We start from the raw sequence: 72,089 nt of genomic DNA, 5'->3' as shown, positions 1-72,089 counted from the left end.
CTATCATTTCTGCCCGGTGGTCTGACGTGTAAGTTGTTGGAGTCGCTCTTACTTGGGTGAGTTTGGAGACGGAATCTCCGACTCGGGAGGGTCTGTAACTGGCGCTGGAAACCTGTAAGGGCAGGGCAACCTCGGGACTTTGCGTTCGCCTCTTGCCGCCGGGAGGCTAACGCGTAGGTGGTAGGAGCGGCGGCTCCGCGGGAGACGCGCGGGGTCACGCAGGGCGAGGGGTGACCGCGAGAGAGTAACCTGCTCGCCGGGGGACTGGGGAGAGCTGCCCCTCTGTCCCCCGGCCCCGGGAAGGCCTTTCGGGCGGGTGAATGCCTGTCGGTTCCGAGGGCCACGCAGGAGGGAAGGGCGACTTTTGGCTGAAGGTCCTTGCGAGGGAAAGGCCCCCCAGCCCCGTTCGGCGCCCCGCGGTCCCGGCGCGCCCTCCGGGCGGCTGGGGCAGTCGTCGAGATAAGCAGCCCGCCGGGAGGGTTGACGTTTGGGCTGCCAGCACAGCGTCTTGCACCGTGAAACACACAGGGCAGCAGCGTGTCTTTGGAGCCGCAGCGCTGCCGCTGTTCTGCAGCTGCAGGCCGGAACCCCACTCGCGATGTGCCTGCACACACGCATCTACCTCCAGGCTGCTGCCTGCACCCCCGCAGAGGTCCTGAGACCCCCAACCCTGTCTGGGGGATTGGAAGAGTAGGGTCGCTTCTGCGACGGCCTCTCGGGGTCTCCGCGTCCCCATGGCCATTGCGGCCCCTCAGAGCCGCGGTCACCCCGGAACCTCCACCCTCGAAACTTCGGTTAAACAAAATTCGTCGGACATTAGGTTTTTTTTTTTTCTTTTATGGCCTTTGATTTCCTTTTTCATTACATATATTTGAGAGGCCCCACAAATTTTAGAGTGTTTTCTGCCACGGAGCAAATAAAGACAAACTTTCGAGCGGGTCCTTCTAGAGTCTTCAGTAGAACACTCTTCCTAAGCTTGGGGAGTAAGATTGGTGTAAGCGAGAGGAAAGATCCTCTTCATGACATGCATATCCTTATGGTGCTCTGTCAGGATCCTGCTCTGATTCCTCTTTCCGGTATGGACGAGATTGGCGATTAGCAGTCCCAGATCCGCCGGTTTTCTTCTTGCTGCAGCTACTCTGAATGGTGTCAAATAAGGCCTGTTAAAACCCGCAATAATTTCTCTGAGGACTTTGCACACACTGAGATCAATATTCAAACTCTTCTCATTTCAATATTTGTACCCAGGTTAACTAGCTCTCAAGCATCTCCAGCCAACGTGGCAGTGTGACGCAGAAGCCGGGTACGTGAATTCCAGAGTTGAGATCAGTTAAACACCTCAACAGTAAGTGTTTGCATTTATATACATCTGTATGCATACATACACTAACAAATTCACGTTGGGTTACTTAAGAACCTATGTCAGGGAAGGAATAAGGGCCCCTCAGGCGATGCCGACCCTCAGGCCGCCGCACCCCCAGCCCCAGCGCAGCGCCCGGACGGAGCCGGGGAGGGGTCGGGGTCCGTGGTGCCGAGTGGGTCTCACGGGCGCTGATCCTTCCTGGCCCTCTCCAAACGCCCGAAACGCCGAAAGCGTTTTACGGTGAGAGATGACGCTGCTGGGCGCTTTGCGTGCTTTAGCCGAAGCTGTAAGTAGTTAATAAAGGGGCTGGAAAGAGATCCTGTTTACTGATTGTTCCTGATTGTTGTTTTCTTGATAACAGAGCAAGCCACTGAATGACTGTTTGAGCTCAGGCGCCACAAACATAAACTTAACAGCTCCCAGTGTGCCGGCCCTTCTGGAGGATCACTCCTCACCTCCCAGGGCTTGTGAAGTGCAGGAGAAGAAGGCAGTTCCCAAGGAGGCAGGCTCCGGGGTGGTGGGGGTGGTGGTGGGGAGCGGAGAAGACTCGCCTGTATACCCGATCTTTCCGTATTGCACGGTTTCTGCCCTCATTAGACAGGGGCAAACCGTGTTAAATCAATAGGCACTTTTCTCCGAGCCTTCTATCCGTGCCGGAGCTCGGGGCAGGCTCTGGATACCGCTCTGAGCATCATCCTAGCCGAGAGATGTTGCTTTTGTATCACGCTGCTGTTTCGTTTGAATTTCCTTAAATTTTCTTGCAGCGGCTGAAGGGCCACCAAACAAGTGCTTGCTACAGGCCAGGGAGGGAGGGCGAAGGAGGCAAGGAGGGCGCGCAGCCCCGCCGCGGCAGTTCCGTGCCGCGCACCCCGCGCCAAGCCTGGTCTCCCGGGATCGACAGCAGCGGGGCAACAGCTCCGGAGGGCGGCCCGGGCGCACTCCGCCGCCCGGATGAACATCCACTGGATGAACCACCTGCGGCCCCGGCTGTTTTCTGGGGAAGAAGGAAGGAAGGAGGGAAGGAGGGAAGGAAGGAAGGAAGGAAGGAAGGAAGGAAGGAAGGAAGGAAGGAAGGAAGGAAGGAAGGAAGGAAGGCAGGAAGGCAGGAAGGAAGGAAGGAAGGAAGGAAGGAAGGAATTAGGAAGGAAGGAATTAGGAAGGAAGGAAGGTTGAAAAACAGGATTTTTGCTGGAGTGTCTCTGCTTCTTTGTTTTATTTTCTTCTGAAAGACAAAACAGGGTAAGGAGTGTTTGTGGGAAAGAAAGAGGACAGAAATTTTTCCGGAAATAAGTGACACGGACCAAAGCAGAACTCGGCTTCTATCTCCGTGCAGACCTCGTGTGGCAATGGGAAGAGGAAAACAGGGTGTTACTGTGGCTTTTCTTTAGGAGGGCTGTTCAGGTCGGTAGATCTCCAAGGCTAATCCAAACAAGCCGTTTGACTTGTGAGGTCCGGTGTCTAGACATAGCTGGTGACTCGGCGGCTCCTTATCTGGGTTTGGAATCAGCCAAAAGAGACTTTTCTTAATGTCCACAGCAGCACTAGGATCTGCCGGGGCCGGGGAGCCACCGCACCTCCCAGACAGGACAACAAATACACCCACCACCTGGAGGCTTTACAGCCCACTTTGTTGTTCCCGGGCCGCCGCTGCTGCTGCCCGGCCTCCCCCGGCCGCCGGGCACGGGTGACCGGCCGGCTGCCCAGTCAAACCCACACCCTGATGCTCGCCACTGCAGTGCCCCGCTCGCCCCCCGGGGACCGAAGGGTCACCTCTGCAGCAGGATGTGGCAGTGGGCGCTCAAGCCCCGCTGGGGTCGGAACTGCTGTTTTCTCGACCCCCGTCACAACACCCCCTCCACCCTGTGTGTGTGTGTGTTTGTCGCTACAAAATTTACGGGAGTTTTTTTCCAGTTGAAGTTTTGCTGAGAATGGGTAAAAATTTCCAAACTCACTCTTGTTCACAAACATCAAGGAATGATCAAAGCAAGTCAATTAAATGAGAGGAAGTCCGTTTAGATACAAGATCTTCTTTGGGACTAGAAAATTGCCTTCTGTATTAGTCCTTCATGCTGGATTTGTGAATATTGCAAGCTGTAAAGCTTGTTTGCGGTGCTTAGACTCAATAAAAGCATTTAACTCAAAAGTAAGCAGCGTTTGAAAGTAGAGAAAAAGAGGCATCTTTTGCTTGGATGTCATTCATTCCATTTATTCATTTTGGTGGTGTTTTTTTTGAGATTCCAAACTCTCCTGGAAAGTTGAGTGGCTGGATGGTGGGTTTTCAGATTCTTGAACAGTGCATGAGCCAATCCATTGCCCTTGCTTTTTTTCTGCAGAAATGCAAGCTGATGTGCTGTGTAATTCCTCTTCAAACTCTGTGTTCTTTCAGTGTGGTTGAGTTCAGGGCCATGATATCCCATTTTGGGAGCTGATTGCTGTAACTATGATGCGCTGATATGCTATTTGCAGTGGATATTGTAATTGAGTCTTGCTAATGTGAAATTATGAAATTTACCAGTGGGTAGGACTCTCTCTATGCAGTTTAGGAGGCTTGTGAATAAGTGCTGTTTTCTAGATTCAGTAGTTGCAAATTTCCTAGTGTATAGAACAAATTATATTCCAAGGCTTTCGTAATAATTTTCCATCAAGCACATTTAAACCATTTCAAACTCCCAATAACTCAGGGAATTCAGGATCAAGAGAGCAACATTTCCTAGAAAAGGAATCTTAACCATGATCCTGGTACTCCTTTTTTTTTTCTCATGGGTAAAATTTTGTGTTTATTTTTAACTGTCACAAATACAAGGTGTTGTTTGAAAAGTGTTAAACTTAGCAGGTATATAGAGATAATACTGACGTGACACTGTGCATGATAAAGTAAAATATGGTGGGAATTAACTTGAAAAGTTTATGAAGGTTTTAACTACAGCCCATAAATTAACCTTTTTTTACAAAGATATGATGATATGTAGAAGACCGTACAATACATATGACACTTAAAAATACTCTAAAATTTGGAGGCCAAACATTTTTCCCCCAACTTGAAGAAAAAACTGAGGTCTCAGACATTGAAGATCTTACTGTAACTAATCTGAAGAATTAATATTAGAGCACTCTAGTGAACCAGAAACTGCAGGAGCAAACTTTCCAGTCCTGTGAAGGTAGTGAAAGATTTGCTAACCTCTAGTGAGGTAGGAAAGCATAGTTTTGAAGGCTCAAGTCTGACTCTCATTGAAGCTAGTGACAAAAATCTCCTAAACATTTGGGTAAAAAATCAGTGTATAAAATCTGTATAAAAATTGCATAGTGTTTAAAAATCATATAAAATCACTGTTGTGATTTTGTAGAAAAAGTAATTTCCTTTCCACCACTCTCATTCTTTTTCCATATTTTACTTTAAATGATATAATTTTCTATTATAAGACAAAAAACCCTATTAAGCTATTGATGTGTCAGTAAAAGCATCTTGCTTGGTGTGGGAATCAGAAAGAGGAGTTAATAACTCATCTGAATGTAGAAAATATTGTACAATAAAACAACCACTCCCTCACTTGCTTATTGCTGCCTAAGGGAAATTTTGTATGTGCAAGTCCTGAAGTAGAAGACTACATACAGATTACCTATATTATATTTTAAGGGAGAAAACTCTTGGCAAAACCTAATGGAATTAGCCCCTTAACAGGTCTGAAGGTCTAATTGGCGTGTATTTCACCTCATGATATGAGGTAAGGAAGGTTTTGCAGGATTGACCTTACCAGTATGTCTCAAGTTCAGGCTCATTCTGAGTTCATCAGCTGCCCAACTGGATGTTGCAGAATGATCCCAAACTTCACACACAGCACAGTCAGTGGGATCTGAGGTGTTCTAAAGACACAGTGTTTCCTTTTGACTAAATGGGCACTTGAAAGGCTAGAGCATTTTTAGTTGCTCAAGTAACATTATTCAGGACTGGGCCTTTTCCCTCTGAAATCTGTGGATAGTTCTGATAATTAAGTCAGGATGAGCAGGATTGAGCACTTTGTGGCCAGAAGTATCAAGCTGTTGTATTACCTGAAATAAACGTGGTTTAGTCAAGCACTGAGTCCAGATCCTACTGGTTTACTAGTTAGTGTAAACTAGGAAAACAACTAACTCCCACCGCCCATACAGGAGCAGTATGTTTTGAAATCTCTGTTCACAGTTTTTCTTCTAATGAATTAATTTTCAAGGCATCTTTGCCTGTCATTCCAATAAGCACAGCTGTTTTATGCTCTGATTTTAATTTTTTTTTTCTGAGTAAACCCCCAATGGACTTTTAGAGAGTCATATGTCCTCAATTTAGTTGAGCCCATCCCATTTCAAAGTCAGCAATCCCTGCCAATTATATAGTAGCAAAGGAAAGAACATTTAGACTTTTGCAAGGACTGCTACATATCATATTTCTTTGTGGTACCGATTCTATTATGAGGTACTTCAAAGCAGAAGATTTGGTCATTAAATTGGGCCTGGAAGTGAAATTTCATCATTTGGGATCTCGGTCCCACAGTCCATTTGTTCTCCAAAACTGATTAGATTAGGCAAAGGTGCTTGCAGTTTTAACTTAATTTACAAGATCATTATAAAATAAAAAGAAAAAAACAAAAACCCCAAAAAATCCCAACAAGAAAACCAAACCAAACCAAACCGAACAAAAAAAAAAAAAAAAGAGGAAAAGAAAAATCAAACAAACAAATACAAAAACCAAGGAAAAACCCAAACCATAACCCCAGAAGATTATGAAGGGCAGATACTACTTCTTACAACTATCAAATCAAAATTATTCTTCATCAGTTTGACATTTTTTTCCTGGCGAACATTTGAACATCTCGTCTATAGAAAGACATTTCTTTCTGAAATCATTGTGTAATTTAAGCAGGTATTTATTTGAGGATGCTTATGGCTCTTGCACAGATATGCAGTACCTAATAAAATGGACTGTGCTCCTCACAGGTCCTTAGAGGAATTCTGCAACCTTTGTAGCCCATAAAAGTAAATAAAACAACACAGTGATCTTAATACAACTCTACAGTAATAACTGACTAATATAGACTGAAAGCCTTGTGTCTTATTAATGCTAAATTAGCTTAAAATAATTTTTTTCAACACTGCACTTATTCCTGTTTCTATGGTGAAATTGTTGCCAGCTTTCACAAGAGAACTTGGTCTCTTCATTCAGTAAGTGCCTCATAGAAGAAATGGGAATTAAGAATGAAAGAGCATGACAAGTAGTAGCATTGCAATTATCAGTGCAAGTTTTATATTGCAAGGACTGAGTGTGGATGGAAAACCCCCTGAAAATTGAAAGTCTTGTTCTGCAAGCTCAAATGCTTGTCTATTATAGTCACTAAAGGAATATGTCCATTTACTAGAGTTTTATTTACCTTTAATTATTTAGTAAGATAACTCTATACCTTATATTTCAGACGGTATTTTTAGTTTTTATATGCATTTTAATATACTGTTGGACAAATGGCAGTAATTAAAGCAGATGTTGATCAAGCAGAGAATAAAAATTTAACCAGTTAATGATCAATTAATTTGGTGAGTTACCTGATCCAGTTCTTAATAATTTCTAATGATTAATTAGGTGCTAATCTCAGTTGCCCTTTAGTCAGTCATTGTTTTATACATTTTTTTAACATTGCAAGATATTTTTTATTTGACAATAGAAGTGAATAGAGCCAGAGGATGTATGAACTCTAGTGACCGTGGAGTCTAAAAGGAACAAATAATTAGTGATTCCAGTTAGGTCAGTGAAACTGCCAGGTGCAGTAGATTGGTAAATGCAATTTTAAGAAAAACATGGAAGACAAAAAGGGAGGTTGGAAGTGGTTTATGTCTGTCTACCTGTGTCATGCCACGGGGTCTGTGGCACCCTGACAAAGCTCTCTTTGGAGCCCTTATTTCACGGCACAGTCTTTACTTGCATGGACTCGTGAAGGGTTTCACTGCTGGCAAGAGACAGCAGAACTTCTCTGGGAAAGGATGTTTCCCTTCTCTTCAACAGAGACTGAGTTGGTTTTGATGAGGATGGTTAGACAGGTACTCTCTTCCTTGGAAGGATGCTGTAAAAAGTTGTGTGGCAGGATAGTTCCCAAAATATAGAGCTGACTTAAACTCACATCTCTGTGGGAAGAGGCACTGACCACAATGAGAACTAATCCCATGATGATGGATAGAGATCAGGCATCCCTGATAAACTTCCTCATGCCTTTTTTACAGTAGAAATAAAGCATTGGTAGGGAGGCCTGGGCTTGTGTTTCTGTCAGTGCTTTCTTCCTCTTCATGAAAACCCCTCCAGAGTGGCTGCTGGGAATCTGAATCAGGGAGATGAAACTTGTCTGTTCTCAGGAGTGTGGCTGCCTGCCCTTGCCTTAATGCATTGCTTCTCTTTTCCCCACTGTGCTACTCAGGCTGAGACCTGGAAATCTCCAGATGTGGAAGAGTCTGGCTCTGGCCAGCTCCTTGCCCCAGGTTCCCACACTCCTTGGCCCTTCTTCCGGCACAGGGTGTTCCCACTCTATTGGAGTGAAAGCTTCTCTGGACTCTGGCCACCAACTCAACACCACTCCAATGCTGCAGACTCAGCTACGTGCAGGATGTTGTGGCTTGCTTGGGCAAAGCTCCACCTGGGCCTTCTCCATCTCCTCAGTCAGCATGGGATCCATATATGTGCTTCATGACAGAATATAGACCTCTGTTCATAAAGCCAGGACTCAGCATATGGCTCTTTGTAAAGGTTCTGCTGGGAAAGGACATGGGCCTCAGTGCTACTGGGAGTTATCCCTCGCCTCTCAGAATTTACAGTCAAGGCCCTTTCTTAAGTGCACACGCTAATGTAGTCTTTTTTTAAATTTTTTTTTTAATTTTTATTTTTTTAATTTATTTTTTTTTTTATTTGAGGTTTGCAAGGTATTATTTTTAACTGGATAAGATGCCTGGAGCAGTAGGTCGCCCTTCTCTAAAAGTGGTTAGTGGTTTCAGCGTTTATTTAGCATGTGGCAAACCTGGTTTCAAACTCCCTCCATGTCTGATGAAGCCATGCATCCCTCCACCAGCCAAGGCAGTCCTGTGGATGTGTGAGGCTGCTGTGTGTCTGGTGGGGTGCTTCCATCCCACTCACTGAAGTTAGGTGAGGCTGGAGAGACGAATCAAGAGCTGGAAGGCTGAAACCTCTGTCATGGTTGGACTCCATTTGGTTGGACTCCATGATCTTGATAGTCTTCTCCAAATTTAATGATTTTATATTTCTATAATTTGGAGGATGGCTTTTGTCTGAAGCACATGGCCTGTCAGAAACAGACTAGGCATCCCTGCAAGCAGAACTCTGGGTGTTTGAGAAACTTCAACATAGGAATCTGGGTCTTCTGCAGACGTCATTCGTTTCTGGGAATGGTCATCAGCTGAGCAAAGTTTTGAGGATCCCAGTTTGGGCCCTAAGTGCTTAAACACCTCAGTCCCTCACTGGGTGGTTACCACTGTGGAGGGTGTTTGCAGTGCCAGAAGGGGTCCAAAGTCTCCACAGGAGGAAAGATCTGGACAGCTTCCATCTTTCAGCAGCATCGGAGTGGTCTGTAGGGCTCCTGCAACGGAAAATGGAGACTGTGAATCTGCCTTGTTTAACTTGGTCATTGCTGTCAAATGCCTTACCGGTATGGGGGTGAGACTGAGAAATAACTACAACCTCTCTGGCCACAGCTTGGTCTGAATCAGGCTGAAGGAACTGCCACAGCTTGAAGACACTGCCAGCAGGTAGAGCAGAGCTTGTACCTGCCCTGCTCACTGGGGGCTCTGCTGGCTGCTGAACTGGAAGCATTACTGCTGTATTGACTGCAGCTAGGTGATCCCACCTCAGCAGATGAAAGGCAGGTTTCCCAGAACACTTCCCCTTCATTAACTTCTAAGACATTTGTTATCAGTGGATGAAGAGGTTGCTCTTGTGATCCATGCCCTGGCACATGTATCCTTGCAATGATCTGTTACAGCAAATTTATCACTCTGTGCTGCCACTCAGAGTGGCATCTCTGTTCACTAAGCATTACACCTTGCTGGGTATACCTTGCTGAGACCAGTGTTCTCAGAGCTCTGCTAGCCACTGGTTGGTCTCCAAGTGGAGCTTTAAAGCATAATTTTGACTTATGTGTATGAGAACATGGGCATCTATCTGCACAATCTCTCCACAACTAAAACCTGCAGTAGCTGGTGCTAAGCTGGAGCAGACACAACATGGAAATGGAAAAGAAATGCCTGTCAGCAAGTTTTTCCAAGTCTCTGCTTCTGAGGTTCTCTGGTATTCTCTGGCATTGCCTGTTGCCAATGTAGCCAGAATACACTGACCTGCAGTACATGACCAAGTTTTCTTGGGGAGTGAGGAAGAGGAGATTGTAGAGGAAGAGGTAATTACTGGAGAAACATGGGTAAGATTTTGTGCCCATCTTTGTGAAGTTATTGTCTAGTTAGAGGTGAATCTTTATTTAATTTTCAAAATTACTCTCTTTGTGTCTGTAATAGCTGTTATTATAGATTTTCTCTTCAGACTGTAACTGTTGTGTTTCTTTATCGAGTACTTCTAGATATGGTCTCCTCTTCCTGAGCTTGTCAGAAGTTCCTTGTCATATTTGTATCAGGAATACCACAGTATATTGAGAAATTTCCAAACTCTTGTATTTGCTGTGCAACTGTTCAGTGCAGTATGTGAACAATTGAGCAGTTCCTGCACTAGAACTTGACCTTACACAGAGCTCTAAGTACTGTAACCTCTTCAAATTAAGTTTGGTAATCCTTGCTTTATTCCACTCTACAGAGTCAGTCAAACATCAGCAGCTTTAGACAAATAGAGTTGTCTAAAAGCACATTGTAAGTATAATTTGGATCATAATTGCAATTTGTAATGCAACTGGCTCCATGAATATTAGAAGAAATCTCTTGGCAATGGAAGGCTGCATCAGAGAGTGCAAAAGAATCTCACCAGGGTTTTTAATGGAAACTGTTGTTTGAACTGTTAAAAACGATTAGCTAAAATGTTATGGAAAGTAGTGGTAGGGTGGTGTGGTCAATATAAATATTAGCAGCATGTGGAAAGAAATGTTTTATTTTCACTATTATTCACTAAAAATAAAGCAGTGAAACCAAGGACAAGGATGAGCAAAGCAGAAGTTTCTTTCCCAGAATAATGAGGTATAAATGATTAGGAGTTCATTCTGATTGTATTTTTTGTCAACATGCAGAAGATAAGCTACAAAATAGTTCAATGACATCTAAACCAGAGTTTAAATGCAAGCAAGGAAATCGCAGCAGTTTTCCTTCTTCTCACATTTTTCCTTGATTAGGTACATCGCTCTGTCCAGATTCACAACATAGCACAAGCTCATGGAGGTGCGACGGAGACCTGCAAGGGCAGCTTTTTACTTTTGTACCACACCTACGACACAAAGAAGCAGGGGCATGGTTTGAAGAGCTGATCCAGGATGTTTAAAAATACAGCAGATCTAATGACTAAGCTAACCCTCCTCAAAGACATTTTGAAGGACTCTATCCTATGCTTAATCACTAAAATGTTCTTTTTGCTTGCCCCCAGCAAGATTACCGGTTGTAAAGAAAAGTTAGGGATTTTCCCACAGGAAGGCTGTCTGTCTGAGGTTTGGAGATTCTACTTGATATAGCATTTTACAGCAGAAGATCAGAGTATGAGGCTTTGTATACTTTTCTAAGGATCAAGTGAAACCCACCCAAGCTGCAAGGTTGCTGTGGACTTTAGTGTGCTTTCCCGGCTCTTCAGTATTAAATAAATCTCTAAATGTTTCTTCTTTCAGCTAGCTGGTATGTTCTCATTTAAAGACAATGTTTGCTTTGTAAAAAATACTTACAGTGTTTCTATCATATGCCAGTGCTATGACACTATTAATTCTTTGTCATGATATGCTAGACTGGAAGTTTACTCAAATGTGAAGACTAACATTATGTATTTTAAATAAAACTACACAATCAAATATATTCTAGTTTTTTATGTCTCAGGATATACAGACAGATGGTAACTTAGTACTCTCACTTTCATACTACTTGGTTTCACTAGTTTGAATACAATTTGATGGGTATAAAACAGAATTTGAACCTGAAATATCTCATAGCTGTTTGATGCAGTCATTTTTGCAAGAATGTGTAATGTAAAACAAATATCCATGGAGACTTTTATTTCATTAAGTAAACCACAATGCTATTTTCCTCAAAAGCAGCATTTCTCTGCCTCTGTCTGCGGCAGGCAGAAAACATGCCTGAGCTCCATACAGCAGCAGCAGCAGCAGCAGCAGCAGCAGCAGCAGAATAATACATCTTATATCTGTGAGTCCCAAAACAGGTAAGGCAACAGTAAGGAAATCACTGAAGGAGAGGAGCCTCACACTGATGTGGCCAGTGACTGCTACACTTCATGCACTCTCAGCAAACTGCTGCCATCTGCGTGGGCACTGAGGCCTGACGAGCAATTGCTCTTAGCAAGAGCAACAGAGGACTGACTAGCCACCATTGGTTGATGAGTTACATAAACATGATCTTACTCAATACCTCACTGGAAATAGGACCAACTGGATGTTTCTGAGAAAGAGATAACTGGGCACAAGCCCATGCTGCACTGAGGCCCTTGCAAAATTGAAAATAGCATTTATGTTGTTTCTCTTTGGAACTACCTGTAAACGTAGAGTACATTTGCATTCTTAGCAGATACACAGGTTCTGTGCCTATGTTTCTGTATGCTGAAGTTGTAGTAAAACCCCACAGTTTACTTAATAGTCCTTCTTCTTTAAAGGAAAATAATACTGTACCACAGTGCTGTGTGTAAAATAAATAGTAAAGTAGGAGAGTTCTGTTGTAAAAACCCAACATACTTTTAGAGGGAAACTAAAGTTACCTCAAAAAAGACAATAGATCCTAAAATATTGTTATAGGAGAAAGTGAAAACTCTTCACTGTAAAATAATTGGATCAAATAATCATAGAGTCATAGAATGCTTTTGTTTGGAAGGGACCTTAGGCATCATCTGGTTCCAACCACCCTGCCAGGGACAGGAACACTTCCCACTCAATGCCCCGTCTAACCTGGCCTTTAACATTGTGAAGGATGGGACAACCACAATTTTTCTGGTCAACCTCTTCCAGTGCCTCACCACCCTTGCAGTAAAGAATTTTTTCCATATATCTAACCTAAATTTTTTCTTCTTTCCCTTTGAACCCTGTATTCCTTGCCCTATCACTACAGTTCCTAACAAAGAGTCCCTCTCCAGCTTCCCTGTAGGCTCCTTCAGATACTGGCAGGTTGTTATGGGGTCTCCACAAAACCTTCTCACCTCCAGGCCGAACAGCCTCCAATCACTCAGTCTGTCTTCATAGGGGACACGTGTTACTGCCCTTATCAATGACATTGGCCCTCCTGTCTTGGCCTGCCAGACTTGCTCCAGCAGTTCCATGTCCCTCTCATGCTGGGGACCCCAGAGCTGGATGCAGTGCTCCAGGCGGGGTCTCAACAGAGCAGAGGAGCAAAATTCCCTCCCTTGACCTGCTGGCCACTCTCCTTTGGATGCAGCCCAGGATTCCCCTGACTTTCTGGGCTGTGAGCACTCACTGCTGGCTTGTGGTGAGCTTTTCATCAGCCATCACATCCAAGTCCTTCCCCACAGGGCTGCTCTCTATCACTTCTCTGCCCAGCCTGTGGGTCTATCTGGGATTGCTCCAACGCAGGTGAAGGACCTTGCACTTGGCCTTGAACTCCATGAGGTTTGCTTGGTGTCACCTCTCAGCTCTGTCCAGGTCCCTGTGGAGGCCACCCCTTTCCTCCCCTGTCTCGACTGCCCCACACAGCTCAGTGTCATCAGCAAACTTGCTGAGGGTGCCCTCAGTCCCACTGTCCATGTCACTGACAGAACAGTATCAGCCCCAGGACTCACCCCTGAGGGACACTACTTGTCACTGGTCTCTATGTGGACAATGCGCTGTTGATCACAACTCTTTGTGTGTTGCCATCCAGCCAGTTCTTTATCCAGAGTGGTCCATCCATCAAATCCATGTCTCTCCAATATAAAGACAAGGATGGCATGCAGGACGGTGTCAAACATTTTGCACTGATCCAAGTAGACGATGTGAGTTGCTCTGTCTCTTTCCACCAAAGCTGTAGCCCCATCATAGAAGACCACCAAATTTGTCAAACATGGTTTGCCTTTAGTAAAGCTATATTGGCTGTTCTCAATTAACTCTTTTTTTTCTGTATACCTTAGCATAGTTTCCAGGAGAAACTCCTTCATAGTTTTGCCTGGCACAGATGTGAGACTGTCTGGTGCGTAGTACCCTGGGTCTTCCACTTTCCCCTTTTTAAAAATGGGGGTTATATTTCCCTTTTTCTCATAATCAGAAACTTCACCTGACTGCCACAATTTTTCAAAGATGGTGGAGAGTGGCTTGGCAGTGTCATCTGCTGGTTTTCTCAAGACCGGTGGATGAATCTCATTGGACTTGCGCACAATCAGTCTCATTAGATAGTCATTAACCTGATCCTCTCCTGCAGCGCCTGAAGGGTCTTTCTTCCAGTGCCTGCACTTGCCTTTCTCAACTTGAGTAACGTGGCTGATGCACTTGCCATTTAATATGAGGCACAGAAGTCATTGAGAACCTCAGCCTTTTCCATATCCAGAGTGGCCACATCTCTTGTTTCCTTCCAGCACAGACCCACATTATCCCCAGACTTTTGTTTGCAAGATACCTACAGAAGCCCTTCCTGTTGTCATACCTGGCCAGACTTAATTCTGTCTGGGCCTTAGCTTTCCTAACCTCATGCCTAGCTTCCCATAAAATTTCTGTTTGTTCCTCCGAGGCCACCTATCTTATTTCCACTTTTTTAAAGCTTCTTTTTTTTTTTCAGAGTTTGCTCCTTATCCATTCATGGGGACCTCCTGGCATTTTTGCCTGATTTCCTCCTTGTCGGGATGCATTGTTCCTGAGCTTGGAGGAGGTGATCCTTAAAGATTAGCTAACATTCTTGGGCCCCTCTGCCCTCCAGGGCTCTGTCCCCTGGGACTCTACTGATTAGGTCCTTAAAAAGGCCAAAGTCTGCTCTCCTGAAGTCCAGGGCAGTGAGGTTGCTGCATGATCTCTTCACTGCCATGAGGCTCTTGAACTCTACTATGTGGTGGTCACTGCAGCCAAAGCTGTATTGGAGCATCACCTTCCCAAGCTGAGCACAAGACCCAGAATTACACCTCTCCTTGTTGGCTCATCTATTACTTCTATGGGGAAGTTGTCACTGACACACTCCAGGAACATCCTCGAGTGCTTGTGCCCTTCTATGTTGTCCCTCCAAAAGATATGGGGGTTGTTGAAAAACTCGATGAGGACCAGGGGTTTGGGAGTGTAAGACTGTTCCTAACTGCCTATAGAGGGCTTCAACCACATCATCCTCCTGAGCAGGTGGCCTGCAGCAGACCACCCACTATAACATCCTCTGTCCCTGTACTCCCTTTAATCTTGACCTACAAGCTTCTGGTGGGCTCCTCATTCACCCCTAGGCAGAGTTCCATACTCTCCCTGGCAGACATTGACATAGAGGGTTATGCCCCGTCCTTGTCTCCCTAGCCTGTCTTTCCTAAAAAGCCTACAACCTTCCATGACAATACTCTAGTCATAGGAGCTATCCCACCATGTCTCTGTGATACCAGTGGTATTATATCCACACAGGCATGTGCATGCCTCTAATTCTTCTTGTTCCCTATACTGTGCACGTTTGTGCAGAGGCATCTGAGCCATCTGTATAATGCTGACTCACTGGCTGGAGCAGCCGAAATACCTTTGAACTGCTCCTGACATCCATTACAGGTGATGGCATCTGACTGGTAGGAATGGGATGGAGGTGCCCACCTATCCCAGCAAATCTAGTTTAAAGCTGCCTTCATCAGCCTGGAAATTCCCTGACAAAATATGCTTTTCCCTTTCTTTGTCAGGTGAACAACACAAACCCCTGCTAGACCAGGCTTCCCAAAGCAAGTCCCCTGAGGTAAGTAACCAAAACCCTGACTACAGCAAGATCCCTCTAACCATTTCTTAATCTGCCAGATTTGGCTAGCCACAGTATCAGATAAGTTGAAGACAACGAATAAAATATCTATTTATCACTTGAGCTACTCCAGTTTATCAGGCAGCAGGCATAAAAGCAAATAATATGTAGCATCTTTTCAGGCAACATATAATTATTAACTCTGCAGTGCTCACTGTCACAAGTTTAAATGGGTGCTGAGGGGCAAATAGACTGTCTAAGGAATAAAATCAGTGTTGGCCTCTAGAAGGCTTTATCAGGGATGGGTCACTCTTTATGCATCTTGGTTTCTTATGCTTTTGTTAGAGACAGGACAAAAGTATCTTGTCAGATGTAGTGCTGTAGTTCTTGATCAGGACAGTCTTATTGAATGGCATAGAATTTCATCCTACTGACTTCACTCTCAGGATGATTGAGTCCTTGGTATCTCTAGTCTTTGTCCTCCTTATTAAAATAAAGTTTTGACTCATTTGTTCGGATGTGAAGGTACTTGACATCACCTGCTTTTCTTTCACCAGAGGTGATGGTTCTTGACACCTCCTCGAAGTTCTCCTCCTTGAAAGGCTAAGATCTCCCCTTCTTCAGCCCATATAATATCAGTTTGTTTGTTCTCAATAAACTATAGAAGTGTTTGCAGAGATTAAACATGCTGTTTGAAACTAAAATTTAATATTTCTGTGTAGTGAAATATGTCTAAATATTTTCAACTGATTGATAATGTTGTAACATTTTAAACAACCATTTTGATAATTATTTGAATATTTTTTGAAATGGATTTATCTATATCTATACCACCTGTGTGAAGTACCATTCTCATCTACTATCCCTGAAATTGTAGTTTGAATTCTCCAAGTCAAAAAGAATTCTGTATTCAAAATTTGCTATAACCTCCCCTTTTGCAAACTCTGAACAACATTTCTACTTTTATTTCTAATGGTTGATAAAAGCTGTAGGTAACATTATTTTGCTGACTTCCCCCTCTGATTTTTATTTCCAATCAAATGGTACTGGATTTTCTAGAAACACTTATTGTATGGTCAGTTACTTTTATTTCGTGTCACATCACATATTAACAGCTTCACACAGCTCTTTCAAACTACACAGCCTTGTCTACCTTGTATGTATTTTTCAAGTCCTGCATTGTATATAATTTATTAATGACTCTGCTCTTTGTATGCACAGAATGTACCCTCAGTGAAGGTCATTCCTAAGGAAACCGTATTTCAAAAACCTTGATAAGGGCAACGCCTCCTTCTTATCATTCAGTATTTTGTCCAAATATATTAACTTAGGCTTGAATCAAATTGGCATAATCTGATAGCATTCTGAACATAGAAAAGTTGGGATGGGTTTTGTCACCAAAAAAAAAAAATTAACTCTATTGCTTCCAGACAAGTAAATGATAAATGATTGGATTAAAAATAATTCAGAGAGGAGTGAAACCCAGGATGTGGGATCTGATCTCTTGACCATCACGGTATACTACCTCCAGCCTGGAATTTTTCTGTGCTAATTACAAAAATATGTTCTCAGGCACCACAGAAATAAAACATTAGGACAAGTGACAATTTCAGATGAAATCTGCATTTTCACTCCTATTCCCACTCTTTTATCTTCCCACTGGAGATAACAGAAAACCTATATAATTATGGCATTTAGAACTCAACTAGTAAAATATTTACAAGAGGCCACTATCACTAAAAACCACACAGACTCTTTACAGATATACTAAGAGCAGTTCAGTAATATTGATGTTTTTGTTTTTTCTACTGAACTCAGCCTTTTGAATAGATCACTTTTTAATAGCCAGGATAATGGCATTTTCTCCTCATTCTGGTGTGCTCCTGGAAGAGGTGGATGTGGTCTCCATGTACATAACAAAACTAGACAGTGGTGCAGTATCATCAGGACACGTGTCCTGATGTTGTGAAAATGAGAGGGCAACTGACCTAGAAGCAGGCACAGAATTCCATAGGTCTCCCATTTCTATTTCAGCTTTTGACCAAAATTTGCCTATGTAGCCTGGTTCATTACTTGCATTATTCTCTCCATGACTTTGCAATCATCGGTCAGCCTTCTTAAGGAAGCATTTCTTTTGTAGTAAGACCAAAGCAGCAGACAAAAGGGATTATGGCATACTTAGCACTCTTAAAGTGCAACGCTTTACCTAATAAAATGCCTCTAGAGCAGACAATTTCCTCTCGTACCAAATCATGTTATATCCCAATATGATTTTTTAAAGCTATTCCTTCTTGTCTCAAAAAACCATATTTTCCTGGTTTTGGTCTTTTGGCTTTTGACACATCTGGAATTATTTTGTAGTTATCTGGAGAAAACATAAAATATTCAAAACTATCAGTTTAGATACTGTCTTTTAACTTTTATTAAACGTATGTCACAAAATAACTTCTCTGATGAAATTGCTTCCTTTGCTCTTCTTCTTTTTTATTAAAACTTCTAAGGCAATATGATCACAGAACAAATGTGCCACTGACCTAACAGACACATATTCCGGACTAATTATCACAGGCTTTCTACCTTTTAATTCAATTATAATACAAAAATAAAACTGTAGACTAATATCTGCCCCTTCTCTCAGAGTTGCAGCCACTAACAGGAGCCATCTAAGTGCATACTGAAGAACAGGACTGTTCCAGCATCTGATTCAAAGATAGAGAATGAACAGATGGTAGAAATGGTATCTCCATAAATTCTTTTATTTATTCTTCATTGCTCAATATTTTACTTTTCGAGTCCTCTCATTATCAAAATCTTTCATGAACCTGTAGTTTATAATTTTTCCTGTCCTCTGCTGAGAAGAAAAGTATTCTTGAATAATTCTTTGAAAGAAATTACATGCTTCTTAGAAAATATGTAGAGAATGCCTGACAAGGCATGATTTAAATTGGTTTCAAACAAAAATACAAAGAGAATGTCTATGCTATTTTTTTTGTTTTAAATCTATCAAGGTGTTCGTGATTCTTACACATTTTGAATGTCATTGAGGTTTGTTTATTCAGTATTTTCCAAAAAGACCCAAGTGAATCTTTGTGTCTACTTATGGTAAAATACCACTAAATACAACCATTCACAATCAAGCCCCAAGTGAATAAAACAGTGGGAAGAGTAATTATATCGCAGGAGCCACACTTTATTAATCAGTAATATTTATGACTCTAAGTCAGTGCCGCAAATTTTTATTCACCCACTTGCCCTGTGCAGGGTTTTTTTTTTTGACAATGTTATAAAACACCACTAGATTTTTTTATTAGCATTAATCACAACGGTAAAGGGCAGTCAGGTACAGTAAATTTTAGTGACAGCTATGTGAAGCAGGGTTAAGATGAGTACTATTCAAATATTATTTGCAAAATAATTTTCTCAATTATTTTTCTCTGCATTATAATGAATACATTATTTGTGTAGGTATTGTCTGGTTCCCCTAGAGAGATGATCGGCTTACATTCTGCTTAACTACTTGTCTCATTTTTCTTATAAAATAGACTGATTATTCAGTATTAATCTTCTGTTATTATTTAGCATGAAAATCAGATTTTGAATCTATGACATGCTCCAGAGATGTGGGTGAGAGGATGTGGTGCTTTCTCCGTATGCTACCAGTGAAGCAGTTGCAGACGGCTTCTGTAAAGGCTAGTGAAATTCAGGAGCATCTGACCAGCAGTGCCACAACCTGACAGGCAAATTGCTTAGTCTTTCTGGCTTTCCTGAAGTAGCTGCATCGTTCCTCTTGTGTTCTGCAAAACACAGTGAAGAGGAAGTCTTTTTTTGTTGTTTTTTTTTTTAGACAAAAAATTTTTCCTACATTTAATGATGTAAGTTGGGCTGCACTGGACCACCTGGTCCCCCTGAACGAGACATCTGCTCCCTCTGAAAAGATATTTCAGTATAAAGCTAGGTGTCTTCTCTTGTCATGTCCCATCATTCCAGTTTTAACTGACTTCCCTTGACTCCTCTCCTGGGTGATTTTGATAAGGCATGCAACTTCAGGGGCGCTAATGCATAGTGAGAGATAAAGCTTGTTGCTGGAGACTCATGAAAATTGTAGAACCATAGCATTACAAGAGGCAACTGTTTTCTGACTTCTAACTTTTTAAGAATATAGTCCAAATATGGGTTTGAGCATAGTTTATCCCAATAATTTTTAGATGTGTCACTGATGTGTATTTTTATTCATAATTTTTGATTCCGTTCTTACTTTTCTGATTTTCAGTACTAGGCTGAGGAGGTAGAGGCAGTCAGATCTCAAAAAGTGGTAGTGAAGTCACTTGATTAAAGAACTATAGGAATGTTTCTCAGGGAAACAAAATAGGCAATGGGAATAACTTCTGTAGTGAACAATAGCTTCAATACAAGTTAACACAGGTTACCTGCATTTTAATTTTTCATTTAGAAGAAATCCCTACTTTACTGACAGATTAATTCTCCTTACTTTTCCCCTTCCTTTCTTCTGTCTCTCCTCCTTCCCCTTCTCTCTTTTATGTCAATGACACAGTGGTCTGCAGTATGACCATGAGTGAAATCTCAGTGTGCTCTCTCTGGTGGCTGGGCAGCTCCGGTAGGCACAGGCAGAGCTCTGTGATTCACCCTCGTGGGTGACAGGCAGCTGCACTGCCCATGGCATGATTCATTCTGTCAGCATTGCTCAAGTGATTACGTAACACGAGCAATATAGCAGGAGTCTCGGCATGTGATGGTGTCTTTTGGATCAGATGAGCTGATCCTAGACAGGTAGGTTGGACAGTAACGTTCCAGTCAGCAATTTGCTTTCCTACAGATATTTCTCTGTTCCTTTCAATATGCCTGAACCTCAGCCACTTATGATACAATTTATTAGCACTCTGGCAAATTGCTGGTGTGAATTAATATTGCTGAACTTAAATTCTTCTACAGACACCGATGAAATTTACTGCAAAGTTTGTCCGGTATGTTTCAAATGAGGGATCCATATTGTGAGTCATGTTAAAATCTCTTTTACTTACATAAATCTTTCAAATCCAAAACCTTCATTACTGTTTTATTGCACTTGCTAACTTATATGGAAACAGAAATGCACAGATAAGTGATAAGATAGAAAAAGTGAGACATTGACCCTTAAAACAGCACGAATTAAAAAGGAGGGATGTAAAGCAGCTCTGATCACAGCCCGACACTACAGGTGATGTATTGCTGGAGGCAAGACAAATGCTTCAACAAACAGAGAAATTGTAAGGTCTTTGAGAAGAGAATCTCACCTTCCAGAATCTCACCTTCATTTTTCAGTATCTGTTACTGTAGTTTTACTGTACTTTGTAGAAGTTGCAAGAGGCTGAAGATGAATTCAGTATGGAAGGAAGTTTTACATCTGAGTGCAGTAGATCATGATCCTATTTAAAGCCCCACTGCCTGCCAGCCACAATACAGTGACTGTTTGAAAGTTAGATGCTCATGGTTAGTCTACACTTGGATTTTTCACATCTGCTTCATGTCACAAAGGCATTCTACCTCTGGTTACACCTGAGTATCCCCATTGAAATCACTGTGACAGTCACATGTGTGTAATTGAGAGTAGAATTTGGCCCCCTGTGTTGAAGTTGCTCCTTTGAAAGCTGTTCCACCTTCTTTGGCTTAATCCTACCCCATTAGGGGAATGTAATCCCACTCTTGTATAAGTGTAATGTGACTCGAGTTTCAGCCTGATAACTGGAGGGGGGAACCCAGAGGCAATGTAGCTTAAATTCAAAGCCTCATTATATGTTTCTCCTGTGGAAATTACATGAACAGTTGAGTAAGATAAAGAGCACATTCTCATTTTTTTTTCACATATCCCTCTCATGCTCTTTCAAATTCAGCAGAGGGACATATATACACCATACATCTTTTCTTTCTATGTACTTTAAACAGCTTTTTTTTTTTTAAATTTTAGAAAGTAAGAGTAATTTTAGGGAAAAGATAAGATCTTCAAAAATAAAGCAAGAATAACTAAAAAGAAAAACGGAATCATTCAAAAGTCATTAATTAAAAGGTTGGAAGCGACTCCTGGGAACCTGGTTCAACATTCTGTTGAAAGCAAAACCTTAGATGAAGTTTTCAGAATCTTGTTAAGCCATATGTTTAACATTTCATGCATGGGAGCTTCCACTACTTCTTTGGGCAATGTTCGGTTTTTCTTGTATACAAATATATTTTTATTTTTCTTATATTTTTCTTACATCCAAAGAGAATTTCTTGTGAAGCAAGTTCTTCTCTTTGTCTTGTCTCCAGGCTCCCTTGTAAAGAGAGTACCTTCTCCTTCTTCATAAATATATTGGTATTGATAGAGTGTGATTAAGTTCCTCCTGAGCCTCCTAGGTTGAATAAATTAAATTCCATCAATATTTCTACATATGTGAAGTTCTCCAGTGTGGTAACCATATTGGTGTCCCTCCATTGGGCCTTCTCAATTTTTTTGACACTTCTCCTGAACTTGAAAACTGATCATTTTTTCCAGATGTTGCCTAAAAAGTGCGGAGGAGAGTGGAAAAATCATATTATTTGATCTGTTGTTTCTCTTGCTGATGCACCACAGAATGCTGCTGGCCTTTACTGCTGCCAAGCCCACAGTGGCTACAGGGCAATTTGCTGTCTCACAGCTATTAGATGGGAGACCTACTTTCTAGTCCTATTCTCTCTGCTTTTGAAAAAATACAAACCATATAAGCTGTTTTTGTCATAGCAGCCAATGATATCAGGTTTTAATTTATTGAGATTTACACTAATAAGGTGTTTGATTCTGGTGGAGAAAATGAATTCCTTTTGTTCAACCTTGCTTAAACTAAAATTATTGAAAAGAGGTAAATATGAAGAATGTTGAAATTACTTGTAAGGGATTGAATTTTCATGTGATATAGATATCTAAGTCATTTCAGTACTGAAGGATGACCAGAATTAAAATAGGATGCATGTATATGAGCTCAAACTGGCTGCTTCAGGCCATGCGAACATAATGAAATCTGTATCATGATGGATGGGTTTTCTTATGCACCTGCTTTTTTGCAACTGAAAATTAAACCCTTGTATTTATTTTTATATACAGATTGTTTGCAAGCAAATAATTTGATAGAATATTTAAGGCAAAATTCACCTGGGCTGATGCCTGGAAAATCTTCCTGAAGTAGTAGTGAACCCATAATTAGAGCAGAACACATGAATGAATAGGTACAGCATAAAAGTATGAATATGCACAGGACTGCAAAAAGTTTTAACTATTCCCTCATCATGAGAGCGCATGATGGAGAACAGATCCTGCATGGTTCAGAGGCAGAAACTCAGATGTCACCCCACCTTCTTTTCCCAGTTGTTCCCCTTACAAAGAACCATTTTGTTGGTGAATCAGAGGTGGTTGGGCATTATGCCAATTATTTAGTTTGTTTATCATCCATTTACTACAGAAATTGCCCTTAGCTGCTGTGGCCCACCAAGCTTTTAAGGATCAGGGGAGAACTTCTGATCCCTTTTTCTTCTTTTTCTCTTTTACTAAATCCTCTTCAAATGATTTCTGAACAAGGTGAGAGCTGAGAATCAGGGAATCTTGGTTATACTTTTGTTACGTTTTTTTTCTTCCTGACTCTAAGATGAATTAAAGAAAAATAAGCGTTTGTGAGAGAAGTTAACTAAACAACCATCCTTCTTAGAAAAAGTATGCCCAGATTATTTGCTGGTTTCACTGTTGCACTCTAGGTGCTTAGGGTTTGAGGGTTTTCTGGGTGTTTTGTTTGGTTTTACTTTTTAGATTTTATTTTTATTAGATTAGGTGTTTATTTTCTTCACCTTCATTTTTTTTCTTTAATTTTGAAAAAATTATTTACTTCATTTCACAAACTACTGTAAAAAACTTATGTAAAGATGAGATTATAACAGGTTTTCATAGCAAAGAATCAAGATGTGAAAGAAAAGCAAACTCTGTACTTGCATAGATTTGGAGGTATTTCTTCCTCTGATTTCCTTTTTTCCTTTTTTTTTTTTTTTTTTTAAAGGACTTTATGTCTATCTTACCTGGTTAATTCTTTTGTTTTTTTAAGAAGAAATTTATATCTCTGGGAAATTTGCTCAGGGTGTTACATTTAACCCTTGCACAAGGCCAAAGCCAGCCTGGTCTTGTGATGTTCCTTTGCTTGAAATGGAATTTCATTCCAGGCTTTGGCAACTGTGTGTGATGGACAGTATCTCAGTGGTGGCATACATAAGCAGAGTCTGCAAAATGACCTGAGCTCTGGGCTGGAGAATCCACTTTTTCTATTGGATTTACCCTGACCCCATTAAACCACCGGAGCTCATTTCAGTCTCTTTGCAGAACAGAATGTGCTAACTTTATTTTACAGACTAGCATGTTTATCATTACTTGATTATCAAAGGACAATCAGCCCAATTTTAATATTTCGTCTGTTTAAAATGCCGTCAGCTAGAACCATGAAGAACTTGAATAGAAATTTTAGGAACTTTACGGGTGGACTTACACTAATCTTACAGCAATACCATGTCTGGCAAGATTCAAAGTTTTTTCTTAAACCACAACTTCTTTATACTATTTCCCTAGAGTATTTATCATTCAGCCAGTCAATCAGTTGAATACATAGTCCTAAAAGCTGTTAGTTTCTTGTGGCTGTAGGAGAAAACCCCAACAAAACAAAACATGCAATATGAACATTGCTTAATGATTTAGAAACTAGAAGATGAACAGAAAAAAAGTGTGTTAGTGATTTTTAAGGGTAAATAACAACTTGAGACACTTAGACTTCACTTTGTTCATCAAAAAGTTCCTATTAGCACATACCATGTGTAGTTAAGAAAACAAATCTGTGAAAAACCTTTTTTTTTCCCAAATGTACCAGAACTGACAGAACCTCTTGCAAGACTTCATCTTTGAGAATCTTATACATTTCAGGGAAAACCGCAGGACCAGCAAGCACAGAGGAAAAGATAGCTGTATGTAACTTTAAAAGTTGAATAAGGTCATGAGACATCACAGGAGAGATAAAAATAAAGAATTTTGCCACTGGCTCTCAAGAAGGGCTGATTTTTTTTCCTTCCAAAAAGCAAACAACCTTCTGTCTTCTGATTGCTCTACTGTGTCAACAGGCAGGAGACAATCCTTAGGGCATTCATTGTCTCCTACTGTTCAAATGTATGTTCTGAACAGTAAGAAACTCACTCATTTCCAATGCACACTTCATGGTAAAAAGAAGATTTGGCTTCTTTTTTGTATTCTCACTCCCCCCATAATTTCCTTTTATTTGAAAAATGCCTAAGCAAATGTTGGCAAAGGGATGTTAGTTTTTGTAGTGCAGACAAAATGAGAGTAGTTTAGATGGAAATCATCATAGCTCTTCAGCTCACTTCCTTCCTGTTATGAAACATGGAGTTGGAAAAAAATCTTCAGTGATGATGGAACACAAAGGAATCAAAGGAGATAGAGGTGTGGGCACAATATCAGTGTGCCCAATGCTTTTGCTCGCCAAATTAACAGCTATATTATGTATGAATTATCAGCCCAGCAAGTGAAATGAACTGACTATTACTGTCTTGTGATGTCTGAATTTTAAAACAAGGGAAGGTTAGACTAATTTAGAAGAAGTTGTCAGATTCTACACTAAATGGTTATTCCCTGATTATGGCAGAAATCCTGCTGCTGGATTCTTCTTAACTCAATACCCACATGGGGAAACAACTAGCCAGTTTTCATAAAACAGGGCAATAATTTGATTGGGCTCTGCCCTTTTTCATTGATGTATTGCCCCTAGCCTGTGAGTAGAAGCAAATCTATTCTGTGACAACAGTGAGGTTTCACCTGTATTTGGTTATGTGATGGATGTAACTCTAGTCATTTGATGAAAGAAGGATATGTAAATCATTGGGAGCAAAACCAACAGAGGGTGAACATCCAGGACACACTGTGAAAGAGGGCATCAAGGGGAAAACCACAGTCTGGATAAACTGGCTGTTGCTCAAGTACAATTTATCTCTCTTATTTTTTTCCCTAACTTTAGATATATTTATCTTTATCTTATATAAAAAAAAAAAAAAAAAAAAAAAGGAAAGCTTCTAGGGCATTTTCATCTTTCTATTTCCTATCCTCTCCTTCTTTTACTTCCATGATTTTGTGAATATCTTTTTTTTTTTTTTTAAATACCTAAATGTAAGAAAATTCATTATTTTTCAACTCCAAATTTAATCCCAGGCCACTCTGGGCACAAAACCAGTGCACAGTCATTCAACAATTAAGGTGACATTAAAGTGTTATGGTTGTGCCTCAAGCACAGTACAAGCATACTGAAGGCTAGGAAAAGTCAAGTCTCTGAGCCACTCTTTCAGGCTATCTTCAGACTCAAGTAGGGATCACTTCCAACAAAGAAGGAATTGCCTCTGCAGTCAAAAGGGCTAGAGGTTGTCAGATTTTAGTGAGTGGGAAAGCTGGAAAAGCCACTGAGATACATGATGTCAGTTAGCTGAAACATAGGCATAAATTGCAGTACTCCGGGGTATCAATAATTTTATGGGAGACAGTGAATTCAGCTGACTGAGTTTTTCATTCATACTGAAGCCTCTGCAGCCCAGACTAACATTTTTCGTATTGTTATGACACTTACACAATTTGCAGTAGAGGTAGGAAGCAATTAGGTCGACTTTAAAAGAATGCAAACCCACAATTAATGATGTGCATATAGCTATGATGGGAACTTACAACTTCTGTGATTAACAAAAATGTTTCTAAGCCTGAAGCAATTTTCATCAAGCTGATCTCATTCAAACTAAATTAAGCAATCCTCAAAACAAGGCTCACAGCTGGATATGGCCATGGTTTGAGAATGAAACTAGAAAGTTGAAGGGAAATAGAAATATGCAACAAATGCTGGTTTATAATAATTATTGTAAATGATTCAAGTAATTAGAAGAGGTTGATCTGCTGTTGTGTCTTTAGGAGACAACTGTAGGTGTAGATACTCAGGAGAAAGATCCCCATATCCATGGGGACAGAGACAACTTTTTTGATGTTTTATTAGACATCGTGCCTTCCTTGTACGTAATAGACATATACTAAGTTATAACATCCTCAGTGAATTGGTCTGTATTACTGTTTCAACAGAAAACGTAAAGAAAACCATGAAAAGCCATCGATACTGAAAAACTCGGGACCACTCCCTAAAAAAAGATACTTGTAATCACAGGAAAGAACATGTACAAGAAAGGCTGTAAGAGCCAGAGAACAGATCTATTTGATTACAGAAAAAAGTAAAGAAAAAAAGAAATGTTAACCATTTCCTAAGAGTTGCCTGAATAAGGAGGACCTGCAGTGGCATAGGACTGTCTTGTCTCTGGGCTCATATTTGCCTGTATTCTACTATAGATGTTCATACAGAAAGACCCAAACTATCCTGTTCCCCCAAACACTTCCATCTATCAAGCTGGTTTTCCAATTCTTCAATACTCTAAAATATAACAAATTCAGACATTGAAGAGGGGCAGATGTGTAAAATTTTGGACAGTCAAAAATCTAGTTGTGTAATACCATAACACTATCTTTGTGAGCCTAAACTAACTCTCAGATGCACAGTAAATGCAGATTTTCAGGCACAAAATCCCTGTAGTCTGTTTTCTTCTAGGAAGATATGTATGCTCGAGATCAACACAGAAATGAAGAGGTTTGTAAGGCACCCAGCACAAGGCAATCATTGGCAGTGACTCACTGGTAAATTAAGAAACGTCCCAGAAGCAGCAAGAAGCAAATTTAAAAGATGAATATATACTGTACAAACATGTTCTGAGTCTAAATATTCTAAAAGTTCCTAGCTGTACACTCTGTTTTTTAAAACCGATTTCCTTTTTCCTGTGAAATGTCTGTGTTTACAGGCTTTTATTTTTACTTGCAGCTGACAGGTTGCTGTGAAAGGCTGTGGGGATACTGGGCCAATGGATCCATCAAGCATGATTCTGCCTTGGAGAATTCCACGTTCAGCACTCGTCAGATTGGTAAGTGCCGCCTGATGAAACCTTGTTTCATCAAATCCTTTCCCAGGTGTTGCCTGGGATGCAGCCATTACTGTTTGAAACCATTACTGTTTCATCCTCTGCTGCAGGACAATACTATAAAATATGTTTCCCACAGTTCTGGGTCAAGTCTGCCTGGAACCTGAGGGAAGATGGTGGGAAAGCCATTGCTTGCATTCCCATGGTAATTTTGGGAAGGGTGGGTCAGTCATGCTTTAGTGCACGCTCCCAAAGTAGATCTCAGCTTTGCTATCATCAGCTTGATCCTACATGAAGCCGAGTTATTACAAGTCTGAATTTGGAAAAAGAAGAACCATTAATATTCTGACTGTCATGAAATGTGGTCGCCAGTAATGTATGTATGTTCATACATTACATGGCACAGAGAGTTCTCAGTAAGACAAGACCCTAGTACCACAAGAACCATTTTATGTTAAGGTACCTAAAAAGGCTTCTCCCAGGATCCATTGCTCTGTCATGTGAATCTATCCCAGTTTGGATTCCCCGGTTGGCTGTTGGCCTCTACCCCGGTCCCTCCCCCAGAGCTTCCCATTGGTTCCCGTTCCCTGGTCCCGCCTTTCCCCCCCCCCTCGGATAAAACTGAGTTTCGGGATCACGTTCGTATTTGCCTCTACTGCGTTAGAGAGTGTGGAAGCAGTAAATGCTCCTGCCAGAATGCACGCAAATGCCCTTCTTGACTCTTTGCTACCAACTACATTACTGAACCCACCCGTGCGTCTGTGGGGGCATGCGGGACCCCACGGAGCCGAGCAGGGATGGTATTAATGAAATGCAATCCTTCGTAGTAAAGGTCTCTTATTTAGTCTCACAGAAGACAATTGTCTTACAACCAGTTAAATGTACACAGAGAGCTAAGAAAACCCAAAGGGTTTTGGAATGCCCAAGATGAAACAATTAGTTTGATGGAGGAAATGGCATCATTTGGATTTTTTCTTGTCTTGTTAAGCTTCAAAGAACCCTAAACTTTACTAAAGATTTATTATAACGTAAGTAGAGCCCTCAAATTTTCAATACTGTCGAGTTTGTGGTAGCTCCTCATCCTGCACTGCTCTGCTAGCCCTGGTGTTCCATTTAGATGGATTTTTCCAAAGAAAAGATCTGTGTGCAATCAAACAGACCCCTGTAAATTTTGTGTCCAGTGGAATATGGAATTGCATTAAGATTGTCTAGCTTATATATACAGTTAAAAGTAAATATTTGTATTTTATTTGGAATAAACATATTTTAAGCTATTTTATTTTTAAGACAAAATAAATTTACCTTTCTGTAAATGAAAAAATACCATTTTGCCTCCCCAAATATTTTGGTGTTTATGTTTCTGGCAACCAGGATTTAATTGACTGAACAGAGGCATTAGAATATGATGGACCAGAGTTGGTGTAGTGGTCTACTCAGAGAGAGAGAGATTACAAGATTTTCCTTTAAATCTGGCTTCTTGATTCCTTCTCCTAGGAACATTTTTTACTTGATGCCTTTGGCTTAATTTGTAGCCACCCACTTCAGAGATGGAGTAGTCCATGGAGATTGGTCATGAACAATTTGCTGTCCCAACATGTTTAACAGAAGAACTTTTCCTAGTTGAAGACATGTGAATGTGGAGTAAACTGTGTTGCCTTTACATTGATCCTCCTGGGTTCCGGTTTGGAGAGAGGTTTCACTTGTTTTCTAGACAAGGTTCTTTGCAGGAAAAAAGGAGCAGCCACAACCAGCGGTACTGATGGGGACCCAGGGGAAAGCACGGGCTCCCGGAGAGCAGCACAAAGTTGGAGGGTTCCAACTGCGGGCAGGTAAAGGGCATGTGGTAGGAGAGGCTACGGGGAATGTGGAAGGTGGGTGTCCAAGGCCCTTTGCAGCATGTCCATCTGCCACCAGGTGTCTCTGCCTTGTGTTGGGCAGCGCAGGTGCGGCCGCTGCTGGCGAACAAAGGGCACCGCTCTGGAATGCTCGTCCATGTCCGCAGGTGTTAGTCCAAGTTGATTTAATTTCATTTAAAACACTTGCTCTTCAGTAATAGCTTCCATTGTACCAATCTCTGTGTGAGGAAAGGTGGGTTAAAGTTTAGGAAGCATGGATAGTAGTCCAGAAGATTCTCCAAAGCCCAAGGAGCATTGACATTGTTAAAACTGCATCTTTTTTTCACTGTAAGACTTTGTTCAGGATTTGTCTTGTGCTTTGTCCAGTCACAGTTTAAAGCACAAATATTACGTTAAGAGGATTTTTATCTGACTGTGCACTGAGTATTTAAAATGCATTGTTAAAAAGATGAAATACAGAGAATGTTAAAAATCACTTTCAGATAATTGAAATCCTTAAATTTCAAAACTCACAAGTTACCACAAATTTTCTTTCAATTACTTTTGCATAAAATGCTGTGTATTATTTACAATTCCGGTTTTGAAACATCAACTTTTTTTTCTTTTCTGTTGGTGCAAAGCCAGCATTGTAGAGGGGATGCAAATTGGCAACAAGCCTAAATACCAGTGGGAATACATAGTCTATGATAGATTTGTATTATTAAACATTACCTTAAAAGCTCTGTATAATGATTATTAAAATGATCTTGAAAATATCAATCAGAAAAGTAGCTAATAATTACTAGGCCTGTAACAGAACATGAACTAATTAAACTAAACGGCAGATTTTGTATCTGTGTTTGTGTAATTGATGAAAACACATTACAGGGACTTGCCTGGCATGAAGAAAAGCTGCTTGTTTCTGTTAATAAGTTCCTTGATGTAATACAAAAAGAAAGAGAAAAGCAAAAGGTGGACAAGACCAATTAGTTGTTTTCATTTTGAAACCTATACCTAGCACTGATTTCTTTTATGGGCAGAACACCTTCAGATGAATGCAGCTGTTCTGAAATATAAGGTTGTTCCTCTCACACATCAATCAGGTTTAAGAAAAAGTAATTCTGGAATGTGTGATTGTGAATTATCCCCCTGAAACTGTATTTCCTGTATGGTGTTTTCCACTGTTACCTAGAACAATATGTGTAGTTCTCAAGCTAGATTATAGTTTTTGCCTTACGCTTAATCAGAAATAATCTTCCAGTTTTGGTTATGAAATTAGGACCCCAATCACAGCAGTGCTTTACCTTATTCTTGTATCGTGCATTTGGTGACATATGCAGACAGATAAACTTGCATATAGTTAGAAATGTGTCAAGGAAGGGTGCTCCAGGTTCTTCTCTGCAGTGCATGCTCTGCAAGACCAACAGAAAGAAAGCTCTGTAAAGCTTAATTTTTGTTTCTGCAAGCAGTAGATGTTACGCCAACTCATTATAAATAAGGAACAGATGTGCAGAATAAGGAGGTGTCATTTTTGTATCACCCCTTTTCAGAAATGAGCAGCACTTTAAAAATGTTAAAGACCTGTTGGTAGGAGAATATCCTGGACTCTTCATGCCCTTTGGTTGTTTTGGACACGTTATTAAAAATAACACCTGGTAAATGCCCTGTGACATCAATTCAGTGGCATGAATTTTTTGTGGCTCATTTTCTGACGTCATGCTAGGAGACATTGCCAAACATGCAGGTGATGTGTAAGTCTGTGTAAGTTAAGTTCCCTTGAGGTTACTCAGACTCTCCTGCATTTTTCTAGGCCCAGTGAGCCAAAGGTTTGGGTGACTTTTAAATGAGGGATGTAATTAACAAACTGGCAGTCGGCAGTGAGTCCTTGCATAGGTTTGTTAGGAAGAGTATGAAATAAATCAGCAGAGCAGGGGGTCACAAACTGGATTTCTGGAAATACCTGACCAGCACCTGTATAAATCATAAACAGTTTAGAGTTTATGATTACCTGAACACAGTTTATACACAATGTACTGAGGTTCTAACTTCTGTCCTAAATAGAGCTGCAGCCTCAGATATTAAGTTGTGTAAGCTGAGAACTGAAGTTACTTAAAAGTAGATATTAGTACCAAGATTGAATAGACAACATGAAAAATGATGTGATGTGTAAAAATTAGTCCTGTTATTGTTTTGTGCAGGCAAATTAAACACACTATAACCAAGCTAGCTTCAATCTGAAGATACCTTGGGTGTCAGATTGGATGCAAGTAACACTGTCTCTCTGTCTCTCTGTAAAAAACTACAGGCCAGAAGTAATAGAACAAATCTGTCACTGTTTTACATCTGAGCACTTTTGTATATGTCACATATTACCAGTCACAGAGGAGTAAAGTTAACAGAGTAAACTCACAACTCTTCAATTATAGCTAGAATCAGCTGGTAGTGTGAAGACTCAGACAAGTGATGAAACCTATGCTATAATTTCAAACATAGTCTTGTAAATGCTTCACAAAATATGAACTAGCTCCTTTTTATGGGAATATGCAAAAATCATATCCCTGAACAACTGGATGTAGACTCTATTAACCCGTTTTTGTCAAGGGGTAGTTGGCTTATACCATGAAATCAAAGTATATGTACTATCACCTTCTTTTTCTTATCTGATATAACTACAGAAATTCTCATTATCCATATAAATGTCTAATTCTCTATGGCTTCTGCTTATTATATTTATATATATATATATTTATTTTGGTAATGTCTTACAAAAATTGTTTCTTTGAAATCATTCTTATTTACTTAACACACCCCCGCAATTTTATAAGCCTGTTGATCATTATCTACCTCATTCACTGTTGAAGTGTTTGTGAGAAATCATATTCTATCATTTCTTCCTGTATTATTATCTGTGTTGTCATGGACAAATTTTCAAGGGTTCTAAACAAGTGTCTCAAACAAGCATCTAAATTTATGGATGTGGTCCTGAAGAATGAGAAAAGCTCCATCAATTTTCAACAATGTTTAATAACCTGTTACACTGAAGTAAGTGCTGCTGTGCCAATAACCAGTACTGCACTCTGAGCAGAATCTCTGTGGAGCAATTTGCAGAGACACCTAGCTATGCCATTCAGGAACCTTAGTGCTTACTTTGATCTCTAAGGAGATATATCACTAAATTTTAATGAAATATGCATGTTAAAATTTTGAGAAAAACTGTCCAACGTGAGGACCCTTTGATTCTGTTAACTTATTTAGATTTTGGTTCCTCCTGGTTACTTTAAAATGCTCGATAACTTTTGTTGGGTTGAGTTACACTTCTGCAAACAACTCAGGCTAATTCGCCATCTCTTTCATGATTTTAATGGAGCTTGCTTGAACAAGTTGTTACCTTTTGTGTCTTAATTACAAAATGACATGAATAGAGTTTCCATTAAAACTTAATACCAATTATTTCTGTCTGATTTAACTTGGAATCTTTATTGACACTGTTGGTCTGTTCTTGGTATTGTTTCTTTTGCTGTTGGTATTACAGTGTCAATAATTTACTCAGTACTGGTCAGGGCAAGTTTTTAAAATGAAGGCATAAATACTACTTACAGCACCTATTTTCTTACTAAGATCACAACAATTCCAGCTAAGGAAAATAGATGATACCAGCTGAGAACAAGTTCTTAAAGGCTAAATATCTGATGAATACAAAAAGAGATAGGGAACTGAAGCCACTACTGGAAAAGCAGTGCAAGAAAGAGTCATTACATCTGCAAGCTTTTTTTTTGTGGTCTGCTTGTATTTGCATACAACTCCCTTGGGAGGCAAGCAAACGTTATTTCAATTTTAGGATGCCAGAATATTCAAGATGAATACAAAACCTGAAATATTAAAATGCACACGCAAATACTTGAAGAAATATTTTACACCTCAGGGGCGTTCAAAATTTTTAGCAAAACCACAGGGACTTCTGATGAGTTTGGGGAAAATACTCACTGTGCATTTATGTACCTCTCTAGATATTCTGCTTTGAAACTCAAAGGTTTCAAGAACAGCTTTTAATTAAAATCCTACCATTTGAGAAAAAGGGTTTAATTTTTGATAAATAGTGAAAAGTTTTTAGTATCTGGCTGCTGTTTTGATTTTGTTCTTTATTTCATAATGTTTCATGCTTTCACTTGCTTTAGACATACTTGGCATCTAAATTTTAATTATATCTATTCATTTTACCTGTCTCTTTAAACACTTCTCAATCAACATGTACTCCTCTGGAAGAATATTTTGTTCAGATTCTTTTTAATCAATTTTACTGCCAAATCGTGTTTGCCTTACTCATGCAAGTATTCCTGCAGAAATCAATTGGACTATTTGTATGAGAAAAGCAAGCAGTTCTTGCCTTTATTTGGTAAAGCAACAGACTTGAACAAAAGCAGTACTGTACCTGCTATGGGCAGCCAGAAACAATGACAAGCTCCTTGATAAGATTAGATGTAATTTTAAATGCAACTGGGACAAAGAATCCCTCCCACCAACCTCAACTCATAACTCTCTACAGTAATTCCACTGCAGCAAAGCAGTTGAAGAATTACTGACAAGAGCCAGACTGCCCAGTAAGCACCACCTAACAGACACAGAAACATGATCTGCATTATTTTTAAGCTTGGCAGACATCTTGTGCTTCTTTCAAAAAAGGAAAAAGAAAAGAAAAAAAAGCAATCTTTTAAGTCAGGCACACATAAACCTTATACATTCCTGGTTTTAATGTTATGGGAAGACCTTGCATTTTAAACGTCCTTATAGATGCACACAGAAAATACTTCTGTGAACTGGCTACTTGTGGCTGATTGTTTCAGAATAAACAAATGTTCTGTGTTGTCATCATGCATGAGTAGATTGGTTTAACTTTAAACCAAAAAGGCTCTTCCCAGTCCCAAGTTAATTGCTGAACTTTCATTTGCAAAATTGGTGCCGGCAAAGCTGAAAGCTTAGTTTGCAATTATGGAATGGGTGCAGGACTACATGCAACACAGATTCTCAGGCTGAATTCCTATTTGGTTTTTGAAATTATGTATTTGATTGATTCTGTATTTGACAACCAAGAGAAACCTCCAGTGTAATGTTTACTTGCTATTCACACTCCTGAGATAAGCAGCATGCAAATCCACACACGGTGGGATTCAGACATGGTTTGCTTTCCAGCATTTTTTTTTTTTTTTAATTTTTGTCCATTAAATATAATGGCTTCTACATTCGTCAAATTTATTCAGTTTGTAATCTTAAGGCTAATGACGTGTGTTTAGATGACAGTTCAGCAGCTTGATGCCGTGGGTATTGAAGAGAGCAGAATAATACCCGTAGGCTTTGGATCAAACCCAGAGGATGAGAGAACTGGGTGCATGGGCAGTGTTTCTGAATATGTGGCAAAGATGATGAAGCAGAGAAGGATGGGCTGTTACACAAAGTGTCACCCGACATCTTGTTCCAGCACATAAAGGTTTTGTTAATGAAAAAATAAGACACTTTTGTGCTAGTCCCTAAACAATATGAAGAAGTGTTCTCTGCAGCTAGCCTGGGACAAATGACTCTGGCAGCCAGCGCAGGATTTCCAGGGGAGCAAAAGGTGAAACATTGAAAGTGAACTATCTGGGTTGTTAACTGCCTCAGCTGCAGTGAGCTGTTGGACCCAAGGGGTGGAAGGCACCAGACTCCAGCCTCCACCACCTTCTGAGAGCAGGTGTGCTCCAAGGCCACAGTGGATGATGGTTTGTTTGTACTGACTGAAAGCCAGGAACTGCTGTAGCACTATGTTAGTAGAAGTGGCTTAGCTATTGCAGTTTTTCAGCATTTCTTAACAATTTTCAGGCCATAGCTTTATCTGGAAGTATGTTATCCTTGACCAAGAAGCCTTGACAAGAGGCTTTGTCCTTGGCTGTTACATACTTTGTCCTAGACTTCGTGATCTGTGCTGTTCTCAGAAGCATAAGAGCCCTTACTATCTAGATGGTCTTGGCACACATCCGTGACACATTTAACTTGGGCACAAACGTGTGATGTGACTCTATTCTCAGTTTACCTGGAGCTCACTTCTCCACCTGAATACTGGAGATAACACCAATCCTGCCCTATCTCAAAGAGGTACTGGTAGGATAAAAAACATTTGTGATTGCTGAGTGCTGAGATATAGTCATGACAAAGACCAGCAAGTGCCTTCACAGACAGCAAACCTCGTTGAAGACAGATACAGCTCCATTTCAGTTGTACCTAATTCTGTTGCTTTTCATCTTATGAAAGAAATTCACTCTAGAATAGGGAAGAGTAAATATGTTAGAAGTGAGATTAATAAAAACGAGTAACTAACATATATTAAGTTTAATACAGTTTGTAAAGTAATTAATAAAATTTGGTATTCTTATCCTCTACAAAAAATGTGGAAACTGAGAAACAAAGATATTAAGTGGTATGAATGAGATCAGAGAATTAGCAGCTAGATGGGGCTGAAACACATTGATGGGGCTGAAATACAGCCCAGAACTCATCTTTTCCCTTTTCATTATAAGAAAACATATCAATACCAGTTGAACCATGGTAAGAGAGTTTTCATGCAACATTAATGACATAGGAGTTTTGCAGTTCCCACATGTTAAACACACAGCAATTATTTTCTATGATTTGTTGTTCATAATGTGAAGAAGTTTTTGGTGCATAAAGCATAATGTAAAATCTGGAAGCAGTATGAAATTCTGATTTTACTGGTTTAGGTTTCTTGGCCTGCAAGATTTACTGTTAGTATGCAAGGATCAATTAAAATATATAAATATGCAGTACTTGGCTTTTCTACCTTTACTAGGGTTCTGACAGAAGCAAGCCAGCCTTCCAGGCTCTGAATTGTTCATTCTGATGGCATCTGCCTTTTGTCTTTACTGTCCATGGAACAGACTATTGTCTTCAAAGAAGATGGCTGTCCACTGCTATAAACTTGTGAGAACTTTGTGTATTAAGACAGAGCCATTGTGGCCATGGCTACATTGCCTTCAGGAGTTGTGTTTATGATCACAGAGATCTCGCTCCTGCAAAGCAACAAGCTACTTCATTCCAGACTGGGGGAAAAGCAAGAAACTACCTACAGATGGGATCCTTCAGGTGATGCTTTGGTGCCTCATATAGGGTAAAATGACAATACACACTGAACAACCAAACAATTCAAATGATGACATGGGTGTGGCCTGGTCATCTCAGTGCCATTAATTTATGTTCAGTTTAACTGAATTTATACAAATACTGAAGGTGTTTCAGCATGGCTTTGAATGCCCCATGTCTGATGTTAAGCAGTGAGCTGTTTTCAGAAGTGGGGTACTCAGCACGTGCCAATAGCCAGCACATGCCTTTTTGTGGTAACAAAGCCCAACAGCATCTAAGACCATGAGTCACTCTGAAAGCATGAACTTGGATCCCTCTTCCTCTGGAGATAGTCAAACCCTTATTTGTGATAAACCTATATTTTGCACACAGGCAATCTATACTGCAGAAGTTACCAAGAGTTAAAACAGGGAGCAAAACCTAGAGTGCCGATGGCTTAAAAGTCTCACATTTCTAAGACATGCCTCATCCCCCCATATCATTCTCCTACAGGGTTATCAGAGCAACTTTCTGCATTCAAAAGAGCTGTAGTTCACAGCTCAGCTAAAGTGACCACAGCACAGTGTGAAGTGACATGTCACTCCCTTGCTTGTTTTTTTTCTTTTCCCTTTAAGCTTCCCTGGACTGATTTGAGTTGCCTGTCATCAGCCGAGATCATGGGTCTGCCAGGCGCAGCTTCCCAGGATGTGTCAGTGAAGGGGATGCTCCAGGCAGCCTCCTGGACCCACTGGCCACCGGGGTGTGAAGGCAAATGCTGAGAGCCCCCAGCACCAGTGTCACCACAGGCATCAGCTGGGGAGCAGCAGCTGGCCTGATGGGAATGGATCCGGGTGCTGAAAGGGTGCACTTCAACCTTTCAGTTTGTACACAAGTCTCCCTGTAAGAGCATTATCTGGCAATTGGCATGCTTAGGCCTAATTTTCTATCCACAAGTAGGAGGCAGGTCATTGAGGATATCCTCACTATTAGAGTTATTCAGTTTGCATAAAGGCTCTACTTAACACTTGAGGAAGGAGTGCTGATTTCTAGAGTGTTGATTTGATCCCCAGTCACTGCTGTGTGCACAGCAAGGCAGTGTGGCACTGGCAGCCAAAAGTTTGCTGATGATCAGAAAAGGCAAAGTCTCTACAGAATAGTCCAGGACTATGTGCAAAATCCCCAAACTTCCATACACAGGGATGTGATAGTTGCCTTGCAGCTGATGATTATGTCCAGAGTGCCAAAAATATTTTGTAATCATCATTGAAGTCATCAGTTGTAAACGTAGGGAACAAAAGTGCAAATATAGATATTAATTAGAATAAACTTCAAGAATGGAATGTGTCAGATAAAGTTTGTCATATGTTTAAAGTACAAATGTGTTTGAAATCATAGTGTCCCATAGTGAAATCAAGGTGTTCCTTGCCCTTTAAAGGTCCTAATACAGTTGTTTCTAAGAGAGCAGTAGTTGGTAATGGGGATCAAGGTAATTATTAGAGATCTAAAAAAGGTCGTAATGATGCTGGGTCTGAAAGCATACAAGCACTAGATTTATTTCACCTGCCTCCTCTTTCATTCTAATTTACACCTCAGCCTATGTGTGTAAATTTCTGAAACACGCCATTGTGTTTTTCTTTTTTCTTTTTTGCCACAAATATGTTTTCATTTTTAAAGGAATTGATATGAGATCAAGAGAAACACTTGAATTTTGTTTTTGAATAGATTTATGATTTTCAAGCTTTCTCAAAGAAAAAGGAAATTTAATTCCACCTGTTACAGAATACTGTAGAAGTTTTACTCAGGAAGACCCTATCTTGAACACAGAAAAGGAGCTGCTTCACAATATTAGTGTTGGCAAAAAAAGGGACCAAACCAAAACTCAGTAGTAGAGAATATTTTTTTTATCCGAGATTCAAACCTATATGTTGTGCCTGATATCTTTCACAGTAACTGCACAAGTAGTACCCCACACCAAGCATCAGTACTTATCAGTTTTGAAGAATTTCAGGTCTGTTCCATGTTCAGCTCAGGCTTATTGCTAATGGCTAATAGGCAACTAGTGTTAACAATGGATTTTTACCTGCAGGAGAGTATCTAATTCTGCTTTGGGAATAAGCACTGCTATCCTTAAAAGGATACCTTTTGCTTAGCTAAAAATAGATGTGGCATTGCTCCTCCACATTTGTGAAGTCCTGCTGTTGAATGAAATGACTGACATTAAAGAAACAGCATGCCCATTTTTCTGCGCATTATTAGGCTATTATAAACAAGGAAGAACGTGAATTCTTGAATTACTGGTGTGCACAGAAGTCCCTATGTGCAGAAAGAGATCAGTGCTGGAAGTTCTGTAGAATCTTTCTTTTACTTCGTGTTTGTTTCTTTACTCAGAAGATGAGCAACTTCAACATAGACAAAAAAACCCTACCCAACCCCATCAAGTTCTAACACAGAAGGATTTTCAAACCAAAACAGCTGTTATTCATCCTTATTTTTGTAAGTAATAATTACTAGGTTTAGCTTCTTCAATACAGGTGTGGAAATCTTAATCCAATTCATTCATTTGAAAACAAAAATTCCACCTTATATATTTTTTTAAGAATGCTCTGAACAACCAACCACATGTAGGCAAGGAGGGACTGCATTATTGTTATAGAATTCCGTAGCCTGAAGCAGTTTGTACTAATAACAGATGACATTTTTTAGTCTTTCTGAGATATTCTTCTATTTTCCAACTATCTAGGAAGTTCCCAGTAAGTACCAATGTATGGTGGGGATATACCAGGAGCACTGCAATGCACTATTTCCAAATATAAATTTCTAATACAGAAAAAAACGCAGGAAAGCTTGATTTTGAACTTTTCTGGTTTTGATAAAGTAAATTCTTCCATTAAAAATACTAAAAATTAGTCTCTGTGTTTGATTCTTGTCAATTGCTTCATTGGTGTCCACAGATCCTCTAACCATGTAACCAGGAATAGTATTTATCTCAGAGAAACTGTAAACTTGCTACCTCACAAACATGATTAGCCCTGAAATTCCTCTTTCTTTTCTCTGTTATTATCTGAATCTATTTTAAGATGTACATATATGCAGGCCATGGCAGATTTCAGGCTGTTGATGCATTTTACACTTTCATTAACAGTAAGGAAAATAAAGATGTTTTGACCTTATCCACAGGTAAGTATTTCTTACTTAAGAAAAAAAAAAACCTGCAAAGACTGCGCAGCTGTTTTGTTACTCTTCTTTACTAAGCCACCTGCATGGTTAGCTAAATAAGTACATTTGAGTGTAAGCACTGCCTACCAGCCTACCAGCACAACTGATTTGTTACTAGGGTGGTTTAAAAGTAATTAATGAGCTTTTAATAAAGTCATAAAGCATTAATATAGCACAAAGTCTTGTTTAGTTATGTATTCTCTTTCATGGGATGATGTTGTTTCCAGCTGATGTTAATCAGAAATTTTGCACTGACTTCTCCCCTCCACTTACCAGCAAGGTATACCCGTGTTTTTAGGGATGAGAGGGATGAAGGAGATGGAGCTCCACTTCAAGGCTTTTGGCCACAGCAACAATAGCAATAACATACGGTAAAGTGAAAGATGGGAATGAATTCAGTGTTTTAGGACTGCCATATCAATAGTACTTGAAGAAAACTAAAAAGTCTGTGAGGAATTCTTGACATGTAATGTTTGGTGTTCACTATGAAATTTGTTCTGAAATTCTTCAGATGAAGTTTAAGTGGGTTTTTTTTGGGTTTTTGGAGAGGATGGGAATTCTTTTTTCTAATGTCCTCAAGAGGACTAAAAATTATCATTATATGATCTTGAAATACAGAAAATTTAACTTCCAGGAACTTTTGAAGAGAATCTTGTTGGAGGTTCAACATTTAGTTAAAAACTCACAGTGGTTGTTGATGAAACAATACAAAATGCAAACATTTTGGATTATTTTTATTCTGAGAGGATCTGATGAAATCTTGTTTGAATTAATGGGTAGTCCCCAAGTAATTTAATTCAATAGATCTTACTTTACAGAAATTTTCTTTTTTAGGTTTACAGTCGTAATCCGCACAGTTTGGCAATTGCATAGTCAATGTATCAGCACGAAAACATAGCCTAGAGGTTTGTTACTGCCACAGTAGGCAAAGGTACTTCTTTTTCTGATGTCAATTCAAAATCATAGTTAAATCAACCATTTTCATAAATTAACTGCTTTATATTAGATTTGTCCCTTGAATTCCATTCAACCTGTTGACATACCATAATAAATAATAACTTCTGTCAGTACGTACTTTTACTTTCATAAATTAATGGAAAGATATAATTATGGAAATGCATAAAACATCTGAAGTTTTTTTCACAATGGTGAGGGACTCCAAGGGGATCTAGGATTGAAATTTCCCTAGCACACATGCCTATGCATAGTCCACAAGACTAGTGATTGTAAAAATTATTTGGTTCCTGACTGCAGTGTTTTTGTTGATGTGTTTCTAATGCTTGGGAATAATATACAAAATTCAACAGAAACTCTTTTCTTGGAAAGCAATTCTTGTTTCTCCAGGCTGTCATCTTTTGTAAAGCCTTTAATAGTAGTTGACATCATATGCCATTATGTGTCAGACTGGTTAGCAAAATCTTTTGATATGTAGACTTATTTGTCAGGTAGCAGATTCCCCATACTCCTTTTCACCTTTTAACTGTTATATCCTTCTTTGGTCAAAAATATCTGAAAACACTCCTTCAGCATGAATCTTGTCACATGAAGTTGGCATTTTCCTCTTCTTCATTTTTTTTATCAAGCAATTTATTTTTAAATACTTGTCATGTTCAGCTTGTTACTGCTGCTCTACTTCACCAAGAAAAAAAAAATCACTACATGCTTGTAATTCATAAAGTGATATGGTAACTGGCTCTGGGTTTTAGGAGGAAATCAGCTACAAGGATTGGTTTGCATTAAAAAAATAAACAATTGAAATTTTTTTTCTGCGAAAATGATTTGTCGGCCATGGCATGTTTTTAATTCTTTGCTGTTTCGTTTTTATGGTGATAATAAAATAAAACCCTTGTGAATAAGAAATACATTAATATGGCCAAGTGTGGTGCAGCACACAGAGTTCAGCCCTGTATGCTCATGTTACAGCATAAAGTAACATGTAAAAGATTAATTTCTAAATGCAAATGATTCTGATTTTTCAGTTAAAATAGATCATGTAAGCAATTCATGTAAGGCAATTCTATGGCCTTATTCTGAATACCCAGAAGATGGACTTGATTTTCCGTATGTGGATACTCTCTGCGATTCTCTCACTGTGAGGATATTGCATGAGTGCTATCAGGCAGAGTTAAGAGGGAGGAGAAGAAACTTGAATTTGAGGAACTGACGTTTTGCTGCATTGTGTCTTAACTTTGTAAAGTAACAACTGTACAGATGTCCTGCCCAAAGAGAAACCAAATAGTGAGATGGTCTTATTTCTAGTACTAACATCACTCTTGTGTTTTTTTCCTTGGTTTCTAGACTTGGACACAAAAATACTATGTATAATTCTAAAATTCTAATCTGTGCTGCTACCTGCATATCTTTTATCAGCTATACTTTTTTTAATGATTATCTCCTGACTGGAACAACAGGCAGTAATTTGGTCTGGCTGTATAAAAAAATTTGTGGCTGTTTTTTATTTCAAGAGTACATCACAGCAGTCATTTTTGTCCTGGGTTTTCTTCATTTTGACTGTCTTGGGATTTTTTATTTGGAACACACTAGCAAAACTAAGCACTAAGAAATGGAGATTTATGAGTTTAGACTTAATTAGATGATAATATGCAAATACCAGTTTAGGAACACAAAGGCAAATATCTTTCTGTGTTTCGAGATGAAAAGAAATCCAAGACTTGCTTTTTCATCAAGAAGTAGTATATATAGAAAAGAAAAATGCTTTGTTAACAGTAGTACAAATAAATACATATCTGTGAAAAGTCCATTAATCTGAAAGGACTTCCATCTGCTAAGTGAGAAAATCTTACTAAAATTAATGTCTTCTTTTTTTTCTGTACCATTTCTATTGTTCTCAACAAGAGTCATTTCACTGACTTAAGAGACTGGCTGGTAAAGGGTTACTAAATCAGAGGAGTTCAGAGACAGATTAGGGTTTCCCAGCGGCACATATCTCTAGCACCAAGTGTGGAAGCCAACTCGGAAGAAACACGTTTGAAGTGGCAGAACTAATCATGCAGAAGCAATTTGCGATTTTCTCTCTCTCAGCCTAGATAAAGCAGAGCATTATGACATTGGCTGCACGGAACAAGGTCAATTTACTGTGAAAAGGCAGCTATAGTCTCCAACGTCAAATAAACTTTCATCCTGAATGATGAAAAAGAGGATTTACCCTATTGCTTATACCACAGAACAGGGAAAACTAAATGAACAATTCAATTAGAACATGCTAGTTTGCATATTTTTTTTTTTTTTCCACCACTGACTCTCTCATTGTTTTAGTCATTCAGAATGTAATTATATCTCAAGGTATTTCTCTTGACATAACAGAAAGGGAGCTGCTCAATTGCTGATAGACTTGACCTTAACTGAAGTTGTGGGCTTCTCTGAAAGTAAAAGGATTAAAGTGCAAAATTTCACATGCTTACTTCAAACGAGGTTGGGTTTCTTTTTCATGTTTCAGATTTTTGAAATGTCACCGGAAGTAAAGTAGCCAAGACACCATGTGAAACAGTTATTTTATATATTCTTTTAATTTTAACTTTTTCTCCATTGTGACCTAAAATGTCCATATGCTAAGATAAACCCTCTGCTTGAGTGACGTTGCTGCACAGTGGAGACTTAAAGCTACATCCCTTGGACAAGTTTTCATTCTTTCTCTGCAGTCCTTGCAGAGAATATCCTTGCAGAGACTGATATCCTTCACCAGGAATAAGGATTCAAGGTATTTTCTGCAGTGCCTCAGCGGAAGTCTGCTTCCTAGGATGTGCAGAAGTAACACCAAAATTTTAGTAACTTTCTGTTTTCCTTACCAATAGTTAACCCAAGGATGTAGTTTGATCCTCTCATCCTCTTAGCCCACAAATAAATCTTTTAAACACTCCTGTTCTTCTAATTCCTCTGTGTTGCATTAATCCTTGTGTTAGTATTAATCATAGCTTATTTGCCATCACAAAGAGAATAGAAGCTCACCCCCAAAAAATATAACCTTACCTGTACTACCTATTGCATTAGTGAGACTGTCCAGTTATGTTAAATAATTTTGGGGATAGTTCTATTCTGAGAATGGTCAAAAAAGTACTTTTGGTCATGTATGACTAAGCACAAATTATCCTTTATGCAATGGAAAAAACACAGGAAAACCCTCACCTACCTATAACTGGCAGATAGCCAAAACAGATCATTCTCGGGAAAAATTAAACAAGGCTTCACTTTAATTAGTTGTTCAGGGATTCAGCCAGCTGTGATGTACATGTTTTTCTGCATTTATGCTTATTAGTTGAATCCAAAAGCCTTCCTCTTTCCTCCCTTGCCCTTCTGTAGTAGTTTATATTTATATTGATGGCAATAATCAGGATATAGAGTATTTTATATGCATTCTGAAATCATAGTTGAAAGGTAAATGAAGATATGATTGAATGCCATAGCTGCTATAGTTCATGTTAAAAAATGCACAACCAGTCTAAGGGCAGAGAGGCTCAGTGAATTAATGCATTAGCCTATTAGTCTTCCTGTGCCAGACTAGGACTCCAGATTGAGTTCTGGTGAGCAATGAGCCTCTACAGGGCTGACATTTGCTCCTGGAAGGGAGTAGAAAACAGTTCATTAACCTTCGCATTGGTATAAAATCAGCTACTGAGTTCAGGAGCAACTGGCCAGCTGAATTCAGTAGGATATCTGTGTGGACAGGTCTGTCCTTTCACTACTAATATAGTTTGAATGAGCAGTACTGTTAATAAGGTTGGTACTTCACAGAAGAAAAAATGAAACATTCCCCCCGGTTCAAACAACTTTGAATCAAAAGACAAACACTACCCCCCACCCCCCCCCCCCCCCCCCCCCCACTATCCTTTGCCCCATTTACAATATTTTTGTATAAGCTAACAGAAATTTCAGTTTTCAGTGTTCAGATTTCCAGTGGATGTTAGATCATTTCAGAATAATCTTTCCTAATTTCACCCTCCTGGACAAAAAGGATCTAAGGCATAAGGAGAGTTATCTGAGAGAATAGAAAAAAACTGCCTTGGTCTCTAGTTAGCCTAGTTTCTATGGAATAAGCCTCCAGTCTTGATCCCTCTGAAGTGGAGGAACCTTACACTAGATTCCTTTGGATTTTGCGCAGGGAAGAACCTAAGAAATTTTCAGCCTCTGCTGTTTCATCTGAAAATCTGACAAATTCACAGCCCTTGCCAAAAGGGTCTTGACAAGAGACTCTTGGCAAGGACTGGGAAGCAGAGTGGGAACGTGCTATAAAGGCCCTCCACCCCCATTTCATGCTCACCCTGCACAGACTCATGGGGACAGCAACCTCCACGCACAAAGAACAGAAGAATATTAGGTTCTGGCTGAAAAGCTCACCAGGTTATTAGGATTTCTAGGGATGCTGAGGAAACTTTGACTCACCCTTAAAAGGTGATATGAAAAATCAAATCTGCATGAAACATACCTAAAATTTCAGAAGTAACAAAAGAATTGCAGTTGTTTAAAAAAAAAAAAAAGGCAACATCATAGACATGCCCTGGCTTAAGGGGGATTTAAAGCTGGGATTTCTTCAGGCCTAAGCTTCTCTTTTGACTGCTTTCAAGCATTTCAAATTAACATAAAACACATAAATGTTCTCTTTCAGGGGCTTACTGCAGAGCTTTTACAGCTGTATAGAAATGAGAGGCTACTTTAGATGTGTTGCAGGTTTCTTCAGATGTTATACCAAGTGCTCTCTTTATGACATGCTCAGAGAGTGCTTTGCCCAGAGTACACTGAAGGATTCAGTAGAGATGAACACACCTCTTCATTATTTGGAATTACTTATTTTTTCACTCGTTCATTATATGGAACTGAAGAACTCTTGCTTGAAAACTGAGGAATTGCTAGGCAGGTCCAACTTTTCACCTTAGGGTATTGACTGTTGGCTCACATCCATTTCTTAACCATAAGGTATTGCTTTGTTCCATTTCTGGAAATGCAACAAGATATGTCAAGGCTTCCTTTTGAAATGGAAAATTTCTGACAGATTTCTCATACAAACTGTCAAGAACAACTTGTTTGTCCCAGAAACTCCTGTACTATGTGGAAGCCATATTAAGTTTCTGACAAGTATGTTTGGTGCATTCCAAATGTCACTATTCTTGTCGCAAAACAGATACCACATGATAAATGGGCAGATATGCAGACAGACATAGATGGATTCATCTATTTTAGGTACAAAAGGAGACTAATTCAGAGTTCTAAATTGAAAATGTATGTAAAGGGATCAGAGTCATTAGCTTTAGCTTATAATTTTAACTCGTCACTGAGGTCATTGTACCAGCTTTCAAAGAATACAGCCTTATAGATAAAAGAAACTTATTGCCAAGTCACCCTTTTTATACATCTGAGAGAGAAAATGACAAGCTTTGGAACATATAATGAGATTTCTTTTCACAGATTTTATTGTGAACTGGTGTCACTGACTTTAGATGTATCGGCAAAATATTTCTCACTTATCTAAAATACATCATGCTAAATCCTTTGGTTTGTACTCACTGGTCAAGTTATAATACACTTTCCTCAGAAGCAGTTCTATTGTTTGAAGAACCTGAAAAAAAGGTGGGAGCTCATCTTACTATCCTGCAAACTCACTCTTTGTTTTTGAGTGAGGGTTACAAAGGATAGATTGTATAATAAAGCTAAAACACTTAAGTTTTATTTTGTGTTACATTCTCAAAGATTTAGGAACTTTCATTGAAATGACAGACTGGAATGTGAGCAAGAATCACATGAATGGTGCAAGAAAATTCATCTTTTTGTTCACAGCAGTTTTGAACAGTATTCTAAATCTAATATTCATATAAAGACATTCAGAGGACTGCAATGTACTATTTGACATTCTGTGTCTCAAAAGAGATACTCCTTAATTTATCAGGATTAATTTTCTGAAACCAATATGTACTAGGTCTGTATAAAAACTTGTACTGTCTTAATGGAAGGTTATTTTATTTTCATATAATTTCTTACATTCTCATAATGGCTTAAACATGATGTCTCCTATTTTGACTATGTCCTCAAGTTTAGGTTTCTGATTTTGTCAGCAGATCAGTATTAGAGGGCTGAATTGTTTCAGTCCCAGGTAATTTTCACCCTTTAATGATTCTGTAACATAATCAGAAGAAAGGAATAGGGACCTGCATCTCAGTACCATAGCTTGTCTACATGACATATTTCTGCAAACCCAATGTCATTAACTGCTCTCAATTCCTACGAAGAAAATACAAGTAGAGAATGAAGCAGGAAGCTGTAAAGTAATAGCATCTTCCACTTGGGTTCAGCTTCTTTATGAAAATCTGAAGATGTCTTTATTCTGTTTTCACTTACAGGTGCACTCATTGGACAGTTAATCAGTTTAATAAATATTACATTGGGTTGTCATTGACGAGTGGGACTGGTTGGTGAAATCTTTAGCTCTCTGTCCCAGTTCATGGATGCATAGGCAGCTGGTGGGGTCACAAATGGCTATCGCCAATTACAAAGTTCTGATGATCTAGATATCAGTAATTCAGAAAGAAATTGACCCACCTGCCATGATGTTGAGTGAGGGCAGACATCTGGGGAAGCCAACCCAAGGGAAGCCGTCTTTGTGGCCCTCACTCAGTATAAAGAAAATATTTAGGTTATTTTCATGCACACGCTTACATGTCTATCAGAAGAAAACAACTCAATTAATCTAAGGTTAAGTATGCAGTTTGATGGAATAAAAACGAATGTTTTTCATCTTAGTGAATATTCACATAAGTTTAAAATATCACCACTGGTTTCAGTTCATTTTTTTATATGCCATTTGTGTGCAGCCTTGATCAAGTGAGTTTGAATGTTTGCATTGTTTATTTACTTTTTTTTAATGTTTTACTTAGTTTCTATATTAAAAGATCATATGTGAACATACTTTTACCTCCAGGATAAAAATCTCTTCAGGTCAAGCAGACTCCAAAGCTTTTCCTTTACTGTGAGACTGCTTTGGATATTAGACTAGGAAATGGGTGCAGAAGTGCTGATAACAATCTTGCTTTAGTGTCTTTAGCAGTATTCCCAGTCAACTATATTATGGCCTGTGAATAGTCCTAGCAATTGGAGGGGGATATGGGTGCATACTTGTAATAAAACAGTATAGATATACTTCAATTTAAACAACTTAGTATCCTTTATTGTTTTGTTTTCCTGGACTGTGTAAATCTAATCTCAATACTCAAGGTTTAGGCTTTACTACAAAAGAAATCTGAAATACAGCATCAGTTGACACAGGAATCAAAACTCTTCAGGACTCACAAAGAAGAGTTTGTAATTGCTGCCTGCTGCTAATCCTATCAGCTCACAGTAGAGAAACATGCTATACTGCTGCAGGGAAGTTGTCAGGATCTGGTTGCAGGACTCAGCCTTTAGGAGAGGATTCAGGCTAAGCTTAGGCTGTACATCGCCATCCATGAGTCAAAGTACATCTATTCTACTGAGTGACAGACCTCTGAGGGGGAACAATGTGCATGAAAAAGAACATGCCTCTTTCACTGCAGTGCTATTGTTGCTTCTTTGGTTTAACTTCTTAACCTCCTCCCCATTAAAGTTTCATTCAGTCATAAAAAAGATACCCGTAGTTCTTTTTAAAAATCTCTATTCTCAAAAAATGCATGAAATACTACTTAATTCCAGGTGATATGTTTAAAACAGAATGCATTCTTTTTCTTTGCTTTTATTCTTTTAGACTTTGCTATATTAGATGCTTTTTTTAAAGTTGTATTTAGGCTTGTTCTGAAAGAAAGTGACTGATGGAAATAAATTAGTCTTCTAACTTAATCACACTAAAAAATATGTTAATTAGATTTTGCTAACACCTCCAGCAGATATAAATCATAGCAGTTTGCATATGTGACAAAGAAGAGTGCTTAATCTTTCAGTTTGTAATTTGCAAATTTTCTTTATTACCTTTTTTGTAGGGACCTAATAATGAAAATATTTGTTTATCTGTGTGCTGAAACAGACATAGTCTTACATTGAAGCAAGAAAGTATTGTCTTAAGTGGAATTAATAATTTTAAAAAGCTCAAATATTTGCCATCAGGGCATATATGAAAAGTTCATAAATTTGCTAGACAGCATGGTTCTCTGCTTGTAGGAATGGTCATGAATGGAATAAACTCTCATCTGAGTTAAGTTCTGTTGTGTAAAGCCACAATTTTATTTTTGTGGTTTTTGTCTTAAGAAATATTCTTATACAGGTTAAAAATGCAAATTTTTCTTCTTTATTCAAACTCTGTAGTCCTTACAGGACTCAATGGATGGGATTCCTTTCTACTTTCTAATCCCTGCTGCTTTTCACATTGCCATGAGAAACTACTAAATGACACTAAGTCCAGGACGAACTATTTGGGGCAATGTAAAATTTGTGAGATCAACATTTCAGTTCATTTTATTTCTTTCTTTCTGTGACTGTGCTCCATCAAGCCAAAATTTCCTGCATTGCCTCAGAGAAATGGTCCAGTCCTGCAATGAGTTGCTGTTTTATCTCCATATGAACTTGGGTTGAGGGGTTCTGTGATTCTAGCACAGCCTACATAGGCTGCACAGGAGGAGTCCTCAGAGGGCTTGTGTGAGTAGGATTTTGGAAGGAGATTATAAACCACATCCCAAACTCATTAATTTGTTTTTCATTGTCAAAGAAAAATGTCTTTTTTTTTCTTCATTTCCTTTTTTTCTTGTAAACTGTGTAATCCCACTTTGAATGATATTAAACCAGTTGCAGGGCTTCACAGGAATAAGTAGCTCATTTGGAAAATAAACTATGCATATTTGGAAATATATAAACTTGTCTTTTTAAAATAAAACCACTCTACTAGAGAAATTTTATTTCCTAATTTATAGCCATTTTTCTCTTCAGTGAAAGGTCAGAGTTTTTGTTATATGTTTCCATTAACACTGAAACTGAGATTTGGCATTTTTTACTTAATTGCATAAACATGAAAAGTGTATTTCTGAACACTAGCTAGAGCCAGGGTAAGTGTTGGCAAAGATTAACCAAGCTTCTTAAAACACTTCCACAGTACCTTGGCCATGACCTCCAACACTCAAGTAAATGCAGAGCTGCTCTATTCAGAGTTGAAACTGGAGATAGGGACAGATTATAAGATGCATTTTGCAATAAGCCTTACTTATGGCCTATTTAAAAATTGGAATTTAGATTTTTAAAGCCTTAACTACAGTTATTTCCTGGTCTTCCTTTTCAGACTGATGCAGAATGTTCTATGCAGTGTAGATTTGAATTCATTTACTTTTACTGGTGCTGAAAGACACCTAACTGTAATATAAAAGGGATCTAGAAAAGACTACTTTTCTCCAAAATATTTTTCAAGCCAAAGATAGTAAAAAATTAAAATTGCAAAAGATTATGTATGCTTAAATTTGGGTATGCAAGCAGCACCACTGCAAACAATGGCCCTAATGACATGCTTGAAAGTAAGCATGTGCAGAAATCTTTACAGGGTCATGACCCAGTTCTCTATTGCTCCAGTTCACAGGAGGCCAACCTCGTTGACCTTGCAAGCCAAGATCCTCTTGTCATTGAGAGTTGTAAGATGCATAGCTCACCCCTCTGAGAGCTGATATGTACATGCCCCCACCAAGCCCCTTTGATGGCTGTTAGCGTGGGCTGAACAAACTCTTGGTGTCTGTGAGTGAAAATGGTCTCCTACTAATCTGCACATCAGTGCAGTGTGAACATTGTCATGTTCAAGGCGGTAGGTCTCAAACAGTGCATTCTTTGCCAACTCAAATCATACCGACATGAATCTAATATTCATAATAATGCCTACGTGCTAGTCAGTCTTGAAAGCAGTCAGAAGTTTGGTTAATTGTCTGGTCTAGATGAATTTAAGCAGCTAATTAGCTTGATACTCCACAAAGTGCCTCTGGCCCGTATTTGGAGGGATCCTGCTTTTTACGATATCACCCAAATAATTCCCTCTGTGTTCCTTTGTTAGACGGAAACAAGGGATTTTTAGTTAAAAAAAGAATTAAACCTGTGTAACTTAAATAGTCCTGCTAAAGGCAAGTAGACTATCCATTTTCCTCAAAAAATTATCATTTATTTACTTTCTATAACATGTACTTAATTATTTCGTTTGATGGAAGCCTATGTAGTTCTAGAATAAGGGTTTCAATTCATTCAGATCACATGGCTGTTTGGATATTTAAAAGTTAGTTCATACTGTTGTACTCAAAGGAGTCCAGCGATCAGCAAAAGACCAGGGCAGCCCTCCCACCCCATTTGAATAACATGACTTCTGTGCTGGAAAATAAAACAAGGATGTGCTGGAATAACACCTTTGCGCTGTAAGTATTTTTGCTCATCTAGAAACTAAACCTAAATGCCAAACTAGAACAGGTATATGTGTGGAAAATCTCCAAGTGTAATGATGTAAAAAGTATTACACTTAAGCGTAGCAGGACATCAAATAAAGTCTGGGTATTTTAGTTGTTTTTCTTAATTAGTTTGAAATCAACAAAGAAATAGGTTAGTGGTTAATAAACAGGACCACACACACAAATGAAAAAGAAAAGTTATAATTGTATTCATTTAAGCATGCACACTTCATGAAAGTATTGGAAATAAGTACAATATTTGAGCATAAGTGCCATAGAAATGTGTTTTCAACTAGAAATACAGAAGTCAGCTCTTTACATACTTCTTACAACAGCAACAAATGGTCTCAGCAGAGTCCAATATTGAGGCAGACACACCAGCTGTCCGTTTCATGTCTCCCATGTACAGCTTGCATTTCTGCCATATACTTTTTATTTGAGCAGAGTAAAGGCTGTATAAAAGAAAAATGGATGAAAAAACCGACTTCATTGTCAATTACCAGGGGAAAAAATCTTCAGCAGTATGTAATTAAAATACACAGACCCAGATTCTGCTGTTTTATATTGATGTAGATCCAGAGAAAGGAAAAACAGTGGTATTACTTTAGATTTGCTTATGCAGCTTAGAACTGAATCTGGATCATAAAATTTAACAATCTGCATTTTGCATCAGATGGCATCGTATGTAGTCAAGTATTTAATGGTTTATAAATAACATGCATATTGTAAAAGGTGGTGCAAATATGACATTTCATGTTTTTACTTCTCACATTATTGCCACATCCATTGTAATATTAAAGCTACTTAAACAGCCAGCTTTAAGTATGAACCTTTTTTAGAGGTCTTTTTTTATTTACTTGTATGGTAGAGTTAATTCAAGATACAATGAAATAGCTGATAAAGGCTGTGCTGGGGGAGAGACCAGTAGGGAAGGATAACAATCTTACTGTTATGAATAAATTCTGCAGTCTTTCAATCCAGAGAGTACGCAGTTTTTCAGAATCACGAGACAAAAGCAAAAGGTCTCTGACAGCCAGGCTGCTCTGACTCCCTGTGCCTCAGCCATCAGTTATATACTGAAGAGTACAAAACTCCTTTCAGACCACAGTGCCCGACAGCCTCACCTGGAACAGTTGCTGAGAGCAGAGACTTTTGGTTTTCCCAATGCTACCCACTCAGTGGCAGGTTGTATTCAGGGCTCTGTGTTTAATCCATAAGTGCCTCTACAGAGCTGGTCAGAGGTGACTCTCAGAGGCGGTCCCTGCAGCCCCCTGGGCAGCTTTCCACAGCCCAGGTTTTTGCCTGCCTCACCTCCTCTTCTCCCCACAGCTACTGATAACAAGAGCAAAGTGAAGAGGAAGAAAATGAGCTCAAAGAAGAAAGGAAGGAACTGAGAAGAGGGTAGGAGTCAAAGGAATTGTGAAGAGAGGAAGAGGATGAAACTATTATTAGTAGTATTAGTATTAATAATAATGTATAAAATACTATTACAGTTATATATTAATCTAATGAATAATAGCAACAGTAACAATAGGATTAACCTTTAACAAATGTCTCCTGTCCTTTTACCATTGCTTCAGAAGCTGTGCTGACGGGTACCTGAAATGGAGCAATAGACAAAGATAGTCTTTGCTTACACCTGCATTATTTTGCTTTTGAAATATTTAAAGCTATTCTAAAAAATTATTAATATTAATTAGATGCCCAGTAGCCTTTCAAATTGATATTGAAAATCATCATTGTCATAGTTAACTATTCTCTTTTTTTTTTTTCCATCTGCCAAGCGAAACCCGTAATGCTCCTTTTGTGCTGACCCTGGACTTTAGTGAACATGGAAGCATTTGAATTTATAAATTCTTATACAAAATTCACATCTGAAGCCCATGGATCTCTTCCCCCAATGTCTATGTAAAAAAAACATAATTTGACCTTACAAGATGGGACAAAATTATCTAGCCATGTCTTAAATAAACTTTTTTATTTTAACAACCACTTTGGTTATTGCAGGCAGTTAAATATGTAAATAGTTTCAGTCTCTTCTTAATTTTACACTACATTTGCTAGATTGTTGATACTTAAATTAAGTGAAATAAAGCATCACATATATGTATATATTTGTTCAGTGCACTCTCTTCTAAATATAACCTGACAAGCACCTGGTATGGATATCACCTCAAACTCTCAGTGTTCAGATAAAAATAATGAAGTTGCAGTACAAATCACTCTGGTTTCAGATATTTTTATATGTGCTTAGATAGTTACTGTGACTTTCTATTTCAAAATTAGCTAGAATAACATTCTGTGCATTTATTTGTTTTGTTAAGTGTTAGTCATACAAACATCAGAATATCAAAAAGCCAAGCACGAGCTGTATAACAAGCTCTTCCAACTTTTATAATCAATCTTAAATTAAGAAGTACTCAGTTCTTTTGAAGTCAGAGATTGGAATATTTCTTAGTCCCAGTAGTATTAGGTGAAAACTCATGCCCATGATATGGGACTCAGAAGCCAAAGGGAAGCATAAACTAAAAATGAAACTAAACAGACAACAGCAGCCATGCTTTTCTTTTTTTTTTTGTTAATCTGGTGTTTGGGGCCTGTATCAAATTTTTAAGTTTTTCAGGATGGCAACAGTAGCAAATATAGGAAAACCTGACTAGGCTCAGTGTCTACAGCTTCTTTTACCCAGGCAGATGGTTCTTTGTTGCAATGTTAGAGCTGCAATTGAGACGCGAAAAGTCATTCCTCAGACCTCAGTGTTTTTTGTGGTGAAAATATGTCCATGCAGTAAGTACATTGCTACACAGAGGGTTGCGTTTCCAGTGCTTCCAACTCATAATTTAATTTCTGGTCATAAAGCAATCAGTTTTATTTAAAAAGCTCCCACAATAAGTACAGAGCCTTGTGATCTGCTCTGTCATTTGCTGCTGGGAAGAAAAATAGGAGAATGAAATACAGTACCCTTCAGAAGCTCAGAAGTAAAAAGGCAAACATACACAAAAAAATCTTCAAAAAAGACAAAGAAAAGAATAAGAAAACAAAATCAAACCAAATGAGTAGTGTTTTTTAAGATATTTTTATGATCAGGTGACTTAAAATTGTTCTCAAAAGTGCTAGTAGGGCAATTCTCACTTTTCTCAGTAAACATGAGCTAGAGCCCCAAATGTGACTAATACTATAATAATAAAGCTCTCATACACTTATATCAGTAAAAATACGTAAAAGATTATTCACTAATAGGAAAAACTCTTATAAAGGAATACTTAATAAAAAATAATTACCTGCTTAAACTATTGTATCACATCTTTAAACTTAAAAGTACCTTAGAACTTCTGGGATGATTTTCTTGTTATAATTTTCAGGAGTTCCTATTTTTAGTAGTATACAGTTTTGACAGGACAGTCAAGTGACAGAAATTATTCTGAAATTTGGATCATGCTTGCAAACAGTTCTAGTTAAGAGAGGAAATAAAGGCAAAGGACTTAGAAAATACCAAATATAAAATTATTTAAAAACAATTTCCTTTTCCAAAAAGGCATTTTTAGTGCAAAGCTGCCAACACTAGTTAAAACAGATAATGTAGAATCTTAAGAGAGAAACCAAGTAAAAGATTTCATTTTGAAGAAACAAAGCAGTCTTTTTAACCAATGGCTCTATTTTATTTTGCTTTTTCTTTTTCTTCCATGAAATACCCAGTTGGTCTTAACTGAAAATATTTTGGCTTTCCGATTAGTCAGACAGCCTGAGAAAACAGTTATTCCCTTAATTAGTGTTTTGTTTGGGCTGTAATCTTCTTGATGAAAATACAGAACACTTGGTGCCTGTCTTTGCTGTGTATTGAACATGGACTGATACCTCCAAAGGCCCTAGCATTGGGTCTGGACTCAGGAGAGGGACTGCTGCAGCAGCAGGGACTGCTGACTCTGTTACCATACCTGGCTGATTGGCAGGATCCATCACCTTGGGGGTGGCACCAGGCTTGCAGGGAATGCTGTTTCCTGACCTGTTTGTTTGTTAGAGTTGCACCATGTTTTTATGCCTCAAGCTCCTGGCTTGGGTAGGAGTGAGCTTGTACTTGTACGCGCCATCTTCATGGATCTATCTATTGTCTGCATATTATAAATACATTTTTATGGCTCACCTTGGAATATTGGCCTCTTTATATTTACCTTGTGTCGTTTTTGGAGAAAGTTTATTTGATTCAGTGTCCTGAGGTTAAATTCCAATTGAATATAACTTGCAGGAGATCACTCTTAGAGAGAGAAGAACAGTTTATATTGCAAATGAGTGAGCAGATTGTTCCAAGGCTCTGCCAGGGTCTGTGCTCATCTCAGCCTCTTGACTTATGTGAAAGTCAAAAATATCCTGCCAACTCTTCCATTCCTGGTTAGGTTTTAACTGAGATTAGTTAGAGATTCTTCTCTTTTCTTCTCTTAAACAAGCCCAGAACAAGGTATTAAAAGCTGTTGGTATCATTCTGCTGCTACCAGAGTGTATCCTAATATTTCAAGCTATATCTGCACTGTGTACTGCTGTGTTAATGGCCCCAAACAGACGTGACATGCAGGAACATAGAGGTGTTAACATGTTGCTCTGCTGGACTAATTCAGCTGAGTCCATCATTAAGACAGAAAACTTGCACTGCTGCAGACAGTAATAATGCCAGTCCAAAAAGCAATATTAACCCAACAAACACTGTTTTCAGTAGCAGAGTGTGTGACATGCATGGCTTGCAATTTTGCCATTGCATGTACTGCACTACCTCACCCAACAATTACATACTGGTTGCCACACCTGAATGGGTTGAGAGGAGCTATGGGCTTGTTCCTGTACCTGGGGCTGTATCATCACAAAAGTATCTTCTCTAAAGAGAGAAGACATATACAATAAATAAGATTTATCTCTTTGCATTTGTTGGCCTCTGCCTTTCCTCAGAAAAGGGAAACAAGAAGCCTTTTTCTTAAATAAGTTCTGTAATTAGAGTGCTTCTTATTAATATCAAAGCACATTAAGGTTGAGAAACACTTGTCATATATACGTTCAGAACTTCTAAACAGAAAAGTAGGTCAATGGTCACTTTGCCAAAACTCTTCCAACTGGGTTGGAACGAAGCTGTTAGCTTCAGATGAGGCTGCTGAAATGTTGTAATTTGGTTTCAGTTTGATGCCTGGTGCTGTGTCTCCTTGAGCTGGGTGCTCTGTTGCTGGTTAGAGTGCCAGGGTCAGACCCAGGCTGTGACACACAGCCAGAATGCTCTGCAGCAGCTGCCTCCTGGGAACCCCAGCAAACACCCGGACACACACACACACACTTGCACTCTGTGCAGCCAGAGCTAAGAAATAAAGCCCAGTTTATACGTCCTATTCCCCTTTGTATATATGTGAGGTAGAATCCGTAAGGAATTAAAAAAAAAAAATCAAATAGGAACTTAAAATGAAATGTGAATATGTCAATAATGAAGCTGAATGTTCATGTGAATACAGACTGCATATCTGTGAATATATATGCCAAACACATGGAAGAAAATGGGAAAATTCACATAGAGTTTAGAGCTGAGCTCAGCACTCAGCTGTGATGTGGAAAAAAAGAGCAGCAAAATCACTAAGGTTTAATAATAAAATATTGTCATCGAACTTTTTTGTTCTGCCTTGTTTTTGTTTTGGCTTTGGTTTTTGTTTTGTGTGTTTTCTTTTCTTTGTCAGAACAGTTCTCACAGAATTATAAGCAAGAGAATTATAAAATCTTTATTATAGGAGAGTATATAACACTAAGCAATACTTTATATAAATACTAGGAGATTTTTAGTATTTTATGTATTTAAATGGATTGATACATAGAACTCTTAGAATGGCAGATTGTATATTTTTAAGGAATCTGAACCTGATAATTGAAGAAGATAATAATCTGGTCCCAGATTAAAAGAAATTTTTTTTCCTTACAGCAGCTAAGAGGAAGAGAGAGTGATGCTATTGATTTTAAAGTATTTTAAATTAAAAAAGAAAAAACAAACACAAAAGAAAACCAAACCCAAACATAAAACCTATAACTTCCCATAGGATTTTAATATATTTATGATGATATTCACCAAGAACAGATGACGCCATGGTGAAGGATAACGAATCCTCCTGAGTGGGGTTACATACCAATATTTTTTCATGTTCAAGAGCCAGAAGCTGCCACACTATAGAATGCTGAGAAACAGATGAAATCTCAGAGTAATTCTTAAATATAAAGTAACCAGGTCTTTTCCAACCTTAAGCATTTTGTGATTCTGTTTCTACTCTATTATAGAGAGTCCTGGCCTGGGCCGCTGAATCCAATGTAACAAGGCAGTGTTTGGTGCAGAAATCCTTGCTGACTCCCACTGTCCTTGCAGGAGGTTTCAGCTCATGGCCTTTTGTGAGCTGGTCCAGACTTGGTGGGAGGCACTATGACATGTAGAGAAACATGTGAATTGTTTAAGACCCGTGGAGAACTGAGAGCCCAAAGCTCACCATCTCCACTAAGATCTTCTCCAATCTCAACCATCTACAGTAACGGAGCAGGGTACCCTCTGCACAGGTAATACCAAGCTGAGCCCACATTGTGCTGAGGTCTCCTCCTGTTTCACTGTGTACTCTGGGCATTCCTGAAACACAGCAAAAAACAAACTTGCTCTTGTCGTGAACAATTGATCTGTTTGACCTCTTGAAATTTTGTCTTGTGGCTAGGGAGGTATTTTGTGACATAAAATGCTCTTTACTTTTATATTTTAATATTTTTCAACATTTGTTTATTTTTTTGTCAAATTTAATTTCTTGTTAGTACTGTTTTGATGTTAAGTTCTCTTCTAAAATATTATTTGTGTACATGATACGTCAAAATTTTATTGAGATATGACAATTTTTCAAAGTGGTGTCATTAGAAAGCCTGTTAGTTGAGGGTCCATACAAATTCACTGCTATTTTCCTTGCAAGAAAAAGTGCAAAAAGTGTCCTGACCGTGGGAAATCCATCCTAGCAGGTTAGAAAAGAATTTTTTACTGATAAATTACTGGAAGAAGTGGGGAAAAAAGCTTGCTGAAAACATTTTTTATGATCAGTTCAGGAACAGACTATGGTTTTTACAGCTAATTCTGCCACATCTAACTTGGCCCTGCCTCAACTTTTTCTTGTGTTTGGGGTAAAATAATTTCTATCCAAAAATAAGAATGTTAAAAGTAGAAAAAATTCTTTATCGATCCAGCTATGATACCAAATGTTATCTTAGCTTATAAGAACATGGTGGCTTATCTCTACATTTTTCTTCATAGCTGATGCAAGGAACCTATGTTTTTCTATACATATCAAAGACTGTCATAAGTAATAAAATTATGGAACAGAAATGTGTTAAAAAATGTGTATATAAAAGGCTAAGTTCCTCTGTGGAAGGCAAATCAAGAATAAAAAATAAAAGGACGATAGTATGCAGAAGGAGTTGGAATGAAATACAACCACACAGTTAAATAGGGTTTAGAAGTTTTCACAGGACTTGCTGGAAAATATACATGGCTTCTATGAGAAGATTTGGGTTTATTAGCCATGGTCTGGGTAAAATTTTAGGATTTAAGAGAATAACGCGAAGACTGACACTAACCAGACCATGCTATAAATACCACACAAAGAGACCAAACAAACCCTTTAGTGAGAGACATGCTTGACGTTCTGCTTCACTGCTAGTCCGTAACAATAAGAAGAAACCTGTTGTCTCTGTAGAATTAGAGTTCAGTTAAATAAACTGCTCAAAATGCTATTGTTTAGGTCTGACAGCAGCTGCTTACTGTGGATCCTGTTTATGCATGATCAGCTGATGCAGCTTAGAGTCTGCTGCAGTGCGCCAGTAGCACACATACATTTTAAACTGTGCCATTTGGCATATAGAGTCAGTCTGTGTTGCTTTGCATAAATTCCTCTTGGTTTTGTTCTCGTCAAGTGGTAAGCATAGCTCAAGATGCAGTGGAAGTTGCTCCTCTAAAGCGGACATTTTCAGAAATTCACCTCTGTGAAGGCAAATTGGCTTATACCTCTAATTTAGTTGCATATAACTCTCACAGAAATTATGCTTTTCATATTTGACTGCAAAGGTAAACTTGAGTTTGGATTGCAGCATAAAATCTATAGTCAAAAAAAAAAATCAATTATTGTTCTGTGTATCAGTAGGAAGGCATTTTTTTTTTTTTCTGAATGGCAAACATAAAGATTAGGAGCAAAATTCTCTAATATATTACTTCTACAAGGAGACTAAATTTCATTCTGATAAGGAATATATCTATTATGCATTTTTTAAATGAGCAAGACAGGTTACATTTCTGAAAGCTGTTCCAGCTGTTAAATAATACAGGCACATTCAAGTGTTTCATTTAGCAGTTGGTTTGTCTTTTACTGCAGTTGTGCTGCACATTCAGGTCTGGGAGATAACACAGATATTGATAAATATGCTTGCTATACCACTTAGGTGAAGCCATTCAGCCTTTTCAGAACTGTGACCTATAATATTTTACTAATACAAACTTTGTGCTCACTGGTAATCATGGGATAATAATTCACTAAACAGCTAGAACAGAGCTCAGCTCAAGCTCCACACAGACATATGTCAGAAACAGATTAATGGGTAGGAGGTAGAGAAAATTAAATTTTAACTCCCTCTCCTCATACATAAACTCAAAAGACTCTCCAAAACAAACAAATATATCGTCAGCTGTTAGGAAGGATAGAAATCAGTACTGAAAACTGGATTAAAGGGTTGGTTTCATGGGGACAGAAGGGACCAGAAAGCAAACTTCCTATTATCAGCTGACTCTCACTGAAAGCATGATCTTCTAATCCGATGCAGGAAAAGCTTTAGCTGAAGTCAACAAGGCTGGACCCTTTAAAGTTCCTGAGGAGTTCACAATTCATAATAAATGAATAAACTGAATAATTGAAAATTAATACCAGCACTTAGACTGTTCTGTGTAGCATAAAAGAAACAAAATGTGAGACGAAATTCATAGAGATCCTTATGTTTTTCAAATTATGCTAAAACATGGAAATCTGTCTTCTTAACTCTAACGTGTTTATGAGTTTAGTAGCAGGGAGTTGCAATAAATGTCATATTATTTTGCAGAAAGTATTTGTAGCTCATTTATATATTTATAGTAAATTTGAGGCCCAAGAATCAGGATTTAATTACCAGCAATTTTTATGAAGAAAGTCTTCTGATTCAAGTTTTAAACTAAAAAAAATTGACACAAAATAAAAACAGCTTTTAGCTAGGCTTTCAGACTAGTATGGATAAGATTCACAAACTGGGAATATATAAGTTATATAAATTATCTGGTAGAAAAAGAAATGTCAATTTTTTTTCTTAGATCAAAAAAAGTAATGTTTATGATGTCACAAGTCCTTTGTGATTTATTGAGCGCTATTTTTGGAGATAAAGTGAATGCTGCATTTGGTGCTTTTGAATCTGAAAGTAGGAAGGAATATATAGGTTGGGGTTTTTTTGTTTTGTATTTTCTTTAATTAAGAGATAACCCATAGTCTTCAACTGACAATAATATGTTCCATTTAACATTAACTATACATCAACCTGCTATTCAGTAGCATGAGATATTTATAATAAATTTTTAGTGTCATTAAAGTATTCACATTCTGAACATGATATTTAGTTGAATTTAAATTCATTAAAATACAATTAAAAGGCCAGACAGTTGGAATATCAAATCAGGAAAATTTAATAGCCTGATTCTGTTTATTTGCCTTCTTCTCTAAGTACTGAGAAAGATGACTGTGCATCTTTGAGGATTTTTCAAATGAGATTGTTTACACATGTAAATGAGGATATAAAATATAAACCAGATTCAAGGTGGTGTATAGCATCACAATATTTTATTAGAAACAAGAGATCTCAATTAAGTTTACCAGTGAGGTTAGCATACTAAATCAGCTAAGGTCTGGTAAGGCATAGGAAAAGGAGTTCACCTGGTGTTCCCAGGTAAATGATCTATACCTGAGGCTGTAATATAGCTTGTTTTATTCCAGACTGGGATCAAAATACACAAAGCATTACTACCTTTCTTCTGGATCAGAGTGAATTTGGCCAGAAAAAGGCCAAGTTCTTATCATGATAATCCCCATGAGCTTAAAGCAAGGAGGTTTTGGCCTATGTTTAATTAAAGCTGCATTACGGTACTTAGACATCTGTTACATTTATGCATTGTGGGTCAAGGGCTCAGCTCAAGCTTCTCTTCTGAGGTCTGCATGGCCACTGCTGAGCCTTTTTTCCCCCTCCAATATTTTTCATAGCAAACTATGACTTCCATGTTCAAGGACACTTTCCTTCATCAGGGAAAAGCATGTAACTTGGTCCTTAATTTCTAGCATTTTGAGATTTTAAGAGGCATATTTAAGAAGAGAAACCTTCCAAAGAAATTTAATGAGCTACCATGTGCAACCAGTAATGGAGATAGATGCAAACTTCACGTTTAAGTCTGACTCTTAGAATGAGAAGGTGGGTATCTCTGCATTGCATTTAGGTACAACGTTCTATTGTCTTTATTTGAACACCCGCAAACAGTGGTTTTCCTACATTTACATAATTCTTTTCTATTTCTATCTTTTATTTTATATCATGTATTTTGGCACTTTCTTTCATTCCCTTCCCGCCCCCATCCAAAACAACCTGATGCAAGAAATTCATCCCGCTTTATATGAGCCTTTATTTTCAATCAATGAGACTAATCACATGACTAAAGATTTAGACATATACTTCCTTAACAAATACGTATGGCAGTTTAAGATTGCCCTCTTTCCCCCTCTTAAATTACTTCTGTCATTGCTCTATTGACAAAAGAGAATATTTGAGTACCCTAAAGGCACCTCAGAGAAAAGTACTGCAATTTGCATCAGAAAATTTTGCTTTAGATCCATCTAAAAAGTTGTTTTGAAGTGTTTTGTTAAATTAGCTCCTCTCTGACAATTTTATTAGGGTTTCCATGGCTGAATCTCTTCCCTTCCTTACCTTCCACTATATGGAAGATTATCATGAGCAGCTGCTCATGTCCAACAAACTTTTAAGGAACGATGCAATGTTCATCATTCCACCATCTACCAAAGGGCTGGCCAAGGGCTCACCACAACCCCAGCAAGGGGGTAAGACGATCTTCTTGAACGCAGACAACTCTTTGGACCAGATAATTGTTGGAGGGCACAGGTATGGAAAAGCTCATATTATTTACCATCTGTATCTGAAAATATCTTCTTGTAACTTAAAATGCCTCATGTTGGGTCTCTGTTAGGAATGGTGGCTATTTTGTGGTATCAGTCCTTCTAGAAAAGAAAATATATATGACTACGTATGTGTATGTGGATATGTATATGATAGGTACTAAATAACACTGTGTGAACACAATTCATTTAGGAAAAAAGAGGCTGTTTATCACCCAGTCTTAAATTTTGTCGCGTTTTTACCCTACTCCCAGTTTAGACCTGGTTAGTTTATTCCCAAAAATTAATGAAAAATGGATTTATCTTGGAAATATGTTGGTGAAGCTCATTTTCCCTCTATTGTTAGCACATATATGAACTTCCAGTGATCGGGCCATGTGTTTTTATACTCATGTCCTTACTGACCCTTGAGAAAAAGGAAAAATTCCATTCCAATTATGGGAAATGCTTTATTTTTGTAAAGAATCTTTCAAAATAATGAACAATGAAGGCTCACTTATGCATATAAATAACTTTTTTCTAACTTGTAAAAAAATTAATCTGTAAAGTTTTGGGTCTGAACTTTGACCTAATCCAAAGGGAGTATCAAACCCTGCTCTGACAAATTGTTAGGGATTCTGGTCAAGAGCTTTTCCCACAACTTTAGGGAAGTGATGTGTTCTGGCTCAGTGAAGACATAATCTGAAAATTTCATAGTGCAAGTCTTTATATTCTAGAAGGATATAAACGAAACGATATATAACCTAATCAGTTTGCTGAACAGCAAGAGTATTTCTTTCAAAGTAAATAGCTTCTGCAAAATATTATTTATATAGTTCTTGCAAATTGGTTTGAAGTGTTGTTTAGACAATCTTATTATGTATAAAGATAAAAACTTCCATCAAGAAATTATGCAAAAGAAAATGGACACACCAGCTGGATAAATCTATCATACATCGGCAAAAAGCAACAAGCACTTTTAATTAGCTGAGTGAATGTAGTTTGTTGAATGTTGAAAGCACAGACTCACTCATATTAAAATGTGCCTAATTTTCTGTGAAAAAGTCCCATCTGAACAGCCCTGACCATAGTCAATCATACTAAAAGCTACTGGTGCTTTATTTGATTTACCAATATAAAATGCAAATGAGGTGATTAAGTGGAGTGGCAGACATAGTAGGGCCTCTTTCAAACCATCAAGTTAAATGCAAGCAGACAGCAAACTGGCTGTGCAAAGAAAATTTTAGCATATTCGTTTGATTAGTGCTACAAAAATTTAATTAGGTTGGCTAATTACTTGACAAATTGCTCTACACTAGAGAAAAGGCAGAGCATGTTTTATTCCTGCAAAAACTCTGTGTGTATTTTAGCCCAAATGCTATCTGCCAATTTGCAAAAGCATTATTAAATGAATGAAGAATGGTACAACAGTCTCCAACAATGGCAAATTGTATAAGGCGTATAATTAGAGAAGGCACACACCACTATATCCATATGCCCATGATCCCTCATGTCTAAAAATATTTAACACAATATTTCTAGAAAAATACTGTCAAAACAGATTATTACAAGGTTATCAATTCTTCATAAGAAGCAATATATAGAAAATACTGATTAGTGGAAAACACAGCTCCTCCAAAGCAGAACCTCTTCATCCAAATGAACTCTATCAAACACAGTAACAGTTTATCTGTACATTTCTAAAAGGAGATAACACACTGTACAGCTGAGGGATGTGTCTCTCTATTTATTATCATTAAGCAATGCCAAGAACATTAGTTCTCTGGGACAGGAAAAAAAAATTAGGAGGAATTTCACATTTTGCAATTTTATTGGTGTGTATAGGCCATATAAGAAGAACATCAGGACTTTAGGTAGAATAATGCATTTCTCTTCTTGTTTGTCTATTTGCATTCACATGCCATGAAAGCTGCCAATTTTTATTCAGGAGACTGAATTTGCTTTTGCTGGCATTCAGTGTAACTAATCAGCCTCTACTGACTCAAACATCATGATAATATAAATAGATACCCACTTTATCTACTCAAGTGGAAAAAATAAGTATCATATTATATAAACATAATGCATTGCAATTGGCAATTAGATACTGCATTTAACTCAGGCTAAAACAATGTCTTAGGAAACCAAGGAATATGTGAGATCTCTTTTAACAATCATCATACATGTGCATGCAGGAATAAAATATTATTTCTTGCAATTAGCAGTTCTCAACTTCCGTTCTACCTTGCCAGCATACTTTTAAATGTACGATCTTAGTGAAACATCAAAAACCTTAAATCAAGTATAATTTCAGGTTAACTCAATGTAAGTATTAGTCTGTGACTACGCCTGTTTCTAACATAACATATGTTAAAACAAATTTTAATTCCTTTGCAGTTTGTCTGAACAATTGCTAAGCTCTATTCAATAAGAAGATAAATGGGCTTTCTGATGATTTTTAAAGGAAAGTCACCAGACATGGTATTTCAGTCTTTATGTCCTGATTATTCAAAATTCATGCTTTTCAAAAGATGATGCTCATTACTCCATTTATACCTTTTGTAACAAAAAATTAAAAGATCTGAAATTCCTTTTCACTTAAAAAGCTCTTTTTTATACTGAATAATCCAGAAAGGAGATAATAATAATTTTGAAACCACTCACATGAGAATAGAAAAAATACAGTTTGTTATGCTACTACAGTCCTCTTTCACAAAAGCAGTAGGTAAAGGCAATGCAGGGACTCGGCTCAGAAAATGCTCCAGCAGCCAAACAACTAGCTTGATCCTAACTCTGACATGTTCTGACATTCAGCAGACCCATTTGCATTGAGGTAGAACTTAATATTACCTGCACATTGACAGAAAGATGCCACAAATTAATTATCCGACTGAAATTCTTTAAAATAGTCAATAAGAGGAGGAATAAGAAGCTTCACTTCAGTCCTATTTTGTCATGCTCACTATAGGAATGAAAAACTCTGAAGTGAAGCAGGCCTTGTGTGAGCTCTTTCAGTAAACTGGAATTTTGAAATAAAGACAAAACTGAAAATCACAGGTTTTTTAGGGATAAATATCTAACAAGCTATTGAAAGCAGAGATTGCACAAGCAATCCCAAAGTTTCCTTGAATATGCCAATGACATCTTCCTTTTACATGTGATTGATCAGCCAACAAGTAGAGAGAGGTGTCATGCTGGACCTTGTGCTCACCTATAGGGAGGAGCTGGTGGGAAAGGTGATGCTCCAACGCAGCCTTTACTGCAGTGACCACCAGATGGTAGAGTTAGAGATCCTCGTGGCAGTGAGGAGGTCATGCAGCAAGCTCACTGCCCTGGACTTCAGGAAAACAAACTTTGGCTTCTTCAAGGACCTACTTGATAAAGTCTCATGGGAAAAAGCCCTGGAGGGCCAAGGGGCCCAAGAATGCTGGCTGGTATTCAAGGATCTCCTCCTCCAAGCTCAGAACAATGCAAGCCAAAAAGAAGGAAATCAGGCAAAAATGCCAGGAGGTCCCTATGGATGGATAAGGCGCTGCTGAGCAGACTCAGAATAAAAAAAGAAGCTTTCAGAAGGTGGAGACCTCCAGACTCCTTCCAGTATCAAATGAGATGTACAGGAAAGCTTCAAGAGCTGTGGTGACAGGACAAGGAGTAATGCGTACAAACTGCAAGAGGGGAAATTTAGGCTGGATATTAAGAAGAAATTCTTTACTGCAAGGGTGGCGAGGCACTGGAAGAGGCAGCCCAAAGAAGCTGAGGATGTTCCAACTCTAGCAGTGTTCAAGGCCAGGTTGGATAAGGCCTTGAGCACTGTGGTTTAGTGGGGTGTCCCTGCCCATGGCGGGAGAGGATTGGAACTAAATAATGTTTAAGGTCCCTTCAAACCCTTAACACTCAATGATTCTATGGCTTTTACTACTATTTTCTCTTGGCCTTGAGCGTGCTATCTATGGCCACTCTATGTGCACGAAGATGGAAACAAGGGAATACATTCAGATCCAGTAAAAGAGAATTGTGGTTTCTCAGAAAATGCCAACTTAATATCAGTGTGTGGTAAAGGACAAGAGGAAAATTAGCTATTTGATTTTTCCTTCATATGTTTTGAAAAGCAAGGAGAAATTTGTTAAGAAATATTTTAAAAAGCTATGCAAATGAATAGCTATATACCTAACAACTATATATGTACAAATATATATTGAGTAGCTAGATAGGGAAGCCAGCAGAATACAGAAAAAAATGCTATTAGAACAGGTGCTGGAGGCTACAGCTCTTCCTACAGCTAGTGTAGACCAGAGAATATTAAGGATCGTATCAATGTAGCATAACGGATCTCAATCTTCTTTTTGAGAATTTTTCATCATAATTTAGGTTCCTCTTCCTACAGGTGCACATAGTCACTCTCCCTAGCCAAGCCCAATCTTCTAAATTTCAAACTCTTACCTTTCAGCTTTCATAAAGTGTAACAATTTGTCCTCTCAGATCCTTCCCATGCCCACAAATCCTTGGTCTCTCTTAACTGCCGTAATGACTTTTTGACTGACCCATCTATACTGAATCAGAGCAAGTGAAGCATCTTCCTGAAGAGTAACTTATATGAAAAAAATGGGAAAGAGGACAGCAAAAAAATTAGGAATGTCACAAGCATGAAGAACAGGTCAGGAGGGATTTCTGGGGCTTGATCTCATCTCTAGATGTGCACCGACTATGTGAACAGTGCAATGCCCTTGGGATGCTCAGAGTGGAACCACCAAAGAAAGAGCAGCCCTGGAGCCACAAGAAAAGGCAGCAGAGGCACGACTGTGTATGAGGAAAGCTTTCATTCTCAGCTTTTTGTTTTGGCCTTCACTAGCTGAGGACATGTGCAGAACACTGCTTATCCTAAAGTGATAAATCTGTCAGTATAAAACAAAACCCTGGCAAGTACAGAACTGCTTGTCTGTTTGATTTACTTTTCATTGCTGCCTTCCTCTAAGTGAATCAGGGGAACAAACAAGAAAACAAGAACTCAAAATGTTTGAAAATTCATTTGCTGCAGCAGAAGTAAACATTAAGAGTAACAGGGAGATTTCCTATTCTGAAAAAATTTCCCACTTTTTAAACAAAGTCACAGAAATAGGAATCCAGTTATTACTTAGATGAGACAATTAGAAGGTGGAGAAGCTCAAGACAAGATAGTTATTCATTTTAGTTACTGTTTTGGAGGGAGACACACAGCTCTGGAACTGACATTAATAAGATTAGGAAAAACTTTGCTTTGCATGCAAATTATATGGTTGGTGCATGGATTTATGTCTTACTGTTTTTTAAAACTCTCAATTTAGGAAAGGACTATCTTTTTAAAAATTGTTGCATTACTGGATTATTTGCAATTTATTCCTTGTTACAGCAAAAAGCTGTTGGACTTGGTCTGGACTTGTTCCTAGTTTCACTTGACTTTTTTACATGTTTTGCTTTTCATATTCTCTCCTCATTATTGGCTCTTTGTCTTGCACACAAGACACTATACTAAGCTAGTATGCCATTCCATCCTTGTGTATAAAGCATGATGATATGACTCAGGTAAAAAGGTTAAAAAAACCTCATGTAGTTTCCTGTGGGTCTTGGTCTGTGAAAGTTATATTACTCTGGCTTTGGTGGAACATCATGGTTATGCTATACATGGTTAAAATTTACATGCTAAAATTAGATTTTTGCTATATATTTCTAGAATCAAATTTTGGGTGGCTACAGGGCATTGAACAAACTCCTTAACTTTTCAAGGAAAAGATTCTTGGTTTTATTTATTTGCATTAAGGCTCACACAAATTAGTATTTTAATCATCTCACTGTGTATCATTCTAGATAAAAGGGAATATCTGGGAAAATAAAGTGTCTGAGCATGACAATTATAATTAAATCTGTACAGATCTTCTCTGTCGAGTCACTTTTTTTCAGTCCCTTCTGTTTCTGCTCTTTTCCATCAGTTGCGTGTTATTTTTTCATTACTGATGGTACTAAATTTACTCCTGGAAAGTTATTTCAGTGCACTCTGAAATGATGGCAGCAAAATACGGTTCTAAACACACTTGTGTTACCTTTCTGAGACTTGTGTTACCTGAGTGAGTTAAGACATGAGGAAAGGGTCTTGATAAAAAGGACCATCTTGATAAAAAGGACTACTGAGAATGTGAAGGAAAACAGTGAAATTTAATGCTATCAGCATAAATAGAATACTCTAATCAGTCTCTCCTTTCATGGGAATTTGAAAATCCTTCTTCCCTAAAAGCAATTATGCAAGAGCAAAACTACACAATGCTGCTGCTGAAAACTGCCAATAGATTTTGTGGTGTTTCAAGCAAGGATTTATTAGATTGCCTACACACTTGTAAATTATAATAACAGAGGACAGCAGGCTGATGAGAATAAACAAAAGCTTCCTGGACAATGCACCTAATAAAACACAATCATAAGTTAATATTTCAGAGATAGTCTGCAGTCTGTACTTATGCTTGAGAAAATGCCTGCTTTCTTTTATTCCTCAATATTCTCAGAAGTATTAGCTACAAGCTATTGAAAAAAAACCCCAGGGGTTTTCATGATAATAGGAGCATTTCATTTAAACTTCTAAACATATTTCACCTGTTTGAATTAAAATCTATGATGTTTGAGCTGACCATTTCTTCACCTCTGTAACTACAAAGAATTATACTTTACCTGTGAGCAAAAGTGGATTGTATTCTATGAAATGCTCTGGATTTACATTTTGTACACTGTAATAGGAGGGAGAACCCTGTAAACAAGCTCTGAACATTAAATTATGAGTCACAGTTTCTTCCCCTTTTACATTAACACAGATCTGAATACCTTTGATGAGAGCAGGATGTTTATTCTTGGTCCAAGTTAATGCATCTGAAAACAAACCTTTGACTTAATACATATATTTTTTAAACTATAGGGTTGATATTGTATAATTTGGGCACATAATTTCAAGGCATGTGTTAAAAATGATACAGCAAACACAAGTTACTTTCTTTTCCTTGTAGGAGTTGAATCCTTGGAAACTTTGCAAATACTTGTTTGTGATAAGTCTAGTTTCATACGCACTATCTTACTAATTAGCAGCAATTAGAAAGTATTGCAATATTTTCATTAAAACCTGGCTTCTCTCCAAAACTAGACAAAGTTTCTAGAATGAACAAACCATACCATGACTACATGTGTCAGTTAGGTCACAAAATTTAGTTCTTGACAGACTTAATTTCAAAGTACTGATGGTTCTGCCTGCGTTATATGGAGGCTGTAACACCAAATCAAAATCCTTAGCTTAATTTAACCTCAGATAAAAAGTAATTCCAATTATTTTCTTTCAACCGGACGTTCTCAGTCTGATTAGATTTTAATCTTCTACAATGCTGCCCTCGAAAAGAAACAGGTGTTTTTTCCCCTTTCTGTTCATAATCACAATATTCCATGTTAGAGGACACACAGAATAAACTTCTTTTAAGTGTATGACTGAATTCAAAATCAGATTTTAAAGAAAGGACTGTTGATACTTCAACTTTAAAAGCAATGCAGACATTCAGTTCCAGTGCTGGATCATTAACAATCCCTGCTAAAACCCCCAGGGACTGACAAGCTCTTCAGGTGCCTGAGGCTTCCAAAACGCACAAAGTTCTGCTTCTGCACATGTCCAAACATCTGAGTTACAACAGTGCTGAGCAGCCAAGAGAAACCGCTAAAGTTATATTTATCTACATGAAATCCTGAATCATTTACTAGAAATATATTCAGAGTGTCAAATTACTGGGAGACACCAGTAGTTTGATACTCTGAATACGTAAACATGTTTTCTGAGCAAAGACACTGTATATGATGCTTGTAAGGTACTAAAGTGAATGAAAGACAATGTGATATAAGTATTTGAAAAATTGTTGAGCATATCTCAGAAAAGGTATGTTCATATATGTGAATGTATTTCCAAATAAAAATAAGAAGGCAGTGAATTTGAAATATAGCTATTTGATACATTAATGTGATGTTTGTTGGTTGTTTCCTTGAAGATGCTCCGAAGGCTGAGGAACTGTTACATTTTTTTTTTATCTATTAGCAGATGATGGGTGCAAGACTGCTAAACTATGATGTAGTGAAACAGACTCAAAAGAAGATTAGTTTTGTGGTGCACAGTTCAGTCACTGACAATTAAACCAGAGATGGTCAAGACAATGGTGAGGATCAGAAGATCCATCCTCGAAAAACTGAGACGGGAATTGTGGTAGAAGAAGGAAAATAACAATATTCTTGGGCCATCCAGTCTGTTGCTTTGAGCAGTGCTTCCTTGAGCAGTTTCTATTATTTTACTCCTTCTACCTGTCTTTCCTGACATAATGATCAGTTTAAACAGAGAGGTAGTAAAACATACAGAGTAAAGCGGAGGGGTCCATACCCTGTGTATAGTGCTGCCTGCAGGTGATAGAAGTGTCTTGGGAAGAAGGAGGCTGTGTGGTATGGCTGTGGCCAGGTGTTGACAGCAAGGAGCTGCAGGACTGGGCTCTGAGGGAAGAGGTTGGGGTTATTCTGCTGACACAGGGGGATTCAGCTGGCTCCAATGCACCCCACCACTGAACACAGCTGAGCTCCACAGTCATATATGTGGTACCTCTGGGGTATTGTAGTTAAGAAGGGTAAAAATGGCAGAGAGAAAGAGAAATGAGGAGAAAAGAATAGGTGAGAAACAACCCTGAGAACAGCAAAGTCATTGATGGAGGGAGAGAGACTGCTGCAGACAGCAGAGCAGCTAGTGCCCTGCAGCCCATGGAGCCATCACACTGGAGCAGGGGAAGGAAATGTGTGAGGAGAAAGGAGCAGCAGAGAGGAGCTATTATGAACTAGCCCATTCCTTACCCCTCGACACCCTTTGTTGAAGGGAGGCAGAGGATTTGGGAATGAAGGAATGAAGCTGAGCCTGTGAAGAGGAGTGGAAGTAGAAGGAAGGGGTTTTTTTAAATTTGTGCCTTAATTTCCCATTATCCAGATCTATTTTAATTGGTAAAAAATTAAATCAACTCTGTCCCAGTTGAGTCTGTTTTGCCAAAGATGGCAGCTGGTATGTGATCTCCCTGATTTTATCTCAACCATGATGTTTTTATCTTATTTTCTTCCCTGACCTACTGAGATGGAGGGGCAGTGAGAGAGTACTTGGAGGGGTGTTAGGCCCTTAGCCAAGGTTAACCCAGCATAGAGGTACAAGTGTACACCTACTGAAGCAGTTGAGGATCTCAAGACCTCATTATCTCTGCTCTTAGTTGAAAACAAAGCTACAGCATGGGAAGATAACTACAGCATATTAAACCAAAGCCATTATAATGAGTGAATTTAGCAAAAAGTCTGAACATCATGGTTTTGGTTGGATTTGATCAACTCAGCACACAAATACTCTGTAGCATATCTTACACCATGCAAAAAATATGTGTAAAGATAAATTCATAATTTACCCAGATTTAGGCTTCTAATTTCCACTTATATGTCACTTAAATAGTGTGCTTTATGTTGGTCCTCCAGCACTGCAAGGTCCCTATTTTTCTGAAAAAGTTGATTAAAAGAGTGCTGTGCTGCATCAAGCAGGGCAGGGCACGTGTAAGAACGGCTGCAGCTCCTTGGTGGTCTCAGGCACACTGTTCCCTAATGCCAAGCTTCCTGTGGGCCGTAGCTTTGGCTGCTACCCTCCCCTGCCCTCTCCCTCCCACCCTGCTGCTATAGGAGCTCTGCTGCCTTTACTCCAGTTGTCTGTTGCAAGATGAGTGCCACAGAGCAGTGAAATGGTTTTTAAATGTGTTTTTACAAATCTGCTAGTTAAATCCTTAACCTGCCTTTCTCCAAAATGGGCTGGAACTAACACCCTGTCTGACCTACATGGTGATTTTCTACAGTA

The sequence above is a fragment of the Corvus kubaryi genome, unplaced genomic scaffold (genome assembly GCF_017639235.1).
Source record: "Corvus kubaryi isolate FWS band 111438036 unplaced genomic scaffold, C.kubaryi_AGA036_p1.0 37308, whole genome shotgun sequence".
Lineage (NCBI taxonomy): Eukaryota > Metazoa > Chordata > Aves > Passeriformes > Corvidae > Corvus > Corvus kubaryi.
Note: the sequence above shows the minus strand (reverse complement) of the source record.